This window comes from Perca fluviatilis, chromosome 16 (genome assembly GCF_010015445.1).
Source record: "Perca fluviatilis chromosome 16, GENO_Pfluv_1.0, whole genome shotgun sequence".
NCBI lineage: Eukaryota > Metazoa > Chordata > Actinopteri > Perciformes > Percidae > Perca > Perca fluviatilis.
This window is the reverse complement of record NC_053127.1, coordinates 1,483,774-1,555,862: the sequence shown is the minus strand read 5'-3', so window position 1 is coordinate 1,555,862 and position 72,089 is coordinate 1,483,774. Positions and strand designations below refer to the sequence as shown.

Here is a 72,089-nt window from a genome sequence, read left to right as displayed (position 1 = left end):
GTCTTAACCTATAAAGCCTTCAGACCCACCTTTTTTGTCTTCCACTGGTGGCTCATGCTGCTGAAGGAAGCACACAGGCGCTCTAAAAAACTTCCATTTCTAAACAAATTAAGGGATCCTGGAAACACGTCATGGTTCAACACTGCAGAGAGAACCACGTCGTTCTCTAGAAGAAAATCGGACACGGACACCGTTGTTTCTTCAAAGTCGACATAGCCCCCCTCCTTCTGCCCGTTTGGGAGGAAAAAGGTTTTCTTCCGTGCATTGCTGACGAGCAATTCAGATTTATGGTTCTGTTTCCCGTGGAAGTCTATGGGATACTCCAGGACAACACACAGTAAGAAGGCTTACGGTCTGGGCAGAGATAAATAGTGTGTTTTATTAATGAGTAACTTGCTATTGTTGCTATTTTTGTTGCCATTAATGTGATCTGATTAATAAGCGCTACTGCTGCGTGTTTGATTCATTAATCTATGATTATGACCGGCGAGTTAAACCTATTTCTGTGAATGTACTCTGATCACGGTGCATTGTTGATATGTTGTGTTGAATATGTAGCTTGTTCAGGATGTAAATGCTACTTTGTGCTTCTCCCACTGCTGAGGAGTTTAGTTACTGTTCTGTGAGATAATAATCTCTGCCGGTCCGTCTGTTCACAGCCGCGAGGCGACGAGAGCGCCACCCCGCGGTCCGTGTTATCTCCGCGGAGAATCAGCTGTTAGCCACCGGAGTGGTTATAATGAACGTTCCCCTTTCTTCTTTCACTAACCACACACACACACACACACACACATGTACGGACATACACACGCCCAAGTGAACAGCTGGCCAACAGCGAGTCACGTATGTCGAATAGCTACACAGCTAGCACATAGCGAAGTAGCTAGTGTGTCCCTCTTTTGGCTACCACACGTTAGTCTGAGAGCTAACTGACTAGCTTAGTCACGCAGCCCACTACCGCCCTCTTGAGCCAGTGATGATTTTGAAGTTAATAAATTCTACTATATTTTAATTAGCAGTTGTTTGTGATTATTTGTGTACTTATTGTAATACAGTTTTTTCCAACTCCAAAATCTTTTCATGTCACACGATTTTTGAAACCTCTCACTCAGGGCTAGATTTACTAACACTAGCGCAGTTTGCGCTGCGTCTGTTTATGCGAGTTCGGTAATAGCGCACGCTATGCTTCCACATTGTGTGTGGTATTTATCAACCCTGACACCCATCAGCCAATCAGCATCTTTCTCCGCCCACTAGACCGTAGATTGCGCTGTAGCAAAGCGGTACTGTTGCTATGATACGGCTGGGTGCTGCTGTGATATCCCCACTGCTGATGCTATGACTGTTTGAAATGATCCTGATGCCAGTATGTGTAATGTAGCGAGGAGTTTAACAACTGCTGGAATGGGATGTGAACGCTGAGTGGGAGATGCAATTTCAACTTTGATTTCTTCCAGTAACTCTAATATTGCATGGCTGCTTGATCTGTAACGCTAAATGATGTTGTGTTCACTGACAAAGTGTGTTTCCTTTGTTAAAAATATGTTCAGCCTCGCGTATGTCTTCGTCTTGCTCAGATTACTGTTGCCATTTCACCAGCGGCATAAAGGTCTACGAGGAAACTCAACTGCGGCTGGTTTAGACCGGCTTTAAGAGGCGGAGAATTTCCCCCGCAGAATAGAGGCGCGCTCTTACTGACAGTCTTTGTAAATACCACGGGATATATAATTAGGTGCACTTTGCGCTTATCCTCCCACCTTTTTGGGTGGAACTCCCACTTTCCCCACGACCCTCCCACAAACGCATATTGAAAGCGCAACTTGTCTCTTCTCGCTCATGTGGCGACAATCTGCCATTTTACCCAAGTGTCCCTGTTTGTAAATAGCCCGCATCGGTTGCGTCCGTCTTTGTGGCCAATTAGCGCCTGGAAACAGGCGCAAACGGCTTGATAAATCTAGCCCTCAGCATCTCAAACACTAACCCCCAAAACTCCTGGCTCCAGATGTACATGCTGTATCCTCCTTTGCAGCGTGCAGATGTTAGGCAGTAGAATCTGCATTTGCTGAAGGGTTTTATAACCAGTGGTGCCAGCAGTAAATCTTATTTGTATTGCTTTTTTTTTTTAATTGTCTCCTTTCCCCACTGTATTTCTTTTTTCTGTACTTGTTTTTGTTGTGTCACTCATTGTTTAAAAATGTATTCATCCAAATGAGTTATTATTTAATATATGTGGTACTTTGTGTATGGCTTAGTCTTAAAATGATCATGGTTGTGTGGTCAACTCCTGCCTCATGAGAAGAAGAGGGCTGGACACTAAATGCTGAATGGACTGTTGCTACTCTGCTTTCTCAATCGCTCTCTGACCACGGGGAAGTGAATCGGAATTACAAGCAACATCAAGGAAAATACAATAGTCCAAAAAAGAACATCTTGAATCATCTTTGATTTAAAAAAAAAAGATGTAGTAAGGTTAACCCTTGTGTTGTCCTTTGGGTCCCCGGGACTTAGTTTATTTTTGACGATTTTGCATTGGCCTGGCGTTGAGCTTCAGGTCCCCGGTGACCCTCGCGTACTATGTGATGTCATTTAACGTGAACTGGCACAGGGGGGGAGGGGTGGGGGTGTGGGTCAGAACAAACGCGTTTGGACAGGCTAATGCAAAATGTAAATAAACTAGTCCCCGTGACACGAAGGACAATACAGGACAGTAGCCTAGTGCTATCATGCTAACACGGACGGGAAGCTTTCCCTCCAAAACATCAAAACGTATCTATACATAGCTTTCAGTTGTCACCCTACCACTTCAAATGTAAAACTGACATTTACAAATATGCAATAACAATCAAACAAGTACATGGGTATGTGTTTTTTTTCATATTTACCATTCAATATCGCAATCGCTGCTGTCAGTCCCATAGGAGAACATGACAGCGCTGCGTGTGTTTGGAACTATACAGGCTTACATGACCCACGTGACCCCCCCGCTAGCGAGATCAACGAGTGTCGCAACTCTTATATCTCTATGGCTCTGGGCCACACCATAGTAATGGTGGGTGTGGTTTAATTGATAAAGGGAAGTTGGAAACACGGGTGAAGTTTTTTTTGGAAGTCCTAGTTTTAGTTGAGACCAAACACAGTTTTCTTGGTTTGGTTAGATTTAGGCACCAAAACTACTTATTTAAAGGTCCCATATGGTGACACTTAAACTTATATTTGTACCGTTCATATGTGTCTATTAAACACTAATTTAATAGCGTTACCCCAAAAAAAGAGTTCGGTTGATTTTCCCAAACTTTTCTGAGAGCCCTTTATCTCCCCTCCCACACATGCTTGGATTCGCTGCTGGATGGAATGTTCAGCCTACAACTAAAGAGCAGAACGCTCTGATTGGCTAAGCACAGATAAACATAGAACGCTCTGATTGGCTAAGCACAGATAAACATAGAACGCTCTGATTGGCTAAGCACAGATAAACATAGAACGCTCTGATTGGCTAAGCACAGATAAACATAGAACGCTCTGATTGGCTAAGCACAGATAAACATAGAATGCGGCCTGGAATCAGAATCCTACTATAAACATGGCTGCAGGATCTGCAAGACCTCCCCAGTTAGAGCCTGAATACTCAAGTTCAGAGGATTCAGGCGAAGAGGACCAATTCATTTCTTTTAGAAGAGGCCAGTGTCGTGGAAGTTTCCTTTGCAGCAGGGGGAAGAGTTTCAGAGTTTAGTAAATTGAAACAAATAAGACAGTCTGAGACTAAAACCAAGTTGGGTTTTTGTATTTTATTAAAAAAGATATATTTTGCAAAATAGGAGCAACATGATTTCACAAAAGGCCGCAGCCCAGTGTGGAGTCAGTCTCTCAAATGAGTGAACAGAACACCAGGCTTATATGCATCTTCAGAGTGACAGCACACACACACATGGATTATTATGACGCTACAGTTCTTACAGGCAATCTGATACACATGAAGACAATCAGAGAAATACAAGAGACATCTTGAAGTCATCTCACCTCCTCCTCCCTGTACGACTTTCAGCCCCCAGTTACATCTTAACTAGCATGGGAAAACTAGAGATAGTTTTAGGGTGACCTCGCCTTTATCTGTTCAGACAAACAGTGCTCACATAATGTTCCAGACTGGATGTCTCACAAAGTTAGAATATAAATCTGCATGTGGGAAATGAGATAGACTCTTTCAGCATTTGTGAGAGGAGTAAAGTACGAATTAAACATAAAAATATAAGGAATTGTGCTTAAATGTAATTTTCCCATTACATTCCACCCTTTTGATTACAACCTAATCACAATACACAAATTACTTTAATGATTACATATATTTTTTGCAAATAGCGTCTTCCATGTCCATGTCTTCTATTGTCAGAGGTTGCTAGCACTTGACAAATCGTTGGAAACAATCTTTACCATTGTTTCGGGTGTGTGTGTGTGTGTGTGTGTCAGTGTGTGTGTGTGTGTGTGTGTGTGTGTGTGTGGTCCCCTTCTTGGCTGTTTTGAGCCTCTGTAAGAAGGAGCATTTAAACACACTGCTTTTCAAAGTTTGATCTATGTCATCATAGATTCAAGAATATTGTTACATTGGGGTTAGTCAATTAAACAAGGTTCATACAGATAGTTATAGTAAACATTTTCTGTTATCACCAATATTCCATTAAAAATATGTACTTAAGGTACAAAAAAAACAGCAATATCGAAAAAGTCCTCACATTTTTTTGAAACTGGAAACGATCAAAGCAGTTTTTCTGTCAATCAATTAATTGATTTAGCAACTACTGAAGCTCAGCGCAAATTCTTTCAGGAAGACGTCATTACCCCAGTCACTACTCCATTCTTAAATCAAATCAGCTGTTCAAGAAGTGACGTGTCAGTTAAACCAATCAGACTCGACCACGAGATTCAAGGGCCAATCACAGCCTTACAACTCTGCTTTAAATCTGTTCTCTCCTTGTGCTGTCAGCTGTCGTTTCAGGCAAAGCGCTCGGCCCTCCTCCTCCCCTGCCTCCTCCCTTGCCTCCTCCCCTGCCTCCTCCCCTGCCTCCTCCCCTGCCTCCTCCCCTGCCTCCTCCGGTCGTTGTGTTTCTCCCGGCTGACCGCTCCGTTGCCTCTTCGGTCCGGTCTCTGGTCTCTTCACCGCCGCCACCAGTGTCTGGACTCCATCGGGGGTTATGTTCCTGTTCCCTACCCCTTTAAGAAGATTAATTCAATGGAGTCCAATCTCCAAAAGACTTTGTACATTCAATATCATACAGTTGTACAATAAATATTTTTGCATATCTGCAAACGAAGTCTCTCCTGATTGAAATCATTTCAGTTGGACTTGTAGGCCTATATATTGGTCGGGCAGTTTGATGACAATAAAACATTATATTTCATAAACATATGTTTTGTGTACAAAAATCCTAATTCTTTTTAACCCAAATATGTCAGATTACAAATAGCATCTGTAAGCATTTGACAAAACTCTGCTACTAACTCTTTTGTCTTTGAAATCCAAATTAGTTATTCCTAAAAATGACATAATTTGTCTTTGAAATCAAAAACCAACTGTTTGTTTATCACCTATATGACATAAGAAAGATTTTATTTAGCCCCCAGTGGGGAAATTCCCTCAGATAAAAGCAAGAAGTAGGTCAAATATAATTGACTTCCGATTGAAAGTAACTGTTAAATTTAACTCCTATACAATCCATCAATAGGAAACCTATTGTCCTAATTCAAAAGTAGTTTTAGCTCTCTGGTACCAGCAGGAACTGGCCTGGAAGGCAACTTCTTGTTTTTTCTAAACTTTTAGGCATTTGAGTCAATTCAAGTTTTTATGTTGGTGAAAAAGTTGCTGAAAGCTCAGAGCAGAAGGTCTTGAGGCAGACTCCTCCTCGCTGGACACGCCTGCTGTAACCTGAGCCAGTCTCTCATAGACTGGCATCCAGTGACCTTCTCTCTAAAGCTCTGGTTTCCTCTAAGCTTTTCCTGACTGAATTGTTATCCCTTCTATTTATAAAGTATACTAGTATTTATATATTATTATCTTTATAGTATAAAAGTATTATCTTTTACTGTTTATAAGTTTTATCTTTAACTTATATTATATTTTACTTTTTGTGTAAACATATAAATATGAGAGTAAATATTAAATTAATATGTGTATACCATTGTCTTAGTACATTACTCATAATGTACATCATTAAGCAGTCACATCAACATTAAACATTTTCATTTAGATATTTAGTCTTAATCATATCTCCAAGTTGTTGATACATTTAATCATCATGGTTTCAAACCATCTCAGCACTAAACCTTACACAACTTACACAGGTCATCAGGAAAGATGCAGCAAGTGCAAGAGTCTAGAAAAATACAAATTAAGGTATTCCCCTTTTCAAACCAGGTTTCTAGGAAGACTTTGAATGGATCATTTATGCCTGTATTTACCCAAAAATAGTTTACAGATGTTTTATGTCAGACTTTACCTAAAGCCAAAGTTATTTCTATCAAATTTTCATCAATCCAATTCAGATTCCAACAATGAAACGTACTTTAAACATTTCTTGACACATCAACTAAATACTTATCTTAAAAGTAAAAATAAGTACTTCTAATTATCTTCTCCTAATAGTGTGTGTATTTTCAGAATGTGAGTCTGTGTGCTACTTAACTTCACAGTGCCAGATGTGTCAGAGCAGAACGGTCTCTCGCCCCCCTCCCTCTCTCAGTCCGTCTGCTGGTCCAGACCTCCAGACGGTTTTCACTGGTCCTGCAGCTGGAGGGGGAGCGAGATGGACGCCACTGACACAAATGAGGCGCCGTGTGGCACAAAACAGAACTCTAAAAAGCATTATTTGTTCTTTTATCAATATTATCACTTGGAAAAATGTCTGCTTATTTTAATGAATATCAATAATTATAAAACCGCATTTCTTTCCCTCATGCTGGTTTAACTCTATAAAATCCATACAAATTGTGCTAAAAAGGAAACACTGCTTTTGTAATTGTTCTCTTTTAGATTACTTTAAGGGTTGTGTTTCAGTAAATAGTGAAAGTCAATCAAAACAAAACAAAATTTTCTTTAGAATAGTTTTTAAATTAAAAAAATTATGTGAACCCCAAAACACCTATTTATTATTGCTATATACCCTTCTATTTGAGGCAGACAAGCTCATGACTCAAAAACCACACATATAAATAACTGTTCAGTGGTTTAGCCATTAACACTGTGTGTTACACAGCAAAATGAATAAACACACAAAATCAATAAATATTTTTTAAAAAAACCATTCACCAAAGTTTTAACGTCACATCAATTAATTTAGTTTTAACCTATTTGTGATATAGCAAATCAAAATACAAAGTATTTAGTGCAGTTTTACTGAAAAAAAAAAAAAACTCACTATAGTACAATATTAAATTAACTGTTTTTAGGCTGAAATCTCATATCAACCTGTATTGGTTTCAATATAACCAATAAACTAAGACGAATTAAACAAAATTATGTTGTTTATTTTCTTTTTATCTTTTAACCCAAAGTTATACTCACCGCTGTTTTGGTATTTCTAAAAATCATTATAAATTTAAGTTTTTAGGCCTATAGAACAAACCTAAGTACTTCTAATTTGACATCTATTCATCCAATTTGTTACCTGATATGGGAAACATATCACATTCTATAATTTATGACAAAAACTATATCAAAAATCATTGCTGAACCATTTACTGTACACGCACACCTCCTGTTTTTCTCTTATCTCTGACTATGTGTGTGTGTGTTGCTATGGCCTTGCTGCTCTGTAAGCTTAGTCTACAGTGAGGGTTAACCAATCACCTCACTGAGTGGCTCTGCTGCTCTCATTGTGGTTGTTAGCATGTCATCAGGAATTTGTGCCTTTTGCAGTGAGACACAATACATTACCAGTTGGTCCTCACACAGTGGTGTATCTGGTGGGTGTCCTCTTTACCCAAGTCCAATGTGTGGAGGTGCTGTAAACAAAATCTCAAAAAGGGTGACAGGTTAAGTCGCTTGCGCGTGCACATTCTATATCTCAGTACAATAAGCAGAGCTTTTGTCAAATGTAGGCATGTTGCATTTTGAATGCAAACCACTATACTTGAGATTTTGGTAGGAATTCTCCATTTTGGAATTATTTCAGTGAGTAGGGCTTTGGCTCCTACACTGGCTGACAGTAGTCTTGATCCAAAAAAAAAGATAAAAAAAATCATTTGTGAACCAATGTTGTTTCACCATTGTGAAACAATTGTTTTTCCCTCAATTGTATTTCCATCATACTAATCACCCCCCCATTTTACACATGGTTTTTAACCCATGTGTCAACTTTGCAAAATTTAGGAAAGAAAAAGCTGGATAGCCTTCTGTTAGGAAGAATGAGCTCTACTGCTTGTACTGAGAGATGAGATGGCAGAGGTCCAGATCAGATAGCATCAGAAACACCTACAACAGAGAAGCCCACACGGTTAGGCCACTGCTAGAGTCTCTGGAAGAAGAACTGTTAACCTAAAAAAAAAAGAAAAGAAATCAGGGTTAGTGAGAGGTGTGTCAGAGAGGTCAGGTCATGGTATTCAGACCACCTGTAGCTCTGCAACACCATTGTTTCTCTCTGTCAGCTGGTGTGTGTGGAGAAAATCAGGGTTAAGAACAGTGCATCTGTTAGGGTGACATTTTGCAATCTAACAGAGTAGTAATATCTAAGGTACCTGGCCACAGATAAATAGAGTTTTTCATTCTGTTCCCACAAAATGTGTGACACAGAATGTGGAACAGGGCGTATTTAAAGCTTTGAGTGGCAGAATCAAGTTTAGCAGAGAAATTTGCAACCGGACGGAGTTTGTCGCCGTGGTGTTGCAGCAACACAGAGCCACGCAGCTCTTGTGCTCATCAACGGTCTGCATGAACTGTTTTTAGGGGTCTGGCAGTCCCAGCATCGGGTTTCATATTCACGAACGCTTCATTAGCTTCGGCAGCAAAAAGTCTTACAGTGACCTCCGAACGTGTACAGACATTTTTACGTGACAGGCTCAAGTAAAAAATCCTAATCATTAACACTAAACTGAAAAAGCTGCTATTCTGTTCATTTGACATGAAAACAGCACTGTACCAAAAACCACTTTCTTTCGAGGACGGAAAAAGCAGATGCAGCCTTGAGAGATGTAGAAAAAACACAAGCTGGGCACTTTAAAAAACTATATTGGTTGTCAGTCAAGCTACAACACAGTCAGTATCAGTCCAAATCAGATGTGAGGTTGTCAAACTGTCATTATGTCGTTAAAGAACCGTTTTGAGCATTCTTCATCAGGCCCTGTAGTAACAGGAGCTGTGTAGTGCAGGTTGTCAGGTTTCCTGCAGTCAGAGGCAGGGCTGATTACAGACGCTGCCTCAGTGAGGTCATTTCAGCCACACTGTGATTAACAAACGTGGTTTTGTTAGATGCATCATTACGATAAATTCTCAATCCATCAGGTGTTGAGGTTAAGCCAATGTTAAAAGTGCACATTAAATCACTACCTAAGCAAAATAAGTGGCCCTGTACATGAGAAAGGAACAGAAAATTGTTCTCTTACTGTTTAACTTGTATTCCCAATTGACCAAATAGAATGACCACTGCACTTCAGTGTCAAATCTTTAGCTCTAATAATCAAGTTATGTGAGTGGAACCTCTTTAACTTTACCCTCAGTAGTAGGCATCTTCTTCTAGGTTTCAGAAGATAACATACTATAATGGTTTAACTGATTAGATTCTTTTCCAGAACTTTCTAACCTATCAATTGTCCCTAATAGCAAAAACAAAAAACAGTGTATCAGTGCCAAGCATTTCTTCATTGCATGAAGCGAGTGTGTGTGTGTGTTGGTGTGTGTGGGTGTGTGTGTGTGTGTCAGCTCTACCTTCCTTATCAGCTGTTGGACTCAGTCAAACAGAGGGACAGGTGTTGTTCTCTGTCTGAGGTGTTTTTTGCTTTTTCTTCGGGCAGTTACCTACCCAATGTCCAAAGTCCTTGCAGTACCAACACTGGTCTGGTTCTAGGGCTCACCATTTTGCCCACGGTACCCGCCTGGGTCTCTCTCTGGCTCGACCACGTCCTTTGTGGGAGCGGCCTTTTTCGGGTCCGCGCTCCATATGTTGCCCACCAGCCTGTTGTAACATGCAGACAAACGCTTCAAACATGGTTTTCTCACGTACTCGTTCTTTAGTTGAGTCTGTGTCCTCTTCGTCCCTCCATTTCTCCAGCTCGTCTTCCTGGTTTTTAGAGAAAGCTCAGAACACGGGCTTTGGTTAGGTTGTAGAACTGATGAGGATTGGTGTATGTGTATTTTTGCATTATTTCCTTGAATCATACCTTTAGATTACTGTACTCAGTAGCTTTAAATCCTCTTAATTTTGTCTTTTTCATTAGTTTTTTCTCTTGTTCCTCTAATTCCTGTTTGAATATTTTCAATTTGCCCGAATTTAAAGGAAAACCCAAAATATTTTGACCAATACGGCAGACACTCCAAAATTTTGAGCCGTATTTTCACACCATGTCATCCACCACGGTTCCCCTAGGGATGTGTGAGCCGGATCTGCTCGACCCGTTACCCATTTTACTGGGAAGAAGTACTTCTATCCTACTTACAATCGTCACTGTAAGGCCAGGTTTCTATCTTATTTCGGAAAAACCCAAGCACGAAAAAACCTAACAGTTTCTGAAAAACTGTTTACTAGATTTACTTCAAAATCTAATTAGATTTGTCCCCCAAAAATCTATAAAGCAAAGTCACACCCGTGCGTGGATCAGTTTTATGGTGCCAAAACACTGCTGGAGTGATCACAATTATGTATCTACACCACCTTAAAAATACCCCCCCAAAAAAATCTATACAAACAACTCCAAACCGGTTATCCTATCTCAGTGTCCAACGTTAGTAGCCTATTTGTTTCTGGAAGTTTTACTTCAGCCAATTCAAATTACTCTAATTTAATTTAAATTAGAGTGTGATCTTACCCTGCTGCGTGGAATTGCTTCCGTCTTAATAGATCAGTGTTGGGTCAGTAGAGCCCTCCGTGGTTTCTGATCCTCTCTCTCTGAGAGGTAGAGGCGAAGATCGTTGGATCTCGGATCGCGAGTCCTCAGTCAACCACGGAGTCTCTTTTATCTGAGCCCTGCACATGATCTCCCACCTCGTCGCCATGTTTGTCGTGGAAGTTTCCTTTGCAGCAGGGGGAAATTTCAGAGTTTAGTGTATTGAAACAAATAAGACAGACTGAGACTAGAACCAAGTTGGGTTTTTGTATTTTATTAAAAAAGATATATTTGCAAATAGGATCAACATGATTTCACAAAAGGCCGCAGCCCAGTGTGGAGTCAGTTTCTCCAATGAGTGAACAGAACACCAGGCTTATATGCATCTTCAGAGTGACAGCACACACACACTTGGATTATTATGACGCTACAATTTTGACAGGCAATCTGATACACATGAAGACAATCAGAGGAATACAAGAGACATCTTGGAGACATCTCACCTCCTCCTCCCTGTATAACTTCCACCCCCCAGTTACATCTTAACTGGCATGGGAAAACATGAGATAGTTTTAGGGTGACCTTGTACCTTTATCTGTTCAGGCTAACAGTGCTCACATAATGTTCCAGACTGGGCGTCTCACAAAGTTAGAATCAAAATCTACATGTGGGAATGAGATAAACTCTTTCAGCATTTGTGAGGGAATTTAAAGTACAAATGAAACATAAAAATATAAGGAATTATCCTTAAATGTAATTTTTATATTACAATTACAATAATAAAGTCGTGAAGTTATGAAGGCATTGATCAACCTGTCTAAGTCATTAGGACGGAGACACAGACACACACACAAAGACACACACACACATACACACACTTTTATGACATCGTGAGGACTAGTGACTAGCAGTTTTCTGAAGGAATGATTTTAACTCCTGAAATTATTATAATTTTATGTGAACATAAAACTGATATTAAACATCAAAAACTGATGGATTTGCAACTGATCGGTTTTAAACATGTCATTAACACTCTGAAATGGATACAGTTTGGTTAGGTTTAGACACAAAATCTACTTAGTTAAGTTTAGATAGACATTTATTGATCCTTTCGGAAATTAATCTTGCACCATACAGCTCATCAAATAGACAGACAACAGAACATAGACAACAACAAGAGAACCAACCCCTCCCTTCCCCCCACACAACCACAATACACAATCCCAAATATCTCCACATCATAAATAAAAAATAGCAAAGTGCAGTGTCATTAGCACCAGTGGGCTATCAACAGTAAGGTGCATCATCATCAGTGGCGTTTTAATGTTATACCAATGTGCAGTATTATTACCCAGAAAGGATCAAGTTATTTTCCCTAATTTATTTAGTAGTGTAATTCTGGCAGGAATGAATGATTTGCGAGCCCGGTTGGTTTGTAAGGACGGCACTCTATATCTTCTGCCTGATGGCAGCACCTCATACGCCTGGAATAGGGGATGTAACCCATCACCGCAAATAGCTTGTCCTTTCCTCACTACCCTGGATTCGCAGACCGTGGTCAAAGAAATTAACTGATGGCCAGCAATCTTGCTGGCCATCACTGACAAAGACAAGTATCAGGCAGTGGAGCAGAAAGTCAAAATACTCTCAACAAAAGAGCGATAGAAAAGGACCATCATGTCTTTTTCCACTCTGAACTGTCTCAGCTTCCGCATAAAATACAGTCGCTGCAGACCCTTTTTATAGATGGCATCAGTGTTGGTGTTCCATGATAGCTTAGCATCTATTATTGTTCCTAAGTATTTATAATCCTCTACCACTTTAATCCCTTGCGATTTAGAAGTCTCCTGTTGTGTGCTTCATGTTAGAAAGGGAAACTGTACCGTAGTTTTTTTATGTGAAAACTTAACATTCTCTGTTTCTTTATACTGCTATGATGTTGCGTTATATTCTCTGCTTTCAATAAGTTAAAGTTGAAACAAGAAGAATAAAGAAACACTCACAGATGTAATTGCTATGATATGTTTATTATATAGAAACAAGAGAGAATTAGAAACATTAACCACTAAAATTTGAAGGAAAAAGATACTTGTTAACAATTATTACTTATTATTATTTGGATGCAGATGAAATCAGATCAAATCGATGAAGTGCTATGAAGACTTGTTTAAGACAAAAAAAGCCTGTGTGACTATCACAGAGCTGCTGTTTCTGTCTTACATGGGGAACAGCAGAAACCCACTGAAGGTGGTGTGGTGATTATAATCATCAAACGCCAAATTGTTAGCCACCAGAAGCACATACACAATGTCTCCCACCTCCAGCAACAGCGTCACGCCTTTAGAGGAACTCATAAAACCGTCCTTCTGTTGCTCGAATGCCAAAAAAACCTTCTCTGAGTTCTTGACCAACCAAGCCCCTGAACCGTGGCTGCCGTCTCCAAATGCACCGACCGACCACTCAAAGTTGTACGCTCCTCTCACCGGGGCAGTGAAAAAACCTGTTGGACATTTGTTTTTGTCATTTTACAATTAGAAATTGAAAAAAAAATGTTTCAACAGCAACATCAACTTACAAGTGAAATGTATTACGTCCTGCTACACCCTGTAACGCCCTGCAGTGCCCTGCTATGCCATGAACTACTACAACTACTATTTCTAGTCATAGTTCCATTATCTTTATTGTGACTATTATTGCCACTGTTCATCACACCCCCAACCAGCCCCATCTGACACCGCCTACCAAGAGCCTGGGTCTGTCCCAGGTTTGACCCTAAAAGGAAGTTTTCCTCACCACTGTTGCACTAAGTGCTTGCTCTTGGGGGAATTACTGGAATTGTGGGGTCTTTGTAAATTATAGAGTGTGGTCTAGACCTACTCTATCTGTAAAGTGTCTTGAGATAACTCTTGTTATGATTTGATACTATACATAAAATTTTATTGAATTATTAGAGATGCACAATATATCAACAATCACATCTCTGAAACTGGTCCAGTATTAAACCAGAACCGAGCTGTAATGTAACCCTACAGGACTGATGTTCAGCAGCAGTTAGAGTCACTAAAAGTTCTGTTGTTGCTGCTGACAGACTCAGATTATTAGTGTCTGACAACATTATGGGATGGATCCCTACAGAGATAGACCTTTTAGTTAATCGGGTGATAGAATGCAAAACCGAGTTTACCTTGTCATATTTTGAATAACGACAGTTTGGTGGGTAAAATAGGCATAAATAGACTCTCAAAGTCCCATTGACACCGCATTCCTCTGCAATTCTCACAATTTGAAACGGCTGCTGAAAACGGTCAAATCTCAATAAAGCTAAAAGTTGACTTCAAATTGGGGGCTCTACCTTATTTGGCTCTAGTCTGTACCTTTGTCACGCCCCTGTGGTGGTTTGGGGTGTTTTAGTTCTTTGTTGTGTGTTTCTCTGTTGGCCCTGCCTTTCTCTGTCTCCTGTGTTTTTCCCCCGTCCTGCCTGCTACTGCCAGCTGACGACACATACCTGTTCCTCATTCCACAATCACCGCTCTCCCGCCACACACCTGCCAGCCATCTACCATCAAGCTCAGTATTTCAACCCCGGCTCCACTCACTATCTTTGCTGGATCGTTGTCTTCGCCATACTGGTGACACTCGCTACAAGTTCTCGTCTCAATCAGTCGTTGCCTTACCTGTCGTTACCCTGTGCCTACCCTTACCTCTCCTTGTGTTTCTCTCTGCAGTCATCGGCTCCACATCTCGCTCCCGCTGGCTTCCCCTTTCAGCTACCTCCTCACAGCTCACCACTTCACCCTGCCTCTGCTCCTGCTTCCAGCCTTCCCTTCTTGGACTCCCCCTGTTCCCCGGACTCCAGTGCTTCCCCCTCGGTTCCCTCGGCCCAGGTTTCCCCGTGCTCTCTGAGCTCCCTCGCCATCCTATCACCAGCTAGATCCCTCGCCATCCTATCCCAGTGCATCCCTCGTTATCCTATCCCTAGCCCTTGTGTCTTCGCTTCTGTTTTTGGTGTCCGCCTCCCCACCACCTTCCCCATTTTGTCAATAAATAAACCTTTTTGTGTTTTGAACCGTGCATTTGGGTCCGTTCTGTCCTTCCTCGTAACAGCCCCAAAATGTACATACAAACCTGAATGTAGGTCGCGCAGACACTTTATACATTGTTCGTCTGCTATTTCATCACTAAATTCACTTCTGAGACTTTTTTTATGCAAGAAATCAACTATGTAGAGCTCAAATATGGGCAGTTTTACGAAAATTGATGGCTAATCGCAAATTTGGTCCGACTGTCCACCTTCACAGCCCCCGCTGTGAGCTGGCTGGAGCTCTATCAGGAGACTCGCAGACAAGAGGCGTTTATTTCCCCGATCGTCTGTTTAAATAACACATATCCATTATAAGATTAACTGGAACCTGTGGTTTTTCAAAGTCATAATGCTCCACAAGAGATTGCGGGTGTCACTCACACACAGCACACACCGGCCACGGAGCAGGCAGAGGGGGAGGGAGAGCAGTGACTGACAGGGCAGAAAGATACCCGTCTCTCTTTGAAACTCTTGTAAATAAATTTTAACATGTATATTAGAGCTCTCAGTCTTCCTGTATAATACCATTCAAATTTAATTTGTTATTTTTTTTAATATTCAAATAATATTCAGTAGATACTGCATACCACAGTCGTCTGCAGTATAACCCTACGGCCACAGTGTAAGGAGCTTGTGTTTTACTGTCCAAGCACACTGGACTGGCAGATTTAAATTTTCTCTACAACTACAACAGCTTCTTTTTTTTAAAGAAAGCCTCATATCCCCCCCCCCGCTCTTTGCTCTGCAGCTTTGCTCGTAACCATTCAGCGAGCAGCTCATCTAAATATTCATGGGCATACCATATAAGGGAGAAAACTTCTCGTTTCATTCTAGGGATTTTTCACAGGGTTGCATTAGGGCGCATAGAACAGCACCTGTAACCAATGTTACATACCCTATTAGGAGACCTTAAGGTACAGTGTGAAATATCCTATATAATCATTCTATCACCCCTTTAAAAAGTAAGATCCTTTTAGTTTAACATGAAACAGCCCCGAAATCCCTATCACCACACCCACCAGACTCCATGTAAATAATCAGGACTTTTAGCGTGTATAGAGCCAGCATATCTCCACCAGACTCCATGTAAATAATCAGGACTTTTAGCGTGTATAGAGCCAGCATATTTCCACCAGACTGCATGTAAATAATCAGGACTTTTAGCGTGTATAGAGCCAGCATATCTCCACCAGACTCCATGTAAATAATCAGGACTTTTAGCGTGTATAGAGCCAGCATATCTCCACCAGACTCCATGTAAATAATCAGGACTTTTAGCGTGTATAGAGCCAGCATATCTCCACCAGACTCCATGTAAATAATCAGGACTTTTGGCTACCTGTGTTTGGGTTGTAGGCATTTCCGATGTTGGTGGGGATGTATTTGTAGACCAGGGTAGTGTCCATGGGAAAGGGTCCGGTAGTTGCTGTTCCACTTCCAGCCAGCAGAGCGACTGAGAATGCAACCTCTTGGACTGAGAGGAGAGAGAGAGAGAGAGAGAGAATATTTGTTTGGAGAAAACCACCCCTACCTTACTGAATAGTTTCTCCAGCAACAAGAACAGCGGCAGCAGACACATAGTATGACTCCATGATGCTCTGTGTCTCTCCAGATTTTGCAAATTAGTAGTAATATGCTTGTTTATCTCTAGTGTTTTCGGTAAAAACAGTTTAGCATATATATTATTCACCCGACAGGAACTTTTGGACATCGGATTCTGCAATTCTGACACCGTTATTAGCGTACCTCCAGGGATCGCTAAACCAATTATGGCAGCCTACATTGACGCCGGTGACTTCAACCACTCAAACTTAAAGATTGTACTGCCTAAATTCCATCAAAATGTATCATGCCCCACAATAGGTTCATCACTCCCCTCCATAGAGACCATCCAGGGCAAGTGATGCTTGCGTAAGGCACGCAGCATCATCAAAGACTGCTCTCACCCCAACCACAGACTGTTCACCCCACTCCCATCCGGGAGGTGTCTCAGGTCTCTCTGCACCTGAACCAGCAGGTTCAGAGGAAGCTTCTTTCCTGTGGCTGTCACCCTACTGAACTCTAACTCTGCATACCGGTGACAATTAACCATCTAAGCCCAGTCCCCCCGCACCCCCGGACAATTTGCACTACCCTATCCTACCCTTACTATTCTATTTATTTATTTACGAATGTACATACTGTAATCACACCTATACATAGCCTTATTCTACTGCTCTTCATACTATTCATCCTGCACATACACTTATTCTACTGCTCTTATATTATCACACTGCACATAGCTGTACATACTGTACATATCTGTCTATATGGTTCACACAGAATATCCATATTTATTCTGTTTTTCTTATTATATATTCGGCTAATACACTGCATATATCTATATTATTCGTACTACTATCATAATATCACTGCTACTACATTGCACATATCTGTACATGCTGTTCATACATTGTTCATATTACATAGCCATATTTATTCTCCTCTTACAACAATATATATTTCTTGTCCTGTCTATGCACAACCTGTCTATACTTGAATATCACGTTGCACTTTTCTACTCTTTTTGCACTTCTGGTTAGATGCAAACTGCATTTCGTTGTCTTTGTACTTGTACTCTGCACAATGACAATAAAGTTGAATCTAATCTAATGACAGCCAGAAATGCATTGACTGCCACTATCCCTTGTAACTCTCTCCACTGTAAGTCAGCTACTCTTTTAGTTAATGGTAGTCTGTATAAACTCCTCCACGCAGGTTGGACATCAGCCGCCAAACCCAGATGTCCTCGCCACGGTGTGTCAACCCGTTCATCGAGTTTACCCTTATTTAAACACAACACCATCATTTTATGAAAGGCATTCCCTTTTGCCCCTTTCAGGTCTAAAGTCTAGTGCTTTACATCCAAAAACAAGACTGGGACGTACACATACACCAGGGAAGGAATCATCAGATTGAGGTGTAATCAGACCAACATTATATTCCTCCATTATAGATTCATGTCCAGACAGATTGTACTTCCAGTGATCCAACAGTTTTGGAAAGACTCTAACTGATCTTACAACCAGAACAGCTGCCAAAGCAGTAGCATTGTTTAGTTTCGGACCAGCGATATCCACCACATTCCCCAGCGTGAGCACCCGTGCTCTGCAGAACATGTCCGAGATGGCAGAACCTGCCCAGCAGGGGTAATCCAACCGGTCTCCATTCACCACCGGTTCCTGTAGCAGCCAGTGTAAGAATTCACCTTGCAACATCTCTCCTTGAGAGCTTCCACACGGTAAACACGCCACGATAGAAAGGAGGCAACGCCTGGAAACTCAGCTTCTTTACATCCATCAGGAACAGAGAATCTTTTAATCCAAAACCTTAAAGTTGTTCAGCACCCAATGGGCCAGAGGTCTCCAGACCAAGTCCTTAGGGCCAAACAGCAGTCTCTGGATGAACTGCAGGCAGAAAGCAGCGCCTCTGCTGGCCAAATTAACTAGTCCTTGTCCTCCTTCTTACTTGGGAAGAAACAGAACAGACTGGGGAATCCAGTGCAGCTTGTCCCAAAAGAAATTAACCAAAACAGATTGAATCTTTGAAAGTAAATTAGAAGGGCGATCCACACAAGATAGATAGAAGAGGACAACAGATTGTTAATGACAAGCGTCCTCCCTCTATAGAACATGCTCGGTAAGAGCCACTTCCATTTTTTTAACAGCCTTCTATTTTTTCCAAAGCGTTATCGCAGTTTTTTAGCATCACACTCCTCCTCTAAAAACACACCCAAATACTTTACCCCTCCTTTCTTCCAGGTTAGCCCTCCTCGTAGAACTAGAGTGCTCTACAACTTATCTCCCACCACCACAGCTTCACTTTTCGCCCAGTTACCTTTAGCAGAAGAGATACGATTAAAGATACTTAGATTCTCCACCAAAAGTGTCGATATCTATCAGTGCTTTGACTGATTAGCCAGGGTGTAGCCTCCCCACCTGATTCTGACTACATAAGCTAGCTAAAATCAGACCAAAAGTTAGTGTGCTTTTTGATTTCTGAAGGAACTGACTACTGGACTGCTTGATATTAAGTTAAGTACTTACTTTATTTGGGTTTTGCTGCTTCTTCTACTTTTCTACTGCTGCTGTGTGTTTTCTGCTAGACTGGTTGTGTTAGGCCAAATTTAGTGGTTCTTGTTAAAGTGAAACTAGTTAGTGTGAAGTGTGACTTTTGGGAGTGGAGGTTAACGGCTCTCAGGTGCTTTGACTGATTAGCCAGGGTGTGGCCTCCCCACCTGTAGCAAACACCAATCTCCTCCTTGTATTTAACATTAGCATTTGCGTGAAGCGGCAGCTTCAGCGGCAGACTTATTGGACGAAGACTCGGAGGACAAAGACAAAGGAGTCTACGCAGGAGGCTAAGTGGCCTCGATTTCTCATATCTCACTTACATTGCTCGGTGTCTTCATTCGGAAATATGCTGCTTCTCCATTCCTGTCCGTGTTTCCTCTCGGAGATACTACAAACCATGCATTAGCTCGCAACATTTCTGCAACTCCACCTCTCTTACCTATCCCACCCGTTCCACACACACCCAAAACCTTGTTGCAGGTGGCCTATGGAACTGCCAGTCTGCCACTCGCAAGACTGAGTTCATCTCTGGCTTTGCCAGCCTGAAATCCCTTGACTTCCTTGCTCTCACTGAGACCTGGATTACACCAACCAACACATCCACCCCTGCTGCCCTCTCTTCTGCCTACTCTTTCACCCACACACCCAGACCCACTGGGAGAGGTGGAGGGACAGGCCTACTCATTAACCCCAAGTAGAGATTTTCTCTCTACCGACTGCCACAGTTTACTCCACTCTCTTTTGAACTTCATGATGTCACCATTACTCATCCGGTACAACTAGTAATCATTGTTATCTACCGCCCACCAGGTCCTCTGGGGGAGTTTTTGGAGGAGCTGGATGTCCTTCTTTCAAACATCCCTGAAACTGGCCCTCCGCTGGTACTTCTGGGCGACTTCAACATCCAGACAGAGAAGTCAGCTGCCTTTCTTCACCTTCTCTCTTCTTTTGCCCTCTCACTGTCTCCTTCACCACCCACTCACAAAGCTGGTAACCACCTAGATCTCATATTCACCAGAAACTGCTCTACATCCAACCTCACTCCATACCTCCGACCATTTCTTCATCTCATACTCTCTCCCACTCTCCCAAGCTCACAACCATATCTCAAGAGACACTGTACCTGTCCGCCGTAATATTCGTTCACTCTCTCCTTCTTCTCTGGCGGCATGTTCTCTAGCTACCCTCCCTCCATCTGACTCTTTCTTACTCATGCCTCCCAACGCTGCCACAGACACTTTACTCTATACTCTATCCTCCTCTCTCGAATCTCTGTCCTCTTACTTCACGACAGGCTCGCAAGTCCTCCCCAGCGCCGTGGTTATCTGACTCAGTACGTGCTGAAAGATCAACTATACGGGCAATGGAAAGGAAATGGCGGAAATCTAAACACCCAGATGATCTGCTTACCTATCAGTCTCTTCTTTCCTCCTTCGCTGCCTCTATTTCTGCAGCAAAAAGCTCTTTTTATCAAACCAAAATTGAATCCTCTTTCTCAAACCCCAAAAAACTTTTTTCCATCTTCTCTAACCTGCTAGATATCCCCAGTCCACCTCCTCCCTCCAACCTACCCACTTTGTCAACTACTTTGTAAAAAAGATAGATGACATATGGTCTTCATTCTCCACCACACCTCCCAAAATCACCTTACCATCCATCACATCCAGTACTCTTTCCTCTTTCACCCCTCTATCTCCAAATCAAATTCTTGCTTTGATTACCTCTGCCCGCCCAACCACCTGCACCCTGGATCCTATCCCTTCTCACCTTCTCCAGTCCATTGCTCCTGACCTCCTTCCTTTCCTCACTCATCTCATTAACATCTCCTTGTCAACTGTTTCCCCGATGCCCTCAAAGAGGCAAGAGGAACCCCACTACTCAAAAAACCAACACTCGACTCCTCTGATGTAATATAACTATAGACCCGTCTCCCTTCTTCCATTTCTATCTAAAACTCTTGAGCGTGCCATTTATATTCAACTCTCTACTATCTCCACCAGAACAACCTTCTTGATCCCCACCAGTCTGGCTTCAAGGCTGGTCACTCAACAGAAACTGCCCTCCTTGCTGTCACTGAGCAGCTTCAAATCGCTAGAATAATCTCTCTCTCTTCCATCATCATCTTTCTGGACCTTTCTGCTGCCTTCGACACAGTGAACCACCAGATCCTCATTTCGACACTCCAGATTCTGGGTGTCACAGGCTCTGCGCTCTCTTTGCTGACATCTTACCTGGCAGACCGAACCTACTGGGTAACTTGGAGAGGATCTAGCTCAGAACCTTGCCCACTCAAAACTGGGGTTCCTCAGGGATCAGTCCTGGGTCCCCTCCTCTTTTCTCTGTACACCAACTCTCTGGTGTCATTCAGTCACACGGCTTTTCTTATCACAGCTACGCGTATGACACCCAACTAATTCTCTCCTTTCCTGAGTCTGAAACTCAAGTAGCAGCACGTATCTCGGCCTGTCTGACTGACATCTCTTCTTGGATGTCCACTAACCATCTGAAACTCAACCTTGACAAGACTGAGCTCCTTTTCCTTCCAGGGAAGGGCTTTCCTACCCAAGACCTGACTATAACAATTGACAACTCTGTGGTAGTCCCCACCCAGACTGCTAAAAAACCTGGGTGTGACACTTGACGACCAACTTTCCTTCACTGCTAACATTGCTGCAACCACCCGATCGTGTAGATACAGGCTGCATAACATCAGAAGGATACGTCCCCTTCTAACGCAGAAGGCAGCTCAGGTTCTGGTTCAGGCTCTAGTCATCTCATGTCTAGACTACTGCAACTCCCTCCTGACTGGCCTGCCTGCATGTGCCAGCCGACCCCTGCAGCTCATTCAGAACACAGCAGCTCGACTTGTTTTCAACCTCCCCAAGTTCTCTCACACTACACCACTCCTCCGCTATCTTCACTGGCTACCAATTGCTGCCCATATCCGCTTCAAGACACTAGTACTTACATGCAGGGCCACGAACGGATCAGCCCCAGCTTACATCCAGGACATGGTCCAACCATATACCCCAACCCGCCCACTTCGCTCTGCATCAGCCAAACTGCTGGCTGCCCCCCCACAGCGAGGGAGAACTAATCACTCAACCAAATCCAGACTGTTCACTGTCCTGGCTCCCAAATGGTGGAACGAGCTCCCCATCGACATCAGGATGGCCGAAAGCCTACACATCTTCCGCCGAAGGCTAAAAACACATCTCTTCCGACTACACCTCGGATAAAAAAATAAAAACTTGCACTTTCATATGTCTCTTTATAGCTTTGCATATTTAAAGCTAATGTACTTGCACTTACTACTTGTTGTCTCGGGTTTGTTGAAAGCACTTAATTGTAAGTCGCTTTGGATAAAAGTGTCAGCTAAATGACATGTAATGTAATATCTGTTTGTTTGTTCAAAACAACCACGACATAATCTGCATAAGCTCAAATTTTGACTGCTGAAGCACACCAAAGTTCCTTTCTGAGTTTATTGAGCAGAAGCTCAATAGTGAGGGAATAAAGCATCCCTGACAGAGAGCATCCCTGCCGTACCCCTCTCTGCTAGGGCTGTAACGTTATGCGATATGAAACCGAAATCGCGACACTCAGATCAGCGGAGTGAGAAGACAGAATCGCGACACACCCCTTCCAACTCCCAGAGTTATCGTTCCTGTCCAGATCCAATGTTACCACATCTTTAAATTACTATTTGTAGCCTATTAGTCGTTTTGGTACCTTATCCCCCTTAAATTTAGCTAACTGTAAAGACAGCTAAAAGCGAAGGGAGGGGGGACCCCGGTAACGCTAACGGAGGTACGAATGGCCGCTGTTCTGACTCGGGTGCCTGGGTCTGTTTCCCGACGGTTCAGTAAACTACCGTTAGCGTCCTTAGCACCGGAGTTAAGTGCTGACTGGGTCTGGATTGCTGGAATAATAGTGGCTGGCTGCTAGCTGGCTGGGGGCTGACTGTGTAGGTGTCCCCAGGCCGGGGCTGTTGTCAGCTCTCATCCCCACTGAAGCCTTGCAGCGCCAGGAGAGTGAGGCAGACAGACAGTGGTGTGCTAGCTGGCTAAATGACCATTAGATTAGTCATCTATCTATACAGTTAACGTTACTGATTAATTTGTGGGTTAGCCCAGAGTTGTTAACTGTGGTTAAATCCATCATACTAAAAATAACTGAGCGTGTTGAACAATGTCTTAATCTTATGTTACCCACCAAAAATTAGCTAAAGTTATAGACCAAGCATTAGCTACTTGTCAACCAGCACCTTTACAGTAGGCACCAAAGCACTTTTCCTCTTTGGCCCCCCTACAGGTTGGAAATGGAATTGTCCATTACCATTATTCTTATGTCTCATTCAAACGAGTTAATGAACCACTGAAAAAATTTTGGAAACATTATTTTAAGGTACAAAAGAATCTTTGGTGTTGGATCGATCGATATTGAAATCTATCAATAAATAAGGTCTCTTTTGTATTACTGTGTTGCAAAGTGGCATGTAATCAATGACACAACGATGCCATGTGGCAGAAAAAAAGTTGTATTACATTCACTGAGTATAACTCTCCTCCAGGGGGTTGGCTCAGTCAACCCCGTGGGCCCAGGGCCGGTTCGGCCAGCCTGCCGGCGCGGACAAGAACGGACCAAATGTCCCTCCTCCCCACATCCAAAACATTTCATGGTATCATATGTCGCAAAATCAACATAACTGAAGCCTTCAACTTTAAAACTGAAAGTTAAATCAGTCACGTTCTTTTTCTGAGTCATGAAGACTTGTCTTCTGTGACACACCAAGTGTTTGAGTTTTGGTGACTTGCACCCCAGCAGAACCATTTTAATGGGAGACATCAGCTGGCCGTAGCGCAACAACTCTTTGGCTAAATCATAATTTTTGATAAACGGAGGTGCGTTTGAATTCGTAATTCGTTTAGCTGGCAGAACCGGGGTGAAAGTATCACGAATTACAACTCCTTTCTCCACCATGGTCTCAACCTTCGCCACATCATCCAGGAAAATAACCACTGCCCTGTTCGTACGGGAGGCAGACTAAACACTGTCGAACCCAACAACCTCCCCGACAGCATAGCTGGCCTCCTCCACTCAACAGCCGACATGCAGGGAAATCCTCACATCTCAGTTCTCCAGCGGCAGCCACCTGTTGTAAACAAATTCAACCCAAGCGCTGTTTGGTGACGTGGTTGATTCAGAGAAGAAGAGATACAGAGAAGGACAGAGAAAGATAAAGAGAGAGACAGAGAGAGACAGAAAGACACAGAGTGACCGAGAGAGAGAGAGAGACAAGATAAGATATACTTTATTGTCCCCGAAGGGAAATTTGTTTTGGACTCTGTCCATTCTGCAGCGTTACAAAGACAACACAGAATACAGAAAAGACAACACAAAATACAGAAAAGACAACACAAATACAAGTATCTCTCAACACATACTCTCATGCAACACAAACATGCTTCCATATACATATAATAAACACATTAACTACTCCTTCCCATTAAACAACCCCGTCGGCTGTATTCTCCGCAATAAGTGTGGCACAGTACGATATTGCACAGCTAACATATTGCCCAACCCCAATAGCCTACATATCGCACAAATTACACAATGCACTGACAATGCCTAACCTCAATAGACTACGTATTGGACAAATGACATAACGCACAACCGAATAGCTTACGTATTGCGCAACTTACCTATTGCACAATCCCCAATAGCCTAACGTATTGTACAATGACATGATGCACAACCCCAAATAGCCTACGTATTGCACAACTAACACATTGCACAACCCCAATAGCCTATGTATTGCACAAATGACATAATGGACACCCCAATAGCCTAAATATTGCACAAATGACACATTTCCATACACACCAGCCTACATGTTATTGTTAAGAAGCTTAATGGACGTAGGCACAAATGAGTGTTTACGTCGGTTCAGCCTGCATCTAGGAACCCTGAATCTTCTACCAGAAGGTAAAAGCTGAAATTCTGGGTGAAGTATGTGAGTCGTGTCGGAAACAATTTTTTGTGCCTGTCTGATAACCGACTGCTCATACATTATCTGGGGGGACAGATGGTTTTTGACCCCCATAATCTTCATAGCTGTCTGTACCTGACGGGCAATCTGTGATTTGGACTGTACTGTCAGGTTACCATACCAGGTTGTGATGCCATATCTTAAAATACTCTCTAGTATTGCATGATAGAACAACAACATATTTTTTTGTTCGACTCCAAACACTCTAAGTCTTCGTAGAACAGAGAGTGTTCATGTGGTCCTTCCAGCTAAGTGTATTATCGATATGTACACCAAGGTACTTGTAAGAGCTAACCTGGGTAATGGGTGAGTTGTTGATCAATACAGGCCTGGTGTCACCTATGGCCTTTGGGTCAAACACCATCTCCTCAGTCTTGGTCACATTTAGCACAAGATAGTTGTTGTCGCACCACTGGCCACAGTCTATTGCAGTCGTTAGTATACAATGTAAAGAGAACTGGAGAGCTGACACAGCCCTGAGGGGCACCGGTGCTGATTGGCCTGGGCTCCGTGAGAGTATTATTCACTCTGACCTGTTGAGTATGATTTGTTAAAAAGGAAAAAATAACAGTTGAGAATAAATGAGTTAATGTTCATGTGTGTCAGTTTCTGAATGAGCATGTGAGGCTGCAGAGTGTTAAAAGTTGAACTGAAATCAACAAACAAAATGCCTGCGTAGGTCTTGGGGTCCTCAAGGTGTTTACTGACCAGATTTGAAATGCTGTTAATAGCATCATCTGTGCCATGCCCCTGCCTATGAGCAAACTGAAAAGGATCTAAAAACACACCAGTATCTTGCTTAAGAAATGTGACCATTATCCTCTCAAAACATTTCATTAAAATAGATGTCAGTGCCACAGGCCTGAAATGATTATTCCCCTTTGGGGAAGGTTTTTTAGGTACAGGGGTAATTACTGATTTCTTCCACAGGGTGGGTAAGGCATGTAAGTCTACTGATCTTTGAAAGATTGGGCACCATGCTGGTGTAAGCACATGTCTTTAACAGGAATGCAGATATTCCATCTGGCCTAGTGGCCTTGTTAGTACATAAGTTTTTTAAAAGCGATCTGACCTCCTGAGATTCTATCACTAGCCTTGCGTCCTGCTCTGTGACAGAAATGGTCTCTAAAACATTCTTCCATTCAGAGGAGAAGTCCTGAGATTCAAATCTCAGATAGAAGTCATTCAGTTCATTAGCTTTTTGCAGCTCACCAGAGGTACTGATGCATTTTCGAGCTGATGTCATATTACTAATTACCTTCATCGTGTCCCATACATTTTTTGAGTTCATTTCTGTAAAACTCTCTTCAATTAATTCTTTATGTCTCCTCCTGACTTCCCTGAGCAAGTGATTAAGTTCTGCCTGCACAATTTTCAGTTGTGCTCTGTCCTGGTTCTTGAATGCCAATTTATTGCGGTTGAGAGAGAGACAGAGAGAGACAGAGAGAGACAGAGACAGAGACAGAGAGATACAAAGAGACAGAGAGAGAGATACAGAGAGAGAGACAGAGAGAGACACACAGAGAGAGAGAGAGATAAAGAGTGAGAGAGAGACAGAGAGAGACAGAGATCTACAAACCTCTACCCAGTCCTACAAATGGACTGTGAGCAGCACTGATCTCTACAGAAAGGCAATGTACAGTCCACAAATCCAATCACTCTTGGGTGATTTTCTTTGTATAGCCTTTCCTTACAGTGAAGAAGATGTGAATTTAGCTATTAATAACATAAATGCCATTTTTGACAAGGCAGCAAAACTAACAAATTTAAAGAGGAAAAGACAAACAAAAAAATATTTGTGGTGAAAAATGGTTTGATAATGATTGTAAAAATCTAAGGAAAGAACTAAGAAATGTATCCAATCAGAAACACAGGGATCCAAATAACCAAAATGTATGCCTTCTTTATGGATAAACACTAAAATAATACAAACATTTATTAAGAACAAAAAGGGAACAGCATAACAAAAATCAGCTAAACCTAATCGAAGAATCAATACAGTCAAATCAATTCTGGGAAAATTGGCATAAACTAAACACAACATCTAAAGAGGAATTAGCAATCCAAAATGGGGATATTTGGACCACTCATTTTACCTACTTTATGGCAAAATAACAAATAACCCCGGCCAACAGGAAATACAGAGGAAATTAAAACTCCTTGAATCAGCAATTAAAGACTACCAGAACCCCATTGACACCCTGATTACAGAACAAGAACTAACAGACAAAATAAAAAAGCTTAAACTCCGAAAGTCCTGTGGCGCTGACTCCATTTTAAATGAAATGATCAAATACACAGATAACAAATTCAAATTGGTCATCCTAAAAGCTTTCAATATCATCCTAAATTCAGGTATTTTCCCAGCTGTTTGGAATCAAGGACTGATAACCCCAATCCACAAAAATAGAGACAAGTTTGACCCAAATAACTACAGAGGAATCTGTGTGACCAGTAACCTGGCAAAACTATTCTTCTAACTTACAAATCTTACAATTCATTAGTGAACACAATATCCTGAGCAAAAGTCAAATTGGATTTCTCCCAAAATATCAAACTTCAGACCACATCTTTACTCTCCACACCCTCATTGACAAACAATTAAACCAGAACAAAGGAAAAATCTTTTCATGTTTTGTAGACTTTAAAAAAGCACTCGATTCAATTTGGCATGATGGTCTTTTCTATAAATTGATTGAAATGGGTATTGGAGGAAAAACATATCATAAAATCTATGTATAAAAACACCAAATGTTCAGTTAAAATTGGCCACCAACAAACATTTCTTTCCCCAAGAACGTGGAGTGAAACAGGGATGCTGCCTGTCCCCGACTCTGTTCAACATTTATATAAATGAATTGGCAAAAAATCTGGAACTTTCTACATCCCCTGGTATCACTCTGGGAGATACTGACATCAAATGTTTGTTATATGCTGATGATCTAGTCCTGCTGTCCCCTACAAAAGAAGGCCTACAACAACACCTGGACCTCCAGACATGGGCTCTGACTGTCAACCTAAACAAAACCAAAATACTGATTTTCCAGAAAAGATCTGGGAATAAAAGTAAACATCAATTATATTTAAATACAGTTCAATTAGAACATGTGAAAAACTACACATATTTAGGTCTCAATATTAGTTCATCAGGTGGTTTTCAAATGGGTGTGAACGAGCTGAGAGACAAATCAAGAAGAGGATGCTATGAAATTAAAAGAAAAATCAAAACAGACATTCCAATTAAAATTTGGTTAAAAATATTTAAATCAGTAATAGAACCTATCGCTCTAGAAAAAGATCCATCAAATTCTACAACCACCTGAAAACAAGCGACCCCCATAGTTTCCACTACAAAGCACTACAATACCAAGAGAGAAACATAGAGACAAGTCCCCTCAGTCAGCTAGCCCTGTCCCTCAGCTCCCTCACCTCACAGCCCCCAGAGCCTCAGGACACCCCCCTAAGCGCCCTTATTTCACAGCTCCCAGAGCCTCAGGACACCCCCTCAGATCCCTCACCTCACAGCTCCCAGAGCCTCAGGACACCACCCAAACCATCTGGCCCAACCAAATCATCTGCAGACAAAACAGAAATACATGACCTATTGGAAAGACACTATTAAACGTCAAAGCAAAATGGATTGTTACCTAGCCCTAAACCGAGAGTTGGAGCTTAGATCGGGCCCAAAAAAATCAAGCCCGACCCAACCCGAGCCCGTGCACGTTGTGTCTGAGCCCGGCCCGGCCCGACACATGGAATTAAGAGCCCGAGCCCGATTTCAACCCAACACTTTTTTAATCCATGGGCCGTTATAACTGATGTTCTCAACTACAATTCAGAGTTGTTTGAACTGCAGACATCTGTTTAAAATGATCTTAATGAATAATGCAACAGGAGTGAAGCAGGTAAACTGCGCTGTTTGTTTATTCAGAAAGAAACGGATCGCAAATGGATCTCAATGAATAAACACATTTCTCTGTGAGGGCTTGCCTCACCCTCATGCTCAGAGAAGTAACAAAAGAGGAGGTTGAAGGCTGACTATCATCTTTCCTGCCATGGCGAGCCTGCTTCATGTGTCTGTTCATCATCCAAGTCCCCGTTTTATTTGCTGTAATAGGCAAACATCGTGCTGCACTTAATGCACTCGACACATATGTTGTCACTGCCCACGACTTGTTTAAAATGGTTCCATATCTCAGACTTTCCTCCAGACTTGCTCAAAGGTAATTCTCCCGTTTTTCTTTTTTTCTTTACATCCTCAAGCTCCATGTTGCACTTAAGCTCCACAATACAGCCCGCAGCCCCGGGGTGATGCGTGCGAGAGGAGACTCTGCGCATGACACATTATGCATTTTGTAACTGTAGTCCAACTTGTGTAACTTTGTGGACACATTTGTTACTTTGGCTTAAATATAGCCTCTATAGATAATATTTCTGATTATGGCATAGCTTTCTCCCCACCCAATTAGGCTATAGTAGCCTAATGATTAAAAAACCCACAAATGCTTGATCAAGGGCCCGGCTCGAGGATAGTGGCGGAAAATAACGGTCGGGCTCGGGCAGAGAATCTAAACTCTACCAAAAGTACACAGTAGCTGAATACGTGACCACGGACTCAGAAAGACTCTGAGCAGGTTCAGGCTGAGTGGACACAGTCTGGGACCAGGACCACGGACTCAGAAAGACTCTGAGCAGGTCCAGGCTGAGTGGACACAGTCTGGGACCAGGACCACGGACTCAGAAAGACTCTGAGCAGGTCCAGGCTGAGTGGACACAGTCTGGGACCAGGACCACAGACTCAGAAAGACTCTGAGCAGGTCCAGGCTGAGTGGACACAGTCTGGGACCAGGACCACAGACTCAGAAAGACTCTGAGCAGGTCCAGGCTGAGTGGACACAGTCTGGCTGTGGAAACCGGCCGCCACAGACAGACCTGGCTGCCTCCAGAAGACAGGCTGGGTCAGCTCTGTCACACAGAGACAGGTGGAGACAGAGCAACACTTCCTGCTTCAATGTAGCACATATACTGACATCAGAACTCAGTTCTTTACCAAAATTAAATGTAAACTCCCAGATTTTGATACACTGACCAGACAAAAATGCAACATCTACTTGGAGAAAATAGTGTGAGCGCTGTAGAAGCAGCGAGATATGTGAGTGATGTCACAGACTGAGAGACAAGCAGCACAACACCACCTAATGTCTGGAGTTCACCTCCCCACAGTTTACTCTGCCTTCTTAGTTACTCCTTTACTTCAGTTTACTCTGCCTTCTTAGTTACTCCTCTACTTCAGTTTACTCTGCCTTATTATTTACTCCTCTACTTCAGTTTACTCTACCTTCTTAGTTACTCCTCTACTTCAGTTTACTCTACCTTCTCATTTACTCCTCTACTTCAGTTTACTCTACCTTCTTATTTACTCCTCTACTTCAGTTTACTCTGCCTTCTTATTTACTCCTCTACTTCAGTTTACTCTGCCTTCTTATTTACTCCTCTACTTCAGTTTACTCTACCTTCTCATTTACTCCTCTACTTCAGTTTACTACCTTCTCATTTTACTCCTCTACTCCAGTTTACTCTGCCTTCTTATTTACTCCTCTATTCAGTTTACTCTACCTTCTCCTTTACTCCTCTACTTCAGTTTACTCTGCCTTCTCATTTACTCCTCTACTTCAATTTACTCTACCTTCTTATTTACTCCTCTACTTCAGTTTACTCTACCTTCTTATTTACTCCTCTACTTCAGTTTACTCTGCCTTCTTATTTACTCCTCTACTTCAGTTTACTCTGCCTTCTTATTTACTCCTCTACTTCAGTTTACTCTACCTTATTATTTACTCCTCTACTTCAGTTTACTCTGCCTTATTATTTACTCCTCTACTTCAGTTTACTCTGCCTTATTATTTACTCCTCTACTTCAGTTTACTCTGCCTTCTTATTTACTCCTCTACTTCAGTTTACTCTGCCTTCTTATTTACTCCTCTACTTCAGTTTACTCTGCCTTATTATTTACTCCTCTACTTCAGTTTACTCTACCTTCTCATTTACTCCTCTACTTCAGTTTACTCTGCCTTCTTATTTACTCCTCTACTTCAGTTTACTCTGCCTTCTTATTTACTCCTCTACTTCAGTTTACTCTGCCTTCTCATTTACTCCTCTACTTCAGTTTACTCTGCCTTCTCATTTACTCCTCTACTTCAGTTTACTCTGCCTTCTTATTTACTCCTCTACTTCAGTTTACTCTGCCTTCTCATTTACTCCTCTACTTCAGTTTACTCTGCCTTCTCATTTACTCCTCTACTTCAGTTTACTCTGCCTTCTCCTTTACTCCTCTACTTCAGTTTACTCTGCCTTCTCCTTTACTCCTCTACTTCAGTTTACTCTGCCTTCTCCTTTACTCCTCTACTTCAGTTTACTCTGCCTTCTCATTTACTCCTCTACTTCAGTTTACTCTACCTTCTTATTTACTCCTCTACTTCAGTTTACTCTGCCTTCTTATTTACTCCTCTACTTCAGTTTACTCTGCCTTCTTATTTACTCCTCTACTTCAGTTTACGCTACCTTCTCATTTACTCCTCTACTTCAGTTTACTCTACCTTCTCATTTACTCCTCCTATATTGATATACTGTTGTTGCTTTCCTATTTTTATTTTTATTTTTTAAATGTATATATTTTAGTTTACTCAATGAATTGTAAGTATGTATTTCTTCTCACATTGTTATCCTTGATGCTTTGGCAATACTGTTATTTCTGATATACATGCCAATAAAGCAATTTGAATTGAATTGAGAGAGAGACACAGAGAGAGAGACAGAGAGAGAGAGACAGAGAGACAGACAGAGAGAGACAGAGAGACAGACAGAGAGACACAGAGAGAGAGAGAAGAGACAGAGACAGAGAAAGAGAGACAGAGATAGAGAGAGAGAGAACAATGTAATTTTAAAAATCATCAAACATTAAACTGATAATTTTGAGTCTTATCTCCTCCAAAAAATGTCCAAACATAAAAAACTATGATCTGTAATTGAAGCTGACAGTTAAAAGCATGTCATCGTTACAGAAGAAAACAGCAGGGGTTACAAACACAGGTGGTAGACTTTGTAGATAACTACAATAGGTACACTGTAGAAAACTAGGTACTACTATAAAGTACCTGGGGATTCGGCTGCTTCTAGGAGTTATAATCTTCTAACTCCTAGAAGCAGCCAGGAGCAAGAAAATCTAGACAGAAATGAATTATGATTACAACCTCTGCAGTTTTCAGTTATTTAGAATAAATGATAAGTTGAACTTCATGCCACACAGTTGAACAGAGAGAACAATACCTTGCAGTTGTTGTTTCAGCGTGTTCACTTCAGCCTTCAGCTGAGCTAGACCTGCAAAATCAGAGACAGTTTCTTTGTCAGCTTCATTTTACTGCACCTTCAGTTTCTTTGGACATTGCTTTAGAGCTGCATGAATCAGTTGTCGACTATTAAATAAATCTCCAAATATTTTTATACTCAAATCGGTTTGAGTAATTTTTTATGTAAAAACAGTGAAAGTTGTGTGACGTCAGCTTGTTAAATATGAATATTTTCTAGTTTCTTCTCTCCTCTGTGACAGGAAACTGAATATATTTGAGTTGTGGACAAAACAAGACATTTCATGACGTCATCTTGGGCTTTTTGGGAAACACTGATCAACATTTTAGAGACCAAACAACTCATCCATTCATCCAGAAGATATTCCACACATTAATCATCAATGAAAATAATCTCTAGTTTCAGCCCTATTTTGCTCCACTACATAAAAAAATACTTATTTCTCTCCTTTTGGATATTTCTGAACTACTATGACACAATGTAATACAGTTCATTACTGTACCTGTAGTCATGTCCGCTTTCATTTGAACCAACCAGGCGGACATCTGTATCAGCACAGTGTTGATGTGTGAAGGAAACATCGGCTGGCTTTCACTTGCGGGGACAGCGCCGAGCAGCAGCAACAGCAAAAAACTCACTGAGATCTTCATTCTGTTGTATTATGTCTTTGTTTTCCCATCAGGATGTGGCTTTATATAATCGTGTTATGTTGAAAGTGTGGTCTTATGTTAGGATAATGATTAACTACATGAATAGAAAGTCGGTCCTGTTATTCAGTCAGGCTGTTCGATTTCTGGAAATGACAGGGTGACCAGTTCGGTCATGATGACCTCATGTGGGAAAGTTAGTGAATGGAATTTGGCCTGGTGGTAAACAGATGGCCAGTTTGCGTATGTGACTGAGTAAAGGTCCATCCTTTCTGTGTCTAAAACACATGATTAACAGAGAGGTTCAGTTGTTTTCTTCAGAAAATACTCAGGTCTTTGGATTTCATGTTATGGTATTATAATAAAGCACATAATTATTCCTTTAACGTCCACTTAAAACAAACCTCAAGAACAGCCTTTTTTCACCTTTGTAACAACGAAAATGTAACAAAATTAGCAACATCCTGTCTCAGAACGATTCAGAAAAACTAGTCCATTTATTTGTTACTTCCAGGCTGGACTACTGTAATTCCTTATTATCAGGATCATCAAATAAGTCCCTTAAGTCTCTCCAGCTGATCCAGAATGCTGCAGCGCATGTTCTGACAAGAACTAAGACATTTCTCCTGTATTAGCTACTCTGCACTGGCTTCCTGTAAAATCTAGGATTGAATTTAAAATCCTTCTCCTGACCTACAAAGCTCTAAATGGTCAAGCACTACGCTCCCAGAATGCAGAGTTACTTGTGGTTCCTAGAGTCTCTAAAAGTAGAATGGGAGCCAGAGCCTTCAGCTACAACACACTAAAAAATACTGGGCTGAAAATAACCCAAATTGGGTTATTCCCAACCCAGTACCTGGTTCAATATAGGACAGAACACATGCTGGGTTGTTTTGACTTTTTGAACTGGGTTGAAATTTTAACCCAGTATAAGGGGTTGCTTCGCCTAACCAAAGCCTGGGTCATTCTGACACCAATGTTGGGTTAATGCAACTCATTACTGGGTCAGGCCCACCAGCCCAAATATTGGGTTAAATTGACCCCCTTGTTGGGTTGATATTTGACCCATTCATTTAGTTATTCTTTCATCTATGAAATTCCTATATATTCCTATATATTATTTATTATTAATAATAATAATAATAATAATAATAATAATAACAACAGACAATGCATACACTTCATTAATGTCACTAATTTTATTGAACAATATTTAATTTACTCATTTAAAGAGAAAAACTGGAATAACAATAACAAGTCCAATTCCCTTATCACATGAGTGTTTCCAAAGAAGAAATGCATGGGGCCACATTATCCCTACCTCATTTCAAAATGAGTATCGTAAGCAAACTTTTTTGCACACCTCTTTGGTCGGGCAGGTGCGTAGGATATGATCAAAGGTAACAGATCAAAAATGTTGAGAGAAAAAATCCCGCACACTGACCATTATCATATCAAATAACTGGACTAATACCAAGCAACAATTATTAACAATAATTCATTTCCTCCTTATATTCCTCCTAAATATTAAAGAGAGACAAAAAAGAATTCCCTTATGGCATGAGCATTTCCAAAAAACAAACGCATGGGGCCACATTACTACCACCCCCCCATTCTTTCTGGAGGAACTGCTAAGCAGAGAAACACTGCTTTGGGAAATTGATATCAAACACATAAAAACATTTGACACAAACATGTACAGCTTGGACAACGCTGTCGTGCTCCAGGGCCAGCCCACTGGGAACGGTGAATGCCTGAGAGCAGCAGTCCTCGCCTCCCAACACCAGGGTGCAGGGGTATGGTCTGCTCTGCTGCCTGAAGGTACTCCACCATGTTGGCTCCGACCTGCAAATAATAATAATATTCCATAAGTACTTGAATGACAAAGACTCTGACCAGCTGACAGCTAATGTTTTCTAACAGATTTTACATTAAAAGGCCTGCATCACTAGATACAAGGGGCTGTGTGAGTCTAGGACTACTCACAGGCTTAAGATCGATGAAGGCCTTCATGGCGTCAGACACTGTAGTCCTCACGGTCTTTCGGCCCATCCTGAAGACTGCAGGTGGAATCAGGCTTGGCAGAACCATCAGGGCAATGTAGTCTTTGGAGCCTGTAAAGAAAGAAAATAGTTTGACATAAGTATTATCATAGTTTATTTATCTATTATCATAGAGTAGCTTATGGCTCGAATAATGCACAAATCCAAATATACAAATCTAAGGGTTATGTTGATGTTATAATTTCTACCTTGAGACAAAGACTCTGTCTCTGTCTGCACGTGGAGCTTCTACCCCTCCCACTGGGCCGCATGAACAAGCTTCTCGCTGAACCTCCTCCAGGTCAAAGATTTAGTCTGATGCCTCTTTATGAAGAACCTCGAAGTCCTGCACAATCTGAGAGGGGGAGATTTAGAATAATTAATTAAATCATATATCATCAAAACAAAAATAATAAGATAAGTGAGAGAGAAAGATTGAGAAAAAGAGAGAAAGTGTGTGTGTGATTGAGAGCACATTTTGTAATAAGAAAATTACATTTAAAGTATTGCTGTGCACAATGGTAGACAGAGGTGTACTGGTAAAATAAGAGGTAGCTAAACTATAAATTCTGTAGCCATGGTAAGGTTAATAAAACCTCATGCCAATTGTTTGCCTTCTATAGTTGTGGAATTTCTGTCACTATCGAAATGGTATTTCAGGGACCTACAATGGTGACCACAGGTGATGGGTAATCAAAATGGGATTCTGTTTAGGGAGGCATGGTCTTCAGTGGCACATATAGAGTGTTAGATTCTTTTACATAATGCTCTTACATGTCAAGATGTTGTACATCTAAACAAAATGGAGTATTGTGTAGCCTACAACTTCATTGGGGATGCATGAGGATAGGGTAACTCATTTTTTTTAATGTTGACATATTCAATAATATTAATAACAGGCATATAGTACAACAATATAACATATTTACCTGCAAAAGTGTCAATCAGCTCAAGAAGTTGCCGTTCTGTTAACTTTAGTTTAACAAAGTCCTCCATATTCAATCGCTATAGGGGAGAAGAACAAGATCTGTTAATGTTCAATCAATGTATGGAAGTGTATTTTTCAGTCTGTCTGTCTGTCTAGTGAAAATATAACTAAAGTTATTTTTTTTTTTTCCCTTTTTTCTTTTTTTCTTTTTTTTTTTTTTTAACTAAAAATTTTTTTTTTTTTTTTTAAAAAAAAAAGTCAACAGAATGCATGCAATGCACCTTCAATGCTTCGCTCTGTACTAGCTACTAGCTAGCTTACAGGATGAGTCAGCAATTAGCGCTAGCTAGCGCTAGCGGTTAGCATTAGCGATCTTTTTAAAACGTTATAATACTTCATATCATAGTGAGTTTGTCTCGTGATTTGCCCCAGACACACACACAAATGTTTATAAAGCACTGTTTATGTGTCACTCCCTCAGAGAATTAGAAATAGTCTCCATTTAAATCTTAGGTATCATGCTACAATATTAACCTACTAGCTAGCATTAGCGCTATCATACTTGAACTTGCGCTAGCCTTATAGCATGCATGAATCGTAGTTAGCTAGAAATCACTGTTGCTAACTGGATTATCAGAGCTAAAACGCTCCTCCTATCCGGCAATGAATCAAGATCAAGTAAGTAACCAGTAACCGGAGCTACAGTCTGCTGTTTGACTGCAATGAAGCAATGTTGTAGTAAGCAACTCCTTGCTAGCTTGCTAGCGCTGCTTGTAATTAGCATCAGTGGTAGCCGTTAGAGGGCGAGTGCCGGTTGCTTTCGGCAAAGTAAAGTAAAGTTCTACAGGCTGTCCCGTTATGGAAATAATGATTATTATTATATATATTATAACTAACAACTAGCAAGCTCGTGTTTCTGTTGAAGACAGAGGTAGTTTTCTAAAAAATGAGAAATGACAAACCTTCAGTGTTTCCAAAAGTGTTCTCCCGCCTCGGAGGAAAGAAAAAGACCGTTGGAGGAGGATCCCAAACTTGAATGTAACCCAACCACTGGGTTAATATGATCATTGGTTGGGTTATTTAGATCAAGGCACAGTCCAAAACCATTAACCCAACTACTGGGTTACTGAAAGTAACCCAATATGGGTTAAATATACATAATACAGGGTTAAACAGCCTCAACCCAGTGGTTGGGTCAATAAAATAACCCAGTATTTTTAAGAGTGCAGGTGTCCCAATTTATGTTACTGTAATCAGGAGATTAACAGACTGACATGGTACGTGTTCATTATAATTTGTAAACAAATACATACTTTTAGGCTGCAACAGAAATATGTCAGCCAAAGAGTGATTTTTATCAAACCCACAACTTTAAAGTCAGTGGGCAGAAAAATAAACATTCCTAAGACGCGTTGGTGAAAGAATGACTTCAATTTCAAATAGACATTTTCAAATGTCTGCCTGCCACATTTTCAGGACACTAAGATGAAAGGGAGAAAGAAACAATGAACATTTTCCTTTCTTATCTAGTTCAGGATCCTAAGGATCTGAATACACACAAATCATAAGAATGGTGAACTTTTCTGGGATCACCATTCTACTAATCACTTCTCTACGGAAAAACTAGTTTACCAGAGAGCTTCTGATTGAAGAACAAAGATCTTTACTAAAACCCAAATTGCTGCTCCTGAATCAAATAAAAATTAAATTTTCTTCCCTTGTATAATTAGCACCATGGTAGGCAATTTGTATACACATAAGATAAATACATTGAATAAATTAAGCTATTTTCCAAAACTCGTTTCTATTCAATGTGCAGTATTTGCATCTAATTTGATCTGTCTATCGTGTAGGGTGTGTTTGTAGCGTGCATAAAAGCATGTCTTCATTGCAAGCATGTATATTTACGTGTATGTCTGTATGAACTGTTTTTAGGGATCTGGCAGTCCCAGCATCGGGGAGACTGCAGAGCCAGTTTCATATTCACGAACGCTTCAATAGCTTTGGCAGCAAAAGTCTTACAGTGACATCCGGAACGTGTACAGACATTTTAGGTGACAGGCTCAAGTAAAAAATCCTAATCGTTAACACTAAACTGAACAAGCTGCTATTCTGTTCATTTTACATGAAAACAGCACTGCACCAAAAAAAACTTTTCTTGAGGAATAAAAAAGCAGATGCAGCCTTGAGTGATGTACAGTAGAAAAAAAAAAAAGTGATATTGGTTGTCAGGTTTCCTGCAGTTAGAGGCAGGGCTGATTACAGACGCCGCCTCAGTGAGGTCATTTTAGCAACACTGTGATTAACAAAAGTGGTAATGTCAGATGCATCATTACAAGAAACTCTCAATCCATCAAATGTTGAGGTTAAGCCAATGTTAAAAGTGCACATTAAATCACTACCTAAACCAAATAAGTGGACATAATCATACACCAAGAATAGTTTTTCCCATGTAGAGGAGAGAGGAACAGAGAATTGTTCTCTTACTGTTTGACCTGTAACCCCAATTGACCAAATAGAATGACCAAATAATCTTCAGTGTCAAATCTTTAGCTCTAATAATCAAGTTATGTGAGTGGAACCTCTTTAACTTTACACTCAGTAGGAGGCATCTTCTTCTAGGTTTCAGAAGGTAACATACTATAATGGTTTAACTGAATAGATTATTTTTCAGAACTTTCTAACCTATCAATTGTCCCTAATATTGTTTGTATGGGACATTCCCGCCTGGGAAATTGACAACAATCCCCCATCATCCTCCAGCTCTGCCTCTGACATAGAGGGCGTATTAGTCGGATTCAGGAGTTCCTCAAAGTGCTCCTTCCACCGCCCTATTACCTCCTCAGTTGAGGTCAACAGTGTCCCCTCCTTACTGTACACAGCTTGGATGGTTCCCCGCTTCCCCCTCCTGAGGTGGCGGACAGTTTTCCAGAAGCACCTCGGTGCCGACCAAAAGTCCTTCTCCAAACTTCTCCCACACCCACTGCTTTGCCTCTTTCACGGCAGAGGCTGCAGCCCTTCGGGCCCTTCGGTACCCTGCAACTGCCTCCGGAGTCCTCTGGGATTACATGTCCCGGAAAGACTCCTTCAGTCGGACAGCTTCCCTGACCACCGGACTTTAACATAGATTTTAAAAAACAAATACACAGCAATAATATATAAAAGATCAACTGTACAGTGTTAAAGTGCAAAAAGTGCAATAAAAAAGAGAAATGATTGTCTATGTTAGAGAGATTACAGAGGGGGAGTGTTCAACTCTCCGAGGGAGGTGTTGTAAAGTTTAATAACCACAGGCAGGAAAGATTTCCTGTGGCGCTCTGTGGTGCATCTGGGTGAGAGGAGTCTTCTGCTGAAGGTGCTCCTCTGCTGGGCCAGTGTGTCGTAGAGAGGGGGACAGAGGTGTCAAAAGTATTCACATTCATTACTCAAGTAGAAGTACAGATACTAGGGTTTGAAAAGACTTTTGTAGAAGTTGAAGTATCAACTCAAGCTTTTTACTTAAGTAAAAGTGTAAAAGTACTGGTTTCAAAACTACTTAAAGTATAAAAGTAAAAGTAATGTAAGGCAGAGATCTTCGACAGGGGGTCCTCGGAGTCATTGCAGGGGGGCCTCCAAATTATTGTAAATTTGAGTCTTTTTATTATCTTTGAGTCTTTTAAAATTAAAATGCCTTAACATAATTCCAACATATTATTAGCACATATAAATTCCCACTGATGATAGGCTTACTGGCCTATAGGTAAGGTAGTCCCTAAGATATCAGCCCACAGATACAGTTAATCCTAGATTTACTGTGCCACATACAGTATGTACCATTAAAATATGATTTATAAAATCATGCCAACAATTAATATTTTAATAGCTTATGAAAAAAGGGTATGTAAGAACGCTTTAGGTTGCCCTAACAGTTATTGTAGGCCCAGTTTAATATGCAACTTAATTTCATACAATATGTAGTAGGGGGTCCCTGCTACATCTCACTTTAAGTAAAGGGGTCCTTGCCATTAAGGACAACAGCTTAACCCCAAAATGTTAGGACAAAATCATATAACTATAATAATATTATATTAAAATCATACCTGCAAACTCAGAAGGGCTGAAAAAGGTGACACATCTCTTCTGTGTTTTTCAGACAACGGCAGCTACAGTCTGGTATTAGAATCCTCTCCAGTGAAATACAGACACACTTTTACACCGTTTAGCTGTCAGAATTTTAACTGTGTTAACTGCAGCTGCTAGCTAACACTAGGCTAACGTTGCTGCCAACTGTAGTGTTAACTAGCGTCCCGTGCGGCGATGTTTCAGTTCCCTCTAACGTCCGTATTCGGAGCATCAGAGAGAAGCGCAGGCATTTAAGTGGCACCTACATAAGGCACCGAAATCCGCGTTGCTATTCGGTCCGGTAGATAACGGTCGTTAAGGCACCGGTGGCGTATTAGCACCGGGTCTGTGCAGGTTTGATGGATCGCGTACAAACCATATATATGTCAATGGTACAAACCAATAGGGTGTCAGAATGGCTATGTTTATACTTCTCATCCAACCACAATCAGCTTCACTCTCTCCGGATGGAGCGATCTCGATAGGGTTTTTTGAGTGTGTGTGTTTGAACGATGACGAGCCGGAATGAAAACAAGCCGAACTGAAATATGAGTAACGAGGCTATTTTCAAAATGTAAGGAGTAGAAAGTACAGATAATTCCGTGAAAATGTAAGGAGTAGAAGTAAAAAGTATGCTGTAAAATAATTACTCCAGTAAAGTATAGATACCCAAAAATTCTACTTAAGTAAGGTAACGAAGTATTTGTACTTCGTTACTTGACACCTCTGGAGGGGGGGAGACATTATCCAAGATGGACTGAAGCCTGGACAGCATCCTCCTCTCAGCCACGGTCGTCAGTGTGTCCAGCTCCTCCCCCACGACATCACCAGCCCTCCTGATCAGTTTGTTCAGTCTGTTGGTGTCTGCTACCTTCATCCCACTGCCCCAGCATGTGACAGCGAAGAAGATAGCACTGGCCACAACAGACTGATAGAACATCCTCAGCATCGTCCGGCAGATGTTAAAGGAGCTCAGCCTCCTGAGGAAAAAGATTTGACTTTGGCCCTTTTTGTAGACAGCCTCGGCATGTCTAGTCCAATCCAGTTTATTGTTTAAGTACACCTCCAGGTACTTGTACACCTCAACAGTGTTCACAGGGAAAGGGGTCCCAGATGATTTCGCCCTCCTCAGATCCACTACAAGCTCCTTAGTTTTTGTCACGTTGAGCTGCAGATGGTTCAGCCCACTCCAAGTGACAAACTTGCCCACAACAGGCCTGTATTCAATCTCATCTCATCTTTTCTATCCAGCCAATTATTGCTGAGTTACCAGAAAACTTTGAAGGGGGGGGGGGCGCGGAGAAAAAGAGGGAGGAGGGGGAAAAAAAAAAGGAAAAAAAAAAAAAAAAAAAAGGGAGGTCTTTTTTTTCCACCCATGTGGGGGGGGGGGAGGGGGGGGGGGGGGAAGAAAAAAAAAAAAACCCTGTGGAGCCCCAGTGTTGCTGACCACCCTGTCAGACACACAGTTCTTTAGGCATTGACACCTCGCTTCAACACATCAGGACAGAGCTGGAGAGGCAGGGGACTACAGTAAGAGATTTAATACAGCGACTAGACGAGGCGCAGTGAAAGCCTGCATTGATGACCAGAGGAAATTTGAGTTAAAGTTGGCTGAACTGGAAGACTGAATCATTGGGCTGAAAGAGGGCAGCGAAAAAGACAACCCAGTTGGATTTTTGCAAAAACAGTTGCCAAACTAGATCCCCTCCTTATGGAACAGAGCTACCATCGAAATTAACAGGGCACACAGAATCTGCAGCAAGGGGACAGCAACCACGGAGTTAACCACGGAGGGAGAACACTCATATTCACTGCACCCGAAGAAGCGGACAGGTTCTGTCGGGATGTGGACATGAATGAGGGGGACGTTACGCCCGCGCTGGATGCTTCGCGACCGGACCAGGAGCTGCCATCAGACCCGGAGGGCGGCAGATTTGAGCTGGAGTTTTTGTGCGAGCTGCGTTTGATGTGGCCACGTATCCAGAGATGGAAGGGGGTCTGCGGTCTCGGAGGGTTAGGGGATTTATTTTATGTTTTATGTTTTCACCACGGTTCATCACCGGTAGGATACTCAAGACATATATACGTGTACATTTTGAAAATGGTTGAACTTTCAATCCTTTCTGTTAACATCAGGGGGCTAAACGGGCCGATCAAACGAGCTAAATTCCTGGATTATTTAAGAAGAGAAAATATAGACGTGGTGCTTATTCAAGAATTACATTTACGTGAAAGAGTTGTAAATCGTCAACAAAATAAATATTTCAAAGTTGCTGCTGCATCTAATGATGACACCAGACCCAAGGACGTCATTGTTTTGCTGTCACGGAGAAGCACACTCACCATAGACAAAAATAGTAAAGACTCTTCAGGCAGGATATCATATATATGTACTACGATAAGGAGTAGGAAAATAGCCTTTGTCTCAGTATATGCACTGGCTACATATGATGAAGGCTTTTTCCCGCGCCTAACCAATGAATTGCTTTCTCTTAATGAATACTCACTAATTATAGGGGGAGACATGAATGCGGTACTAGACTTAAATCAAGATAGATTTGCGGTTGTGGAATTCCACGATCTTACAGATATATGGAGAATGCACAATCCTACTAGCAAGGATTACACCTTTTTTCCACATGTCACCGCACCCACTCCCGCATGGATTATTTGTTGTGCTCCGGTGTACTAAAGGCAATGTTCCACACAATAGCAATAGAACCAGCAATCCTGTCTGACCACAATGCGCTGATAACCACAAATCTAGAAGGAGGCAATTCAATAATTCCCTTCTCCAAAACACAGCTTTTAATACAGAATTTGGAGTCAAACTAGCGGAGTTCATATCAATTAATGCTGACTCAGTTTCGGACCCAGCGTACATCTGGCAAGCCACTAAAGGATTTATTAGAGATTTCACATCTTCCTTTGCAGCAAATTTGAAGAAAAAGAGAGAGGCAAGGATTGCGGAGTTGGACGAACGTTGTAAATTGTTAGAGCAATCTCTTAAGACTTGTTTTCCTGAATCTACACATACTCTTTTAGTCACAAATCGAGCAGAGCTAAATGACTTGCTAAAAAGGAGAGCTGGATTCATAATGCACAGAGTGAGGCAAAATTACTATTTCAACAGCTGTAAACCAAGCCAAATGCTTAACAAAGCCAAGTCATCGACTGTAGACCTATGGAAAAAACGCAGCAGCACAGGTATCGGTCCTGGTGACCTCAACACCACAAGAAATTAGAAGAGAGCGCTTAGACAAGGTGGGATTTATGTTTAAAAAAATGATCAGTTCACTACTTGCATTGACTTTTGGGTGTTTTATTCAAATATAAAGCATTTATAAAAGAATATTGAAAAAAGTGACAAAAACGTGCAGAAGAGGAACTTCGATTTCTTTGTCGATTTCTTCTGCACTTTATTTCTTCATTTTTTTATTTAGCTTATTTGCTTTTTCTTGTTAACTTTTTGCTTCAACTGAAATAAAAATACCTGTGTCCGTGTTGGACAAGGGAACCAAAAGAAGCTTGTAAATCTTTTGTGCCTTTTTAGAAGACTTTTTTCCTTTTTCTCCTTTTCCTCCACTCCGGCCGTGTGAGAGGGAGACACTCCTACAGGGTGCGCTGTGGCCTCCTCTAGAACTGCTTGTGGTTTGCAGCAGCCCGCTGGGCCGACCTGAAAAGCAGACCTTTGATTCTCCAGCTGAGCGGAACCTCCTGTGACCCTGGAGAAGTAGCCGCCGAACGTGAGTAATCAATTGAAATCATTTGATTGTGAAGATCTCCTGAATGCAGTGTTTTTCACATACAGGAGACATCTAGGTTGTCAATCAAAGCCTCTCGTCTCGTCATCGGGTTTCCCACCGAGGCGAGGGCCCTTTAATACGGGTGTGTGTCTCTCTAAAAATAAACTAAAATATAGGGAGGTATCTGAAATAACTCCTTTCAATATAGGCTTAATCATACGCTCCGCTGACAGTAACTGGTGTTGCTGTACGGCAGAAGAGGGCTTAGAAGCGAGGGTTATTCGAGTGGAAGAATAAAGGGGTTGGCTTTAAAAGAAAAAAGTGATACGAAGCCTCAATAACTGTCACATCGCTCTACAGTACCAAGGGTACCAAGGTTACCAGAGGGAGCAGCCAAAAACCACAGGTAGGTCACAGAGTCCCAACCATACATATCTATACGTAGAGACCGCCTCCAGCTTGTGAGATGCATCTCTGACTAGATCTATCTATCTATCTATCTATCTATCTATCTATCTATCTATCTATCTATCTATCTATCTATCTATCTATCTATCTATCCGTCCAGATGAATAATGAAGTCCCTCCATCTACATCGCTACGTTTTGGTTTTAGAAAGGAATATCTTCTGCTACGTTTCACCCTCTCATTCCCCCTGCTCTCGTGTATTCCCCCCCTCCTCTTATTCCCCCTGACCTGGTGTATCCCCTCCTCTCATTCCCCCTGCTCTGGTGTTTCCCTCCTCTCATTCCCCATGTTCTGGCGTTTCCCCCTCTCATTCCCCCTGCTCTGGCGTTTCCCCCTCTCATTCCCCCTGCTCTGGCGTTCCCTCCTCTCATTCCCCATGTTCTGGTGTTTCCCCCTCTCATTCCCCCTGCTCTGGTGTTTCCCCCTCTCATTCCCCATGTTCTGGTGTTTCCCCCTCTCATTCCCCCTGCTCTGGCGTTCCCTCCTCTCATTCCCCCTGCTCTGGTGTTTCCCCCTCTCATTCCCCATGTTCTGGCGTTTCCCCCTCTCATTCCCCCTGCTCTGGTGTTTCCCCTCTCATTCCCCCATGTTCTGGTGTTTCCCCCTCCTCATTCCCCTGCTCTGGTGCTTCCCCTCCTCATCCCCCTGTTCTCGTTGTTTCCCCTCTCATTCCCCCATGTTCTGGTGTTTCCCCTCTCATTCCCCATGTTCTGGTGTTTCCCCCTCTCATTCCCCATGTTCTGGTGTTTCCCCCTCTCATTCCCCCTGTTCTGGTGTTTCCCCCTCTCATTCCCCATGTTCTGGTGTTTCCCCCCTCATTCCCCATGTTCTGGTGTTTCCCCCTCTCATTCCCCATGTTCTGGTGTTTCCCCCCTCTCATTCCCCATGTTCTGGTGTTTCCCCCTCTCATTCCCCCTGCTCTGGCGTTCCCTCCTCTCATTCCCCCTGCTCTGGCGTTTCCAAGCCCCTAAAACTCTTCTGACCCGTTCTGGTTCTGAATCTGCGGGGTTGTGTTTCAGACCTTTGGCAACGCTGACACTGACGCCAACATCTCTCCTCCTGATTGGGTCTTATCGGTCACAACATCTCCTTCTCTGAGACTAAGGCTGAATCCGAATCCTCCCCTTATCCCTAACCCTTTGTCTTATCCCTCGTTGTGCGCGTTCACGTGAGAGCTAGTGCTGTCCGAATCCTCATCTTGATCGAGTGTTAGGGCTTAGGGGGAGGGTCAGATGTCCCTTCCGACCAAGTAAGAAGGCGAGCTTACTTCGCCACATTGCACAACAAGGAACATGGCTGCCAGGTCGACCAGAGAGACCCATAAATGTAAGTATTCTCGGCTTAAAGAATAGTTTTAAAAATTCCGACGGTGTTGTTTTGTGCTCTACACAGTCCTGTACATATATAGTTGCAACCATGTTCTTATTGAAACGTTTTTAAAAATCGCTAGTTTGCTAACGTTACATTGCTGATTTCAGTCCCACATTTCTCATTTGAATGGACTCCATGCATGTTTCCAGTCCAGTTAGCTATGTGCTTTGTTCTGGGGCCGTGGGAGAGGCAACTCTAGCCACGATGTCTTTTATTTTTTTTGGGGGGGGGGGGGACGTAACTGTAGCCACTAGCTAGCTAGCTATGTGCTTTGCTGTGGGGAAGGGGATTCGTAAATATTATTTTGTCGTTTGTCTGTACGAGTCGAGTCCTGCTATGTGCTTTGTTCTGGGGGGGGGGAGAGACAACTCTAGTCACGATGTGTTTTGGGGGGGAGACGTAACCACTAGCTATGTGCTTTGCTGTGGGGAAGGGGATTCATAAATATTATTTTGACGTTTTACTGTACATCCTGTATCGCACAGGGACGCCAGAGGAAACCCGGCAGCTGATCTTTTTTCGGACTGAAAAGGAACCAAAGTTTCTAAAATCAAAATATGCCGCAAAACAACTATGGGAGTGAGTCATACATTCATTATTGTATTGGTACTGTATATTTGTAACTGTTACTGTATTGTAATTTGTAATTCATTCCTGTTCATTTACATTGTTGTTGGTTATGATACAGGACGCTGGTGAAAGAAATGGGTTTGGAGGGAAAAGTGACTGGCCAACAGGCAGCCAAGAAGTGGGAGAATCTGAAACAAAAATACAAGGTATGTGATGTTCTGTTAAAGAAAAAAAATCTGCATCTTCAATCTCAATACGATGTAATGAATGCATACAGTATGGTTGTAGGCATGATTATAGTGTGTGTTGTGTGTCCTTCCAGGAACTAAGAACTCCCAGAACAGGGTACGGTACGGACAGAGGGGAAGTGACCGCTGCAACCTGGCAATTTTATGAGGACATGCACGAGTTGTTGGGTGCCAGGCCCTCAGTCGACCCTCCTGTGTTGGTGGCATCCTGTTATGTTGATCCCACGCCAATCCTCATGGTATGTAATGCAGTAAATTTTGTGGTCTGTATTGTGTGTGTGTATATATATATATATATATATATATGGAAATGATATGTGTGTGTTTATAACACACACATATCATTCCCACATGACATGGTCAAAAACATTTGTGGATTGTAAATCAAGATCTATCTTGTTCCTTTAGGAGCCCTCATCCCCAGCTAGCAGCTCCAGCAGTAGCAGCTCTGCAGTCAGCAGGTCACCACTGCCAAGTCCCTCGCCTGCAAAGAAAAGAAAAAGAAATGCCATCCTGGATTTCCTCACTGAGGAGTCCAACAGGGAGCAGCGGCGCCACGAGGAGAGCGAGGCCGAGAACAAGGCAAACACACGGCAGTTGTTGTCCCTCCTTGAGAGGATTGTTGAGAAATTGTAGTAGTAGTTTTTTTATTTTTTATGGCTGCCATTTGCAACTTTTTTTGCCACGTTTTTTTTTTGAGTTTTCTACATTTGACTGCCTTTTTTTTTTTTTTTTAAACAGTCATGTACCTCATGTATAGTATTTATTCTTTTTGGCTGCCTTTTGCAAAACTTTTTTGAGTTTTATACATTTGAGTGCCTTTTTTTACTGTCATCTACCAATATTGTTAATATTATTGCCATTGCACTGAACTGCCTTGCACTACATTCATATTTAAATCTCAGTACACTTGATATTGCACTATTTCTACCCTGTTTAAAATTACTGTATATGTTTGACTTTTTGCACTGACTAATGTCCTGTTTTTATTCTGGCCAATAAAGCTATATTGTTATATAATGTTTTGCCCATTTCCTTTCATTGGTCAAGTCATATTTGTGCAATCGAAACTTGAATTAACTATTTGGGGGGTCTAACTGATATGTATTAAGATAAGATAAATTGTATTAATCACACATTGGGGAAACTCCTAAGCACTGTTTGGATACTGACTCATATTGAGAGACAATAATTGTGTTAAGTTAAAAGCCTCTGATGTAAAGCGGCTGACGAAGCTGGTGAGTGAAATAACTGTAAACACATTGTAACACACACGCTTCTTTGCACATCTCATCCCAATCTATTCAATGTGTTATATTACAGTAATTCAATCATATTGTGTGAAGGCGTATTATGAGCCTTTCATAAAAGCAAGTAGAATCATGCCAACAGAACACTTTTTTCTTATTACTTAAGCACATCATTTAAATGAAGCAGTGGTTACAACAACCACAGAGACTAACCATAACTTAGTAGTTGAATAAATCTGAGTCAATAGTCAAATAAATCAATGTCTTTCTGAGCGTGTGACATTCAAAACCATGATAACTGACACAGATATACAAAACACCATGCATTGTGTATACAAATGCTTATTGCAAACAGACCTAAGTAGTACACATACATAAAAGAACATAAACTATAAAATGTATACACTGGTCATGTTCATGGTGCTTGCACATTGCCTGAAACTAATGCATCATTCCCAGAGGTTTCATTGTATGCCATGTGTCCACGGGGAGGTTGGGCGTCATCCATAAGAATGTCTTCATCCGGAACCAGTGTGTCACCATTGTCCATACACACATTGTGCAAAAAGGCACATGAAGCAATTACTTGGGGTGCAAATGTGGGCTTCACCTCCAAAGCTCTGAAAAGCGTTGACCTCCATCTGGTCTTCATCATGGCGAACGCCCTTTCAATTATGCTGCGCCCCCTTGACTGGTAGTAGTTGAATCGCAGTTGTACTTCTCCATGCACTGGCTCCTTGAATGGGGTGATGAGGCAAATCGGAGTTTCCAAACAGGGATACCCACCATCACCCAGGAGGATGTAGCCTGTTGGGGGATACCGTCTTGTGGTGTAAAAACTGCTGTTTTTCAGTATCCGTGTGTCATGGACAGACCCCGGATACCCCACAAAAATGTCCAGAAACCTGTCATTCGAGTCACATATTGCCTGCATGTTGATTGAGTAAAAGCCTTTATAATTCAAATAGTCCAATCTGTGATGCTGTGGTGGTTTTATACGTATGTGGCTGCCATTGATTGCTCCAACCACATTGTGGAATGCAGGGGTTCCAGAAATGTTGACAAATCCCTGACCCACTGCAGGCAGGTCCACTGTTTGAGGGAAGTCGATTGCTCTCCTCAGATTGTCCCATATGTTCTGGGCCACTCTGTGGATGATGTCATGAACTGTGGCCTTCGGCACATTAAAGACACGGGCCACCACCCGATAAGAGAGTCCATGTGCCAGCCAATAGGTGTATATGAGTACCTCAAGCTCATTACCCCAGCCATGGTCCTGCTCCCTGTGCAAAAGCCTCTGTAAGCTGTGCATCGCTCTTCTGGTGAGGCGGAAATCCTGCCTCAGCTCAGTCTCCACATCGAACCACAGGCGCAGTATAGGCATGTTGTGGTGTATGGCACAGTATGTTGTTGGCTCACCAGTCTGGAAAAGAAAACCATTTCACACCATTAATGGGCTGAGTTGGAAAAATCAAACTTTCAAAACCTTCAAACTACTTTTAAACCATCTCCCCTTCGCCACAACAATAGCACATAGTGGCTAAAGTTACGTCCCACCCCCCCATCCCAAAAAAAAAACATCGTGACCAGAACAAAGCACATAGTGGCTACAATTACGTCTCCACCCAAAAATAAAACACATCGTGACTACAGTTGTCTCCCCCAGAACAAAAACGCGCGCAGGAGCACGCTGGACGTATACAAAACACCGACAAAATAACATCCCCCCCCCTTCCCCACAACAAAGTACATAGCTAGCTGGCTACGCTACGTTTAAGCAACACAAACCCTAAAAAAAAACACATCGTGGCTAGAGTTGTCTCCCCCCAGAACAAAGCACATATTAGGGCTGGACTGGTACAGAAAAATAATCGAGAAAATAATACTTATACACATAGATATGTAATGGTTTCGTATTACAATATAATACAGTCCATGTAATATACACGAGTCCAGCTCGGCTAGCTACACCATAACGTTGTTTGCAGCGAATCCATACATACCATAAACTGATCCACCAGCATTCGTAGGCGTTGTAGACGTCTTCTTCTCCTCGCATGATTTCTTCTATTTGTTGCAGACAATCGCAAAAGAATCACTATAACCAATGCAATCGACATGCGCACACTTGCAGACGGCATCTTGGATGTTTGTGATCAACTTGTCGCCTCTGGTGACGTAACAGCCAGCTAGCGACAATGCTTGATGACGTAACCGTAACCAAGTAGTGTCCGATTTCTTAGGGATATGTCTCCTCCCCTAGCCCTTAGCACTCTGCGTGTAGGGCCTAGGGTTAGGGATAAGACAAAGACAAAGGGATAAGGGGAGGATTCGGATTCAGCCTAAAGCTACTAACGTTACCATGGTAACTACCAGCAGTGGGAGGAGTCTCCATGCTGCCTCCTGTTTATGTCCAGTATACCAGGATGATGAGGAGATATTTTGGTTAGGGCGTGTTAGTGTAAACAGAGATTAGTTCTTCTACTAGAGATAAAAACACTCGGTGCACCGAGATCACTTTGGATCCAAACTCATAGACTTAAAAACCAAAACGTAGCGCTGGACATGGAGCAGGGGTTCAATGTGCTGGTTTAAAAACTAAACTTTGATTAAATGAAATAAAGAGATACAGTTAGTGTTCAGAGTCAGCAGAGGGAGCCAGAGCCCTGGAGACAGCTTCTGATGTGAGAGTGTGTGTGTGTTTTTATGTGTGTGTCTGTTTATGTTTGTGTGTGTGTGTGTGTTTATGTTTGTGTCTCTGTGTCTGTGTCTGTGTGTGTGTTTATGTTTGTGTGTGTGTGTGTGTCTGTGTGTTTATGTTTGTGTCTGTGTGTGTGTCTGTGTGTTTATGTGTGTCTCTGTGTCTGTGTGTGTGTGTGTGTTTTTATGTGTGTGTCTGTGTGTGGGTGTTTATGTTTGTGTCTGTGTGTGTGAGTGTGTGTGTGTGTCTGTGTTTGTGTGTTTATGTTTGTGTCTGTGTGTGTGTATGTTTTATGTGTGTGTCTGTGTGTGTGTGTTTATGTTTGTGTCTGTGTGTGTGAGTGTGTGTGTGTGTGTCTGTGTTTGTGTGTTTATGTTTGTGTCTGTGTGTGTGTATGTTTTTATGTGTGTGTCTGTGTGTGTGTGTTTATGTTTGTGTCTGTGTGTGAGTGTGTGTGTGTCTGTGTTTGTGTGTTTTTATGTGTGTGTCTGTGTCTGTGTGTTTATGTTTGTGTGTTTATGTGTGTCTGTGTGTGTGTTTATGTTTGTGTCTGTGTGTGTGAGTGTGTGTGTGTGTCTGTGGTTGTGTGTTTTTATGTGTGTGTGTTTATGTTTGTGTATGTGTGTGTGAGTGTGTGTGTGTCTGTGTGTGTGTGTGTGTGTCTGTGTGTTTGTGTGGATCTCTGTGTCTGTGTGTGTTTGTTTTTATGTTTGTGTGTGTGTCTGTGTGTGTGTGTGTGTTTGTGTGTGTGTGTGTGTTTTTGTGTGTGTGTGTGTGTGTGTCTGTGTGTTTATGTTTGTGTCTGTGTGTGTGTGTCTGTGTGTTTATGTTTGTGTTTGAGTGTGTGTGTCTCTGTGTCTGTATGTGTGTGTGTTTTTGTGTGTGTCTGTGTATGTGTTTATGTTTGTGTCTGTGTGTTTGTGTCTGTGTGTCTGTGTGTGTGTGTTTTTTGTGTGTGCGTGTGTGTGTGTGTGTGTGTGTGTGTGTGAGTGTGCGTGTGTGTGTGTGTGTGTGTGTGTGTGTGTGTGTGTGTGTGAGTGTGTGTGTGTGTGTGTGTGTGTTTGTGTGTGTGCATGCTTGTGTGTCGGACGGGGGGGATTGTATACACTTTGTGCAAAACAAAGTCTGATTGATTTGTATTGCTGAAATAGTCATTAGATAGTTGTTTGCAGTATGGACGCCACTGTAAAGCTACTCAAGATGGGCTTCTCTCATTGGTCAATCCGTGGTTGATCACATGATGAATAAGCGAGGCCCTGTAATGGAAGCTACTTCAATTATTATGAAACTTGTCAGCCTGAGTAAAGCTCTTTCAGTTCGGACGATGACTGACTACCCGGTTGAGATTGTGTGTATGTGTGTGTGCCCTCGAGATCTGACCACACACAAACTCACGTAGCAGAGCTACCCACCCCCATGTTTCTACTGTTGCTTAATGTCAGTACATTCAAGTAAAATCACAGGCTTCGCGTATCCCGTTCGAATGCGCCAGATGAAAATCAGACGTGGGTGGGTAATTTATAATTCACACGAGGTCCCTAGATAATACTTATCCCGTGTGAATAGGGCTAATGCCTACATGATTTAGTTTTCTGTTAGTGTTATATCATAGGTGCAAGACATGTTTCAGCAGCTACCAAGTAATAATTCAACTATAAATAAAATAGACTGGAATCTTTTCAAGTATTCTTTCCACAGAAGCGGCATCATCATAGGAACATCTTTATAGTTTTATTTCCCAGTAGGTGTGACTCACTTTCTGTGGAAAGACACTGATAACCATTTGGAAGAGTAACCACTGCACCTTCAGGATCATAAGAAGCTAACAGCATGGATTTCATATATATATATATATATAAGCAGATATTTTTCCTTGTAGGCATAGATGTATTTAACATAAAGACCTTTACTCAGGCTGACAAGTTTTATAATAATTGAAGTAGCTTCCATTACATAAATCCACTATTACAACTACAACCTGGTATAAAGCAAAACAAATTTTAATGGTTTGAATAGAATAGAAGGACTGTACATTATATATGCACAAACCCAAGTGGTATGCAAACATATATTTGATTTTATTTATATTTAATGTATTATTTTTTACAACAGCAACATGATCCATTCAAATGACCCTAACTCTGTGGTTACAACAAGCTCCCGACCTCAAAATAAGTCATCTGTCATTGTGTAAAACACAAAGAATTGCCTAGAGAATGCAATTTTTGAGAAAATTGCAGTGTGAATGCTGTATGTTGAAAGGCTGACGCTACACTGGATTGCTGGCTTGTTTTTTGTAAGAAGAAGGTGAAGTAGACAGAATAGTTGAAAAAGTGGGAATGGGTTTAATTAGCATAAATGTCTTTGAAAAGGTGAATGATACCAACCTGGTCTCACAGAGTTCCGTGAAATAAACACGACCCTTAACTCAAAATCTGTGGCAGTTTCACGAAATTGCCGAAAATTCTGTGATGGGCCCACGGAAGTGATGCCTATGTAAGTCAATGACAGGAATCATCCATGGTCTACGCACAGATTCCCTGATTCATTTAGAACTGCATCCAACCCTCACATCCAAGGCTCACGGCAGTTTGTGAAATGTTCACATAATTTAATCACATTCTTTCTGGCAGTTGGGCTGCAGCAGAAAAGCTGCTATTTTGCTATTATTGGTATTTTTAGCCCAATAACCACTGTTTTAATCAACATTTATTCACAAGATCTTATCATTATATATATATATATATATATATATATATATATATATATATATACATATATATTTCTTTTAATGTTATTATTTCGGTCTATTTCGGCCAGGGAGGCTGGATTGCTTGGTTGTTCATTGATATTTTTAAAACTATAACGCTAGATCTATCAACATTTATTTAGATGTTATCATGGTATTCATTTCTTTATTTTAATAATTTTATTTCGGTCTTATTACCGGTGAAATATTACAGTATGCTGTAAGACAGAACACTATGACATGGGCTGAGCTGGGCGCATTCAAAGCCCATATCCCACAATGCAATGCGGCTATTCATACAGTATCAGAGAATCGGACAGCGATCAGTGGGTCTTTAACACCAGTATCGCTTCAATGTATATATATTTAATCAGTGGTTTTGTCACCAGCAACATGTTGCTCAGTTTTGTTCCAGTAAGTTATGCACCGTAATAACGTTTAAAAACATCTTCTGAATACGGACACCTAATTTCATACAAGCTCGTTCATGAATACGTTGTTCTGTTACACGATTTCAACACTCTGAACTCCGGCCCTGACGATGAAAACTCTAACTGTCACACAAATAACATGATTCAACATGAAATATGACTCATATTTCTTTTCTCAGAGTTTGAACAACACTGATACACACAGGTACTCAATGATGCCAATATTGCCTACGTTGAGATTTCTTTTTAAAGAGATGAATCAGACTGGTCATTTTGCCGCTGAACACACGAGTATTTTCCCAAGTTTGATTAGTCACTTTCTTAGTTAATGCACCACCTTCCCCTGGGCTGGGCAGGGCTTGTGCACACACACACACACACATACACACACACACACACACACACACACACACACACACACACACATACACAGACACGGCTGAGGAGGAGAGACTAGGGGCTGAGGAGGAGAGACTAGGGGCTGAGGAGGAGAGACTAGGAGCTGAGGAGGAGAGACTAGGGGTTGAGGAGGAGAGACTAGGGGCTGAGGAGGAGAGACTAGGGGCTGAGGAGGAGAGACTAGGTCAGGCTGAGGAGGAGAGACTAGGGGCTGAGGAGGAGAGACTAGGGGCTGAGGAGGAGAGACTAGGAGCTGAGGAGGAGAGACTAGGAGCTGAGGAGGAGAGACTAGGTCAGACTGAGGAGGAGAGACTAGGTCAGGCTGAGGAGGAGAGACTAGGAGCTGAGGAGGAGAGACTAGGAGCTGAGGAGGAGAGACTAGGAGCTGAGGAGGAGAGACTAGGTCAGACTGAGGAGGAGAGACTAGGTCAGGCTGAGGAGGAGAGACTAGGAGCTGAGGAGGAGAGACTAGGTCGAGTCAGGCTGAAGTCATTCAGATAGATGTGACCGCGAGGTCGATCACAGATTTACTGATGCCAAAATGGAGAATACACATTGTTCATACTTTATACAGAGTGAGCAGCAGCTTCGTGTGGAAGTATGACGACGTGAAACACAATATTTGTATAACAAGATAAGAAACATGGCCGCTGTAATAAAACCGGGAGAGAAAGCGAGGCAGACGATCACAGACCGACTGAATGCGTAAGTAACCTAAATATATACATTAATGGACATTCTGTCCGCTATTATCTGCCACGCTTTTTCTCTCGTTTTTTTATTTTCTATAGAGGCCGAGTTTCCTTCTCTACATATTATATGCCTTGCTCCCTTGTGGACATAGAAAATAAAGACACTGAATAAATTGGACTCTAAAATCTAGAAACTATGAAGATAATTAAGTGATAAATTCCATGCACACTGTAAACATGAATGGAACAGAGTATATTCATCAGTTATTTCCCCCCAAATATGAGGTCAAAAACCATTGAGGTGTCCTCTCCCTGTTGTTACATGAATGTACAGTAGCCTACATCACTAGATAGTTACTGGTCCAGTGAACTAAGACTATCATTTGGGATGATTGTACAATTAGGATATGTTCTTAAATTGTACAATCCTCCCAAATTATATTCCCAGTTTACTGGACAACATAAATTGTGTGCTAAGAATGCCAAAAACAATGCAAACATGATCCTTATTGTTTAAGAATTTAAAAGAAATTAATCAACTAAAATAATTCAAGGTGCATTGGTCAACTATAGAAATGTACAGCACTGTATGTATTGCCCTTAGTAACAGACTTCATTTAAAACACATTTGAAATTTGATCAGCCTTTTCTAATTATCTCAACAACTGCCATAATATATTCATCAAACTTCGAACAACAATATGAACAACAGTCTTCATACAGCAATATAACAGTAACAATGACTGTCACATGAATAATTATTTAAAAAAAATAATGGTCACAACTTTAAATAATATCAGTACTTAAATGAACAGCAATATGCACCTGTTGTATTTTAATCCAGGCTGATAACAATAAGGTGAAACCTCTGCTGGGTGATCAGAAAAGGCTCCAGGATTAAATAAATCCTGGCTGATAGCCTGGTCAGGAGCAGGCTAGCTGTTAGCCTGGCTGTTTGCCTGGTCAGGAGCAGGCTAGCTGTTAGCCTGGCTGTTAGCCTGGTCAGGAGCTGGCTAGCTGTTAGCCTGGTTGTTAGCCTGGTCAGGAGCAGGCTAGCTGTACAGAATAAATCACCATGGTGATTTATGTGCCTCCGCTTTCGTGAAACCAAGTCAAGGCTTAAATCATTCAGGATAACAGATAAATCCCGGGCTTAATCCCTTATCTTGGTTTTGTGAAACAGGCCCCGGATCGCATGTTACCTTGGCGACGTTTAATAACAAAGATGTTGCTGACACTTGCCGGTTTGGGAATTTTCATTTTAAGTTTGTAGCTTTCCACATGGCCAAGGCACAGGAGACGGCTGCCTGGTTCCTCACGTTTTCAACCTCTACTTTTACGAGCTGGACAACAGGCTGGTCTGTGCTCCGTGGTCATGTGACTATGCTGTTGTTTACTTTTGTAATTTCTGGATTTCCCTATTATGAAGTGAATAAAAAGTGGCAGAAACATAATTATTAGCTGTGTGTACAGACCGCCAGGAACAAGTTTGACTACATTTAATGAAAAAATTGCAGATTTGCTTAACAACATGATCACTGATAAAGTACAAATTGTGAGTGGAGATTTCAACATTGATTTACTTAATCAACGAGTTTTTAAGGGTACTTCTGAGTTTATAAATATAATGTACAGCAATCATTTGTGTCCACTCATTGACAAGCCAAGCAGAATCACAACAGAAACAGCAACTAATAGAATTGAGGATAAAGTTGTTGGGGGGCTTTTTATTAGGGATGTTAGTGATCATTTGCCAGTGTTGTTTCCAAAAAATTTTAAACGAAAAAATAAATCCCGTAGTATTAATAAATTCATAAGAAGTTGCACGGCAAAAAATATTGAAGAATTGATAAAGGATCTTAGTAACCAGAACTGGTGTGATGTTTACGTTGAAAATGATGCAAATGTGGCACATGATACTTTCTTGTATAGATTTATTGAGTTGTATAATATTAATTGCCCCATTAAGATGATTCAAAATCAAGAACCCAAATCTGCAAAAAAGTCGTGGATAACCAAAGGCATTGAAAATTCATGCAAAAAGAAGAACACACTATATGCGAAATTTGTTATAAAAAGAACCATTGAGTCAGAAGAAAAATACAAAAAATATAAAAACAAATTGGTGAGCATTATCCAAAATAGTAAAAAGCAATATTTTTACACCCTCCTAGAACAACAAAAGCAAAATATGCAAGGAACCTGGAAAGTACTAAACAAAATTATAAAAAAAACAAACAACAAACGAGTGTGTCAAAGTCATTTTATAAATGATAATGAAGACCTTATTAGAAACCCAAAGGAGATAGCAACCGAATTCAATGATTATTTTGTTAAGAGACCGACGATGTCGTATACGACGTCAGACAGCACCTCCGATTAATATTTAGATCATTTCAGAGTGATTTAATTTAGCTGCTTACCGTTTTTTCCTGCTACAAGCTAAGAAGCTAGGCATCACGGCGGTGTCTTTGTCATCTTCGTAGCCTTTACAGAAGGTTTTCTATCCAGCCTGGAACTCGTGCGTCTTTCCGGAGTTGTTCAGCAATAAATCCAAACCGGCCGCTATAATCTCCCATGATGCTTTGCTATGTTTTTCAACCAATGGGAAGGCAGGTCATCACACAAAGAATATATAGTGGGAAAGAGAGTTCACTCCAGGAAATAGGAGCGAGAACAAAGATTAAAGTGAAAAAGAGAGATATCTACGGTCTATGGCCGTTCCAGAGAGAAGAATGGCGTCACTGTTTAGATATTTGGGATACTTTTTTTGAAGAAATGTTTGTCATTTATATGAGTTATAACGTTCGTTATGTTTATTTTTGCACTGGATGACTCCAAATATATAGGAAAACTGTTTTAGAAAACACAAATTCTTGTGTACCATTTCTCTGTGTGTGATATCAATATATTTGACATTATTATTTTGATTATTGGCAAACTTTTAAATTAGTTGATTACATAGCATCTGCATTAGATGAAAAGTATTTTACTTCGGGTGTTTTTGTTGATTTAAAAAAAGCCTTCGATACCATAGATCATAAGTTTTTAATGAACCAACTAGAGCACTATGGCTTTAGAGGCCGTGCTTACTTGTGGTTAGAAAGTTATCTTGATAACAGATACCAGTATGTACATTTTAACGATCAGCATTCAGAAATGTGTAAAGTAACTTGTGGGGTGCCCCAGGGGTCTTTGATTGGTCCAAAGTTGTTTATTTTATATATTAACCAGCCTGGTCTCACTGAATTCCGTAAAATGGGCACAGACTGGTAACCGCTCATTCCGTGGTGGTGGTACGGAATGTGTGAAAATTCCGTGTGGCCACCACGGAAAACAATGCCAATGTAAAGTCAATGAGAAGATGACGTAACACGGTAGTGATCACGGAACCGTAAGCCCACCCACGACCTTTTCCTGAACCCAACCGCTCCTTTCTTCTCGCGTGTCACGTAAACCCGTGTTTCTTTTTCGGTGATCCGTGTTCATTTCACGGAATTCTTCCGTGGGCCCATCACGGAATTTGGCGATCCGTTGGCGATCCGTGTTCATTTAACGGAATTATTCCGTGGCAGTTTAACGGATTTTGTTGCAATTCCGTGAAACTGCCACGGATTTTGAGATAAGGGCCCGTGTTCATTTCACGGAATTCTGTGAGATCACGTTGATATTAACGATATCTGTAAGGTATCCGATTTGTTAAAATGTGTTTTATTTGCAGATGACACATGAAGAAGTAAATTTCAAGTGTCCGCAGCTCAAGGCCAGATAAGCCGCGCGGACACTACCGCTTGCTGCGACCGCTCTATGCTCCTCGTTTCTCGCTTAAGGTGCAAATTTTAAGAGTTATAAAAGAGTTACGCAGAAGTCAAGGGAATCAGATTAGAAAAAGAGCTTTAATGTGCATGAAAGAAAATCAACACACAAGAAAGCCAGAGCAAGTACCGGTACGCTTGCTAAAGATTCCTTTGTCTAACTCCACTTTATATCGTCCAAAAAGAGAGATCCTCCCCCTGAAAAATGCTCCAATGATCACTCTCAGAACTTGCCTGTAAAGCTTCAATTGGCTACTTTTTAGGCCTAAGACCACCTCTTCCTGGGGATTTTCTACTAGCTGATCTTGCATTTTGAATGTTTACGCTTAAGGCGTTTTTGGTGTGGGCTGTACAGCAAATGGACTATCCACAGCTAGCGCGGTTGCTTCAGTGGTATATCATCGTGGCTGTTAGCGACTGTATAACGGCAGACCATCTGTGGATTGTCAGCAGCTACACAGCAACTGAGATCCCAGCAGAATATGTCCCGGACCCTGAGTTTGACTTGAATCAATCTAGAAGTAAAGTGGGCGCCTTACATGTAGAAAAATATAGGACACCAATCTCCCAATAGAATCAGTATCTTTCTATAACCAGAAAAATAGATCAAGTTACCTCCAAATTGTCTTTGCTGAGTAACTTCAGGAGGTGACATGAAGGGTTAGGTTGTTGGTTGGTTAGTGCAGTGATGTAGTCTACGTGATACGCGAGTATACGCAGTATACCCACTAAGAAATCTCCAGGATTTCCATATACCCTTGCACTTAAAAATCTGCAAAGATACGCAACAACATATATTTTTGTGACAGACCTTTAACTTGAGATATTTGTATTGTATTGAATAATGTGACAGCAAGCTAAACTAACACTGCAGAACATGCAGAGAGACTTTTCTCATCTTTCACCGACCCGCTCCGCTGAAGCGCGTATGTGAAGTACGTGGCACATTGTGTAGTATGACGTGTGGTGTGTGCATAGTGTGTTAGTGTGTCGCGTGTAGTGTTCAGTATTGTAGTGTGTAGTGTGGTTGTGTGTATCTATGCGGGCCCCCGCACCTGAACTAAAAATAATTCACAACAACGCCTCCCCCAAGCTTTTAAGACAAATATAAGTAGCCTATTTTATTTTGTCCTCGTTGCTTTGGGTAACTCGTCGCTGGTGACCCAATCAGGTCCCCTGATGGGAAAGCTCTTTTTACTGCTTTATATTTCATTATATTTCCATTATATTATATTTTTGAATATCAACTGTGTTTTGCTTCTCATAGGATAAAATAAAAGGTATTCCCACCATAGAATTGGTGCTAAAAGTGTATATGTCCGAATGTGGATGGCTGGTCTTTGGTGCTCAAAATAACACTTTTTGGGGAGGAGGCGTGGGCTACCTTTTAAATCCCAAAGCACCATTTCTGAGGCAAAAAGTGCTACAATATACCACTCTAATGATTCAAGCCTCACCCTGGACTGGTGTGTGTTGGATTTGGCGTTCATTAGTGTGAAGTGTGCAGAGGAGAATTTTGAAGGAGACGATAGAATTAGGTATGTAAGAGAGACAACAGTTTAGAGTAGAAGTAGCGTAGAACCTAACAGTAGAGAGTAGACATAGGGACAACCAGTAGAAATGTAGTATGTGGTAGAGAAACAGTGAGGGTGGTATGTAGAAGAGAACAATTAAGTAGAGTGAGTATGTAGAGACAACAGTAGAATAGTTGGAGAGACAACAGTAGGAAGTGGTATCGTAGAGAGACAACGAGTAGAGAGTGTATGTAGAGACAGCAGGAGAATTAGTATGTAGAGACAGCAGAGTAGAGTGAGTATGTAGAGACAATAGAAGAATGAGTATGTAGAAACAGGGGAGTGGTGTGTGTAGAGGACGAACGGTGGGAGAGTGGTATGTAAGAAACGGTGAGAGTGGTGTGGAGGACAGCCGGTAGAGGTGGTGTGGGAGTAGGAGTAATTATGTGAAATGGTGGGGGTGGTATGTGGAGACAAGAGTAGAGGAGGATGTGGGGAGAAACAGTGAGTGGTATGTAGAGACGAACTGGTGGGGAGTGGTGTGTGGAGGCAGGAGTGGGCATATCGTTGGAGACAGCATTAGAGGAGTGCGTTATGTGGAGACAGCAGTGAGAGTGGTATGGGAGGACAACAGTGAGAGTGGTAAGCGTGGGGAGAGGTGATGTGAAGGAAAATTAGAGTGGTATTAGAGGACAAACAGTGGAGAGTGAGTATACAGAGACAACAGTAAGAGTGAGTAGAGAGGAGAAGAGAGAGAGTGGTAGAGAGACAACCCAGTAGAGTGGAAGTATGAGTCAGAGACAACAGGAGAGTAGAGGGGGACAACGAAGTGAGAGTGAGTAGTAGAGAAACATGAGAGGGTGGAATGTGAGACAGCAGTGGAAGTGAGTAGTAAGAGGGCGAGTGTGGAGAAAACAGAGTAGAGGGTAGTAAGTGGGAGTGGTAATGTAGGGGGACTAAGGAGAGGGGGATGGGAAGAGAGACAACAGGGAGAGAGTGAGTGTGGTACAGGAACAGTGGAGGTGGATGTGGAGGAACAGTGGAAAGTGGTATGGAGGTGCAGTGGATGTAGAGTAAGTGAAGTGGGTATGTAGGAATGGAAGGACAAAGAGGTGGTATGTAGAGACTACAGTGGGAGGTATCGTGAGAAGCCAACAGTAAGAGTGGTATGTAGAGAGACTACAGTGGAAGGGAGTGAGTATGTAGGGGAGAAGAGTGGAGATTGGGTATGTACAGGACAACATTAGGTGGAAGTGAGAGTGAAGACAAGCGGTGGAAGTGGGTATGTAGAAGGACAATAATGGGGAGTAGAAGTGGAAGGGAGACAGTAGAGAGTAGGGTGGAGGAAAAGTGAGAGTGGTATGGAGAGACAGAAGTAGAGGTGGTATGTAGAGGAGACAAGGAAGTGAAGTGGTAGTAGAGGGACAATGGTGAGAGAGTGGTATGGAGAGACAGCGAGAGTTGTGTGTAGAGACAACAGTAGAGGTGAGTATGTGGGGACAACAGTGAGTATGTAGAGGACAATAGAGAGTGAGTGTGGAGAAAGGGGGAAAGAGAGACAACAGGTAGTGAGTGGGAGGGTGTAGAGAGACAACAGTAAGAGAGTGGGTATATGAGTAGAGAGTAGTGTGTTGAAGAGACAACAGAGGAAGTGGTGTGGGAGGACAACGAGGAGGGTAGGAGAACAGTGGGGAGATTGAGTTGGGGACGATAAAAGTGAGGTAAGGGACAGTTAGAAGTGGAGAGTGAGTATGTAGAGAGACAACAAGTGAGTAGTGTAGAGAGAGGGAACAACAGTAGAGAGTGGTATGTAGAAAAAACGTAAAGAGTGAGAGGACAACAGTAGGAGTGGTGAAGGAGAGACAAGGGAGGTGTGGGTATGAAGAGACAGCAGTGAGATGTAGAGGATAAGCGTAAGAGGTAGAGTAACAGCGGAGAGAGAGTGGTATGTGTGGGAGAACAGTGAGAGATTGAATTAGAAGTGGAAGAGAAAGAGTGGGTATGTAAGAGGACAACAGTGAGAGTGAGGTATGTGGATGGACAACAGAAAGGGAATTGTTGGTTAGGTGGTAGAGAGAAGTTGATGAGAGAGAGAGAAATGTTGTTGTTAGAGAGACAAAAAGTGAGAGGGTGGTGAAGAGGAACAAACCGGAGAGGAGGTGGTAGAGACAACAGTGAGTGGTATGTAGAGAACAAGGGAAATGGGGGTGGGTGTGGTTGAAGAGGAGATTAAGGTAAGAGACAGTAAAGGGGTGGGTATGTAGAGACAACAGAGAGGAAGTGGGTATGTGGGAGGACAACGGTGAGTGTAGAGGACAAATGAAGTGGTATAAGGAATGAGTGTAGAGTGAAGTAGAAGTAGGGATGTGGGGTGGAAGTGGTATGAGGGAAACAATTAAGGAGTGGTATAAGGGTGGGGCGGTGGAAGTGGTATGAGAGAAAGAGAGACAAGTAAGAGGTGAGTATGTGGGGAGACAAAGTGGGTAGAGTGGAGAGGACAACAGTGGAAAGGGTAAAGTGGAAGTGGTGGGGGAGAGACGGAGGGGTGTGTGTTGGGGAAAGTGGGGAGTGAAGAGGGAGACAACATGGGAGGGAGTGGGTATGTAGAGAGCAAACGGAAATTAGGGAGTGGTATGGGGTGAGATAAGAGTGGGGTGGTATGGTGGGAGGACAAGTGGGGAGTGGGTGTATGTAGAGGAACAAAAGGGAGGTGGTAGGGAGTGAAGTGATATAGAGGAAGTGAGGTATGGAAGGGACAACATTAAGGGGGTATGTTAGAGAGAGACAGCAGTGAGAGTGAGTATGTAGAGAGACAACAGAGAGAGTGGGTATGTAGAGACAACAGTAGAGAGTGGTATGTTAGAGAGACAACAGTAGAGTGAGTATGTCGGGGAGTGGTATGTAGAGACAACCAGAGTAGAGTAGTATGTAGAGACAACAGTAGAGTGGTATGTAGAGAGACAACAGTGAGAAGTAGTATGTAGATGAACAACAGTAGAGTAGTATGTTGAGGACAACAGTAGAGTAGTATAGAGAGACAACAGTAGAGAGTGAGTATGTAGAGAGACAACATTGAGAGTAGTATAGAGAGACAACGTAGAAGTGAGTAAGAGAGACAGAGAGTGGTGTGGAGAGGCAGAGTAGAGAGTAAGTATGTAGAGAGACAACAGTAGAAGTGGTATGTAGAGAACAGTAGAGAGTAGTATGTAGAGACAACAGTAGAGAGTAGTATGTAGAGAGACAACAGTGGAGTAGTATGTAGAGAGACAAGTAGAGAGTAGTATGTAGAGGAGACAACAGTAGAGTGTAGTATGTAGAGACAACAGTAGGAAGTGGTATGTAGAGAGACGTGGTGGGTATGAGGGCAACAGAGAGGGAAAGTATGTAGAGACAACAGTAGAGAGTGATGTTGTAGAGACAACAGTAGAGTAGTATGTAGAGAGACAGCAGTAGAGAGTAGTATGTAGAGAGAAAACATAGAGAGTAGTATGTAGAGACAACATTAGAGAGTAGTATGTAGAGAGAGACAGTAGAGAGTAGTATGTAGAGAGACAACAGCAGTGAGTAGTAGTAGAGAGACAACAGTAGAGTAGTATGTAGAGACAACAGTAGAGAGTAGTATGTAGAGAGACAACAGTAGAGTAGTATGTAGAGAGACAACAGTGAGAGTAGTATGTAGAGAGACAACAGTAGAGAGTAGTATGTAGAGAGACAACAGTAGAGAGTAGTATGTAGAGAGACAACAGTAGAGAGACAAAGTAGAGAGTAGTATGTAGAGAGACAACAGTAGAGAGACAACAGTAGAGAGTAGTATGTAGAGAGACAACAGTAGAGAGACAACAGTAGAGAGTAGTATGTAGAGAGACAACAGTAGAGAGACAACAGTAGAGAGACAACAGTAGAGAGTAGTAGGCAGGCACCCGGGGCGGAATTTTTTCATGAGTCATTGGGGGCAGCTCACTGCGGGCTGCAGTGAGACGTACTTGTGCACAGAAACCGTGTGAGAAAGGAAATGGGGAGGGGCGCGGGGGACAGTTCACCTCTGGGTCTCGCAAATGGAACGGTCTGGACAAGGGGGTGAACGGGGGACCACGAGTCTCCTTGAGCTAAACTCTTTTATGCATTATAAGGCTCTATCAGAGATCTACCCAAACTGTTGGACTGCTCTGAGGATCATTTTATTTTAGTTAGTTTTGCAAACACATTACAGTTTCAGTCAGTTATCGTTTCTTTTGTAATGCCTTGTTTTTATTTTTATTTCAGTTAACGGCAATGTTTTTTCCCCTCCTAGTTTTCATTATTTCGTGTTTTTTTCATTAATGATTATAACCTTGGTCAACATACAAACTCATGGGAAGATAAGGCCAAGTTTAAAGGTACCATTTAACAATGTAACCATAGATCATCAATGTGTTCATCTTCTCTGGAAAATCTTCTGTGATACGGGGAAGAAGTGGTTACACCCTTGTTCATCAAACTGACGTTGGCACAACATGTGAAATATGATTGATTTGTGTTTGATCTGTGACCTCCTTTTTGCTGTAGGCTTCTATATAAAGCTCACACAGGTTTACAGACGGCACAGTTCAACAGTCAGCTGCCAGTGTGAGAATTAAGATCTCTGTGATCTGCTCTGCTCCATCTCCCCAAGTGAAAGTGTTGCTAGTCAGCAGACTTTTCCTCCAGACATCTACGCTGCGCTGACTTCGTTGTTTCAACTGAAAGCGGACATGGCTACAGGTAGAGTAATGATCTTTTTGCATCGTGTCATAGCAGTTCAGAAATATCCAAAAGGAGAGAAATAAGTATTTGTATTTTTTTTAAATTGTGGATTAATGTGTGGAATATCTTCTGGATGAATAGATGAGTTGTTTTGTCTCTGAAATGTTGAGCAGTGTTTCCCAAAAAACAATGTCTTGTTTTGTCCACAACTTAAAGATATTCAGTTTCCTCTCACAGAGGAGAGAATAAACTAGAACATTCATATTTAACAAGCTGACATCACACAAGATTCACTGTTTTTTTCATAAAAAAATGATTCAAGGTGATTCATTATCAAAATAGTTTGATATTTATTTAATAGTAGACAACTGATTCATGCAGCTCTAAAGCAACGTCCAAAGAAACTGAAGGTGCAGTAAAATGAAGCTGACAAAGAAACTGTCTCTGATTTTGCAGAACAAGCAGCACAGCTGAAGGCTGAAGTGGACGAGCAGAAGCAACAACAGGAAGGTATTGTTCTCTCTGTTCAACTGTGTGGCATGAAGTTCAACTTATCATTTATTCTAAATAACTGAAAACTGCAGAGGTTGCAATCATAATTCATTTCCGTCTAGTTTTTATTTTTCCCGGCTGCTTCTAGGAGTTAGAAGATTGTAACTCACACGGTCCATCATTGTTCCACACTGTCAAGCACCTCATCTCCTATTAAGGCCCCTTTTGTAAATTAAGGATCTAACTGGGAAATCTAGATCTGATCAGCTCTTTTTCGGTGTTGTATAAACCTCAGCAACAACATGGTGTTTTTGGTTTCCCCCACATATTGAAGACCACAGGTTTTACAAATAATCAAACAAACGTTTGTTGGGGATGTTTTGTTCTGAATACATTTTTATTTTAAGGGTTGTTAGTCAATGGAATAGCATAGACATCATCATTATCCTAGTCGTCATCATCATTATCATCATCATCATCATCATCATTATCACCGTCCACATGAACCACATCATATCGCTAACTAATCTACACACTTTGCCAAGTGAATTGAGGCGTTACTAGCTCCTCCCCCGGACCGAGTTTACAAGTGAAATGGCTGGGGGGGTGAAGGAGGGCTTGTACCTGTTACTCTTCATCACAGGGAATCTGAACCTGAAGCCAGAAGGCAAAATCTGAAATTCTGAGTAAAGGGGGAGATCGCTGTCTGGCAGATTGGCTTCAGCCTTCCTCCCTACTTGTCTGTTGAACAGATCAGTTAGCATGCTCTGCTGTAGCCCCAAGATCTTGGTGCTCACTTTCACTATCCTGGACAGTGTGTTTTAGGCCATGATGCTGACGTTCCCGTAGCAACAGACTAAAGAAAAGGTTTAAACAGACTCAATATAACATCTGTACAATAAGATCATGAGGGTCTTATCAACATGGAACTGAGATAACTTCTGGAGGAAGAACAAATGTTGCTGGCCTTTGTACATTATATCTCATTCTTATAATTAAAATTCATCAATAAAACTCCCCAGGTTCTTGTAGTTATCTACAAAGTCTACCACCTGTGTTTGCAAACCCTGCTGTTTTCTTCTGTAACGATGACATGCTTTTAACTGTCAAGCTTCAATTACAAGTAACAGTTTTTTATGTTTGGACATTTTTTGTAGGAGATAAGACTCAAAATGATCAGTTTAATGATTGATGGTTTTTAAAATTACATTCTTCTCTCTTTCTCTCTCTCTCTCTCTCTCTCTCTCTCTCTCTCTCTCTCTCTCTCTCTCTCAGTCCAACAGATTGCATTCTCAGCCGGTCTGCTGGCGTCTGGAGGTAACGCAATAACTATTGGACCCTTACCCGCGGACACTCCCCTGATCTTCAAATACGTCCCCACCAACATCGGGAATGCCTACAACTCAAACACGGGTAGCTCTGATATTCTAACAATACATTTTAGGGATGCACTGATATGAACATTTTGGGAGAATCCCGGTGTTTAGCAATGCCGATATTTATCTTTATAAATAATTTTCTATGATAATTATATTTTGTGTGTACTGAAAAACACATGTAAACACTGTGACTTTGTAAAAGTAATGTATTTATTGTTTGCAAAACATTTGGAAAAGCCCATGAATCATAGATTATTATTCTAAGTGTCTGACAACATTATGGGATGGATAATTTCAGTTTCACATGAAACAGCCCCGAAATCACCATCACCAAACTCCACCAGACTCCATGTAAATAATCAGGACTTTTAGCGTGTATAGAGCCAGCATATCTCCACCAGACTCCATGTAAATAATCAGGACTTTTAGCGTGTATAGAGCCAGCATATCTCCACCAGACTCCATGTAAATAATCAGGACTTTTAGCGTGTATAGAGCCAGCATATCTCCACCAGACTCCATGTAAATAATCAGGACTTTTAGCGTGTATAGAGCCAGCATATCTCCACCAGACTCCATGTAAATAATCAGGACTTTTAGTTTGTATAGAGCCAGCATATCTCCACCAGACTCCATGTAAATAATCAGGACTTTTAGTGTGTATAGAGCCAGCATATCTCCACCAGACTCCATGTAAATAATCAGGACTTTTAGTGTGTATGGAGCCAGCATATCTCCACCAGACTCCATGTAAATAATCAGGACTTTTAGTGTGTATAGAGCCAGCATATCTCCACCAGACTCCATGTAAATAATCAGGACTTTTAGCGTGTATAGAGCCAGCATATCTCCACCAGACTCCATGTAAATAATCAGGACTTTTAGCGTGTATAGAGCCAGCATATCTCCACCAGACTCCATGTAAATTATCAGGTAACTAAACTTAACTAAAAGGTCTATCTCTGTAGGGATCCATCCCATAATGTTGTCAGACACTTAGAATAATAATCTGAGTCTGTCAGCAGCAACAACAGAACTTGTAGTGGACTCTAACTGCTGCTGAACATTAGTCCTGTAGGGTTACATTACAGCTTGGTTCTTATTAAATACTGGATCAATTTTAAAGATGTGATATATTGTGCATCCCTAATATATTTTACTTGTATGTTGTTGTTCAAACTTTTTTTCCGTTTTCCATTTAAAATGACAAAAACAAATGTCCAACAGGTGTGTTCACTGCCCCGGTGAGAGGAGCGTACCACTTTGAGTGGACGGTCAGTTCAAATAAAGGACAGGAATCAGGGGGTTGGTTGGTCAAGAACTCAGCGAATGTTTTCTTGGCATACCAGGATGGCTCAGGTTGGATGACTTCTTCTAAAGCTGCTACGCTGTTGCTGGAGGTGGGAGACGTGGTGTTTGTGCGCCTGATGCCTAACACTGTGGTGTTTGACAACTTAAATCACCACACCACCTTCAGTGGCCATCTTCTGTTCCCCATGTAAGACAGAAACAGCAGCTCTGTGATAGTCACACAGGTTTTTGTTGTCTTAAACAAGTCTTCATAACACTTCAATGATTTAAACTGATTACATCTGCATCCAAATAATAAGTAATACTTGTTGACAGGAATCTTTTTTTTACTTCAAATATAACCTTTTAAAGTCAATAATGTTTCTGATTCTCTCTTGTTTCTGTCATTTTAATCAAATAATAAACACATATCAGAGCAATTACATCTGTGAGCATGTCTTTATTCTTCTTGTTTCAACTTTATCTTATTGAAAGTAGATAATCAAACTCATCATCCTAGCAGTATAAAGAAACAGAGAATGTTGAGCTGTTGTAACATATCAACTCTGTACCATGTCCACATGAGATTCTCTGGACATCGTTCAGTCTCACTTTCTAACATGAAGACACAACAGGAGATTTAGCAACTTAAATAAGTAGATTTGGTGTCTAAATCTAACCAAACTGTGACTGTCTCACAGCATTAATGATGTAATTTTAGGAGTTAAAATCATGTCTCTACATAAGCTGACCCACTCAGTCTGAACCACGAATCAATTTCCAAATCTCAAATTGTTGGTTTCACAGATATTGGGAGTAAGTGGCCTATAACATTTACATTGTTGTTATACTGGCCGCCATTAGAGGACGCTCCCTTAAAAGACAAGAGGTTTGTTGCCAAGCAACCGCGGCCTCATCAGGTCTTGACTGTCTGACCTCATTCACAACGACACGCAGCGTGAAGAGAAACATAATCAGCCAGAAAAAGAGAACTGGACCAAGAGAATCAAGTCTTCAGACAAGATGAGAAACAGATTATCTTTTTACTGAATTCAAAGACCGACATTTATAACTGGAAACAAAATCAGGAAATAGTTGTAACATTATTGAAAGATTTTTGTCATTACACTGAAAAAATTGTGTATCACTCAGGAATAGGGATGTTTTGTTTCTGTGTTGAGTTCATGAAATGAATAGAAGAATAACTAAATGTATTTGAATATAATGTATATAATGATGCTGGTTAAATTAACTTTGATGTTTTGTTGTTTTCATTAATTTAGTAAACCAAGCTATACTTGGCTAACTAAATGATAAGGGTTACAGTATCCTACTGGTGTGTTTGTTTGTGTCTGACACAACTTTGGTGTTCATGAAGCAGCAACATTACAAAGTGGCTTGTTCGGTGCATATTTTTTCATGTAGCTCTCAGTCTCGGCCCTCCTTCGCTACCAGATGGTTCTGACCCATGAGTTTGCTGGGGGGGCAGGGGGAGCACTGCTTCCCTGGTGGCTGAAACTGGTAATTGCATTGTTTTTAAAATGAATAATTAAATCTGGCATGACCAGATATTTTATAAATATCTTAAATAACACAAAACAACAAAGTACATTTCATATACTGCTTTAGTAAAAAAATATTACCTGGCTGATGATGGAAGCAGCAGGATGCAAAATACGAAAATGACTGTTGCATTAGTCTGGACATCTTGCCGTGCCAACCCTGCAATAAAGGTTTCCTAAATGCCATGTATATAAATGTGATGTCAGCTTACTAATTGATTGCAGGTTTTGTGTAGATTTGGACTTGTATATGTTTATTCCACTTTGTTTAAATGGTGAAGTGTAGAGGCCTCGTTGACCTGTTTGGAGCTGGCTGGTGAATGTGACGCTCGTATAGGCCTTACAGGATACACCGGGACTCTGTTTGTGGATCTACTGATGGCTGTGGATTACTTCTTTTTTCGTGTTATTGGATTACAGCAAAATACAGATCTTTTTTCCCAACGTGTTTTAACGTTTTATGGCAGGCCCGGATTGGCTAATTCCCGGTGGCCCGGTCTGTTTTTTTGGCCGCGAGGGCCGTTGTTGTCATGGCCCTGGGTTTAGATATGGATGCTGTCCCTAGGCTGCCTGCACTTACAGCAGCCCCACTTTTTTATTTATTATTTTACCGCAGTCCCACTCTTTTTTATTTAATATTTTCTCGCAGAGTGCAGCCTGCAGGTTAATGATGACGTGATTATCTTTTGACTCCCTGGCCCTGCCCCCGACACGGCAACTTGCAAGTTGCTCAAAATAAAACAAAGTCAGATAAAAATGGATAACAGGAAGCGCAAAGGCGGCGCTGAAAAGGCCAGAATAAAAAAGAAAAAAGCTTTGGAAACTGACGCGGCCAAATGTTCTAAACTGAGCACATTTTTCTCAAAAAAACAAATGAACGACGAGGCCGGTCAGTAAGCTAACGTTAAGGTAGTTCGGAGCAGTGCAAGATGCTAGCGACCGTGCAAAACAACGTTGTCTGCAAACCACCGTTCATGTATCAAACTTTTTCTTGTAGCGCTTCAGCAGCAGCAGCCGCCTCTAGTCCGGTTTGCGGCTAACAGTGAAGCGCAAGGCCCGGTAACGTTACCGAGCTCCAGTCATGAGCCCAACACACCAGAATGGGCAGCTAGGATTGTCATTCAGAAGAACTAATAGTAATGAAGAGCCCTGCTCAATGAAAAATGCCCTGAGATAATTATTGATACCTGATTATTCAGCAATACATTAATGAAACTGACTTGACTTGATTTGAAAGCTTTTTTAAAAAGGGGATATTTATGGTGAGAAATAAATGTAAAAAATGTCATTTAGTGTCAGAAACAGAGCCAGGACCCAGTTGTAAAGAGACTACTGCTCTCACTGAAAGACACAGGTAAGCTGCTACACCATAGTGTGTGAATAAGCAAACATTATCACTGAAAAAAATGCTTTTCTTACTTAGTATCTTACTTGTTTCCAGTTCAAATATCGAAATATTCTTAATTCAAGATACATTTACTAGACAAGCGAAATGGCATAAGAAAGTATGTCTTGTTTACTGAAAAGAAATTAAGTGATTTTGCTTTTTTGTCGTTTCTTAAAACAAGCTACCTCTCCGTGAACCATCACCTTATCGTGGTGGAGAGGTTTGTGTGTCTCTGTGAACCTGAGGGCTGTGTTGTCTGGAGCTTTGTGCTCCTGGTAGGGTCTCCCAAGGCAAAGTGGTCTCAGGTGAGGGGCCAGACAAAAACCCTATGACACAACGAGATAGCGATGGAGTGACCCTGCCCGGAGGAAGCCCGGGGCCCCCGTCTGGAGCCAGGCCCAGACGGCGGGCTCGTCGGCGAGCGCCTGGTGGCCGGGTTTGCCACGGAGCCCGGCCGGGCACAGCCCGAACAAGCTACGTGGCTCCCATCTCTCCAGCCCATGGGCCCACCACCTGTGGGAGGAACCGCTGGGGTCGGGTGCGCTGCCACATGGGTGGCGGTGAAGGTCAGGGGCCTCGACGGACCAGACCCGGGCAGCAGACGCTGGCTCTGGGGACGTGGAACGTCACCTCTCTGGGGAAGGAGCCGGAACTGGTGCGGGAGGTGGAGCGCTACCGGTTAGATCTGGTGGGGCTTACCTCTATGCACAGTCTCGGTTCTGGAACCATACTCCTGGATAGGGGTTGGACTCTTTTTTTCTCTGGAGTTGCCCAGGGTGTGAGGCGCCGGGCGGGTGTGGGGATACTCACAAGCCCCCGGCTGAGCGACGCTACGTTGGAGTTTACCCCGGTGGACGAGAGGGTCGCCTCCCTACGCCTGCGGGTTGTGGGGGGGAAAACTCTGACTGTTGTTTGTGCATATGCACCAAACAGGAGTTCGGAGTATT

General features: G+C 41.8%; 3 protein-coding genes and 1 long non-coding RNA gene across 4 annotated transcripts; 1 reads left to right on the top strand and 3 right to left on the bottom strand.

Moving 5' to 3' along the window:
- Positions 1–13,039: 13,039 nt before the first annotated feature.
- Positions 13,040–33,340, bottom strand: LOC120544165 (complement C1q-like protein 2). The gene is made up of 4 exons (XM_039777768.1): positions 33,141–33,340; positions 32,600–32,650; positions 16,446–16,580; positions 13,040–13,525 (listed from the first exon to the last, which is right to left on the bottom strand). The coding sequence occupies exons 1-4, from the start codon at positions 33,286–33,288 to the stop codon at positions 13,242–13,244; spliced, it is 618 nt and encodes a 205-aa protein (XP_039633702.1). The 5' UTR covers positions 33,289–33,340; the 3' UTR covers positions 13,040–13,241.
- A 1,508-nt stretch (positions 33,341–34,848) lies between these two features.
- LOC120544180 lies at positions 34,849–37,261 on the bottom strand. Its single transcript, XR_005636464.1, has 5 exons — positions 37,218–37,261; positions 36,257–36,332; positions 35,537–35,682; positions 35,272–35,399; positions 34,849–35,130 (listed from the first exon to the last, which is right to left on the bottom strand). It is a non-coding gene; the product is annotated as an uncharacterized LOC120544180 (long non-coding RNA).
- An 11,163-nt stretch (positions 37,262–48,424) lies between these two features.
- LOC120544229 (protein ALP1-like) lies at positions 48,425–50,278 on the bottom strand. The gene is made up of 2 exons (XM_039777854.1): positions 50,013–50,278; positions 48,425–49,432 (listed from the first exon to the last, which is right to left on the bottom strand). The coding sequence occupies exons 1-2, from the start codon at positions 50,148–50,150 to the stop codon at positions 48,425–48,427; spliced, it is 1,146 nt and encodes a 381-aa protein (XP_039633788.1). The 5' UTR covers positions 50,151–50,278.
- A 14,628-nt stretch (positions 50,279–64,906) lies between these two features.
- Positions 64,907–68,460, top strand: LOC120544170 (complement C1q-like protein 4). Its single transcript, XM_039777773.1, has 4 exons — positions 64,907–65,050; positions 65,489–65,542; positions 66,800–66,937; positions 68,131–68,460. The coding sequence occupies exons 1-4, from the start codon at positions 65,041–65,043 to the stop codon at positions 68,403–68,405; spliced, it is 477 nt and encodes a 158-aa protein (XP_039633707.1). The 5' UTR covers positions 64,907–65,040; the 3' UTR covers positions 68,406–68,460.
- The last annotated feature ends 3,629 nt before the right edge of the window (positions 68,461–72,089 follow it).

Coding starts and splice junctions, on each gene's coding strand:
- LOC120544229 (XM_039777854.1), bottom strand. CDS start 50,150: ATGCCGTCTGCAAGTGTGCGCATGTCGATTGCATTGGTTATAGTGATT. Junction 49,433..50,012: donor TGCTGGTGGATCAGTTTATG/GTATGTATGGAT, acceptor TTTCTTTTCCAG/ACTGGTGAGCCAACAACATA.
- LOC120544170 (XM_039777773.1), top strand. Junction 65,543..66,799: donor GCAGAAGCAACAACAGGAAG/GTATTGTTCTCT, acceptor TCTCTCTCTCAG/TCCAACAGATTGCATTCTCA. Junction 66,938..68,130: donor TGCCTACAACTCAAACACGG/GTAGCTCTGATA, acceptor AATGTCCAACAG/GTGTGTTCACTGCCCCGGTG.
- LOC120544165 (XM_039777768.1), bottom strand. CDS start 33,288: ATGAAGATCTCAGTGAGTTTTTTGCTGTTGCTGCTGCTCGGCGCTGTC. Junction 32,651..33,140: donor GAAAGCGGACATGACTACAG/GTACAGTAATGA, acceptor CTGATTTTGCAG/GTCTAGCTCAGCTGAAGGCT. Junction 16,581..32,599: donor GCTGAAACAACAACTGCAAG/GTATTGTTCTCT, acceptor CTCTCCTCTCAG/TCCAAGAGGTTGCATTCTCA.